At 44.6% G+C, this 72,089-nt stretch overlaps 1 protein-coding gene across 1 annotated transcript; it reads left to right on the forward strand.

Annotated features, from left to right (window-relative positions):
* The first annotated feature begins 19,122 nt into the window (after positions 1-19,122).
* On the forward strand, positions 19,123-23,143 carry LOC141026129 (uncharacterized). The gene is made up of 4 exons (XM_073502104.1): positions 19,123-19,564; positions 19,664-19,727; positions 20,517-21,465; positions 21,914-23,143. Exons 1-4 carry the CDS (start codon positions 19,123-19,125, stop codon positions 23,141-23,143), a joined length of 2,685 nt encoding a protein of 894 aa, XP_073358205.1.
* Positions 23,144-72,089: the final 48,946 nt, after the last annotated feature.

A 72,089-nucleotide genomic window follows, 5' to 3' on the forward strand; every position in this document is an offset into this window, starting at 1 on the left:
GCCGCCTCGTACTGCGCCTCCCGTGTCTTGGACCGCGTCTCCCATTTCTTTGGCCGAGACTCCCATGCTGGCGGCCGCGCCATGCAAGCAAAGACAAAAGCCGGGTGCGCGGAGAGCGACGAGTCGGTGGCCAGCGCCTCCGCGTCCACCGCCATCATCGAGGAGAAGTAGAACACGGGAGGCCGCCGCCGCTTGGGCGGTAGGTAGATGTAGACAGGTACCTTTGATGTTTGAACTTATTTGCGATTTTGCTTGCCCATGAAGGCCACCGCGGAGGCGACACCGGCGTACACAGCAGGTGTCTTGCCGGATCCTTTTGTTGCGAGGATCTTCATCGACCCCGCATGGGCTCCACGGAAGCGGAGAAGCCCCTTCCACCATCATCTTGGGCATCAGCCAACCATATCAGTTGGGCAGCGGGGAAGCGAGCCGTCCTTTGCGCGGAAGCATATACCTTCGGGGCTCCCGACAGTCCGATGATCGTGCTGCCGGACATGAGGAACACAAATGAATCGGCGGGCGACCATTTAGGCCAGGTATTATATACCTGTGCTGTCCAGAACTAGCACCGCTTAGTTGATTTGAATGTAATGAAATCCGTCATGTTTTTATGAAAATCCGGTATTTTATACGAATTTCGTCATTGTTTATGAGAAATATCACCGTGTTTGCATGAATTTCGTCCGGTTGGTTGAGTTGCTGTCAGAATGTGTGCGGCTACGGTTGGATGGCATAATATGCGGGTCGACGGTCGGTCTACGGCCAGCGTGGTGGGACAAAAAAAGCACAGCTCGTGCGAGCTTGTCTCCAACGTGCGCGCTGGAGGATGCATGAGCACCCGAGCCATTCCTCGTTCATCGGTGGCAAAGGCACCGGTGGACAAAAGGGTCGCCAATATTTTGGCTACCCTGGGCAAAATCCAAACAGCCCCTCTCAGCAGATTCAAATCCCTCGTTCCCCGTGAAATTTTGCCATGTGTTGTTTTCATGGACTAGCAAGATGCCCGTGCATTGCACGGAACATCAGGATGCATTTTTTTACAAAATACCCTTTGTGATTGACCCATGCAGGAGTAATCCCATGTGTAAAAACTAATGATATCTTGAGAATTTTATTGGAAAAATGGTATCTCAAGAATTTCATCAAAAAAATGATATCTTGAGAAAGATGAGAGATAAGGTGAGGAGGAGTGGGGCGTGGTGGTGGCTGGTGGTCGGACTGGGTGGAGGCATGGGGATGGACGGCGCATTATGTCTAGGTTTGTATCTCTCTCTCACACACCCACATAGGTGGGGGACGTGCACGAAGAGAAGAGGTGCACGCACGGCGCACGTACTCCCGTCTCTTTCCCAGCCACACCCGCGCGGGTACACGGTGGAGCTCATTTCTGTACGAAAAGGCAGCCCACGTGGTAATTTGACACATGTACTGGTTGTCCACTTGATGGAGGATCGTCTACCACGGGTGAACAAACAAATAGCGACTTGACGCGTCATATGGGGCCTACCTTAGAGGCAAGGTTCTATACACTCGAGATGCTCTGTATGTAATTATTACTTTTGATGTGTCCCGTCAACTCGCGGAACAAGGAGAAGCTTGCTTACTACGCCGTCTCCCCCGCCCACGGGCGCGGTGGCTCGCAGGACGAGGTGAAGCTTGCTTACTATGCCTATGCCCGCTCCCTAGCCCACGCGCGCGGTGGCTCGCAGGACGAGGAGAAAATTTTACTACTCCCTCCGTTTACTCCTCGTCCCTACCTTGGTTAGAGAGATTATCATATTCTTTGGAATATATGTCTTTTAGTAGTACTCCCTCCTTTCCAGTTTATGGCTCGATTTCCTTGGAGTAGTATATAGGAGTAGTACTACTACAGCAATTTCCTTGGAGTCCGTGGTGCAGCAAGCTACCCTAGGCTATGTTACTACTCCCTCCTATCCAGTTTATGGCTCAATTTCAAAATCTCTCCAACCAAGGTAGGCGATGAGTGGTGGAATTAATTTCGTAGTTTGCACAAGTAATGTACGCTCGTTTTTCTCAAGAATTTATGTTTACCAAGGCATTAATTAGAACGAATGCATGCATGACCACTAAATTTCCATGAACTTTTACATGCATTGGTGAGTTTTCTCTTGACAATGCTTGCATTGGGTGATTTAACGCACCTCGAAATCCAACACGTGATGGTACTACTACTACTAGTAGAATTGAGACTTATAAAACAGAAAAACAATTTTTTTTAGACGAGCCCTATAAACCGGAAAGGAGGGAGTAATAAGTATACTACCTCCATAGTGGGTACGTACTCCGTAAAATCAGATTTTCCCAAAACTAAGTCGCTCAACCTTTATTTGCTTGTTTCCCTTCCTGCCTCGTTGCCTCGAACAGACTATGCCAAACTCCCCTGCCTGCCGCGCGGGAAAAGACCCGCCCTCGCCTTTTTTTAGTCTGGTTTTGTATCGATGGATCACACGAAGGAGAAAAAACCAAGTCGTGTCTTGTACTCCTCCGTCAACGCTCGCTTTCATGAATTATGTACTTCCTCTCGCCGACATGTGGGACATATAGCAACCGGGTTGACATGTCATGCACCAAATAACAGTGCAGAACAGCAGGGGGGACGCACCCCAGTCGTACCGCCCCAGTAGTAGTAATGAGCAATGAGACGTCAAATCACAATGCCGCACCTTCACAGACGGACGAAGCAACCATTATTTCACACTTCGCTTCGCAATCATCTCCTTCAACACAACCACATAATATTGTTTCTGCCATTGTTCTGCCTCAAGAGGGACACGCGCATCACCTTGGTACATCATGACACATGGGACCGCATGACAGGCCATGCTCCCCCGCCCATCGCTCGGTAAAATCACCTCATTTTTACTACTTCCTCTGTATCGGTTTACAGGGCATGCACGTTGTTCTAGGTTGAGAATTTAACTGGCTATATATGTGATGAACAGTATATGTTTAGAAACTACATCCGCTTAAGAATCGAATGATATACTTTTTGTGACATAGTAACTCATATTTAGTTAGTCAAATGGATGACCGAGAACTACGTGCGCGCCCTATAAACCAAGACGGAGAGGGTAGTACAGTACGTATCTTTTCTCTACTCCTATAGAAGACTCAGTTGGTGATGATGGTGTGTCTGCCATCCGTCATTTCTGACCATCAGATCTGCATCTAACGACTATGATATAAGTCGTGGCATTTTTGCAACAAGACCCCACTCCTCTGCTCCAATTTGCAGAAACCCCTTAGTATCTTGAAACCAACCACATCCCTCCCCCACCTCATCAAAACAGACACAAGGAATATATTTTGAGTGAAACCTAATACGAGTATATTTCTAGTGATATATACACCAAACTATAGTGTTTTTCTTTCAAGTTTGTGAACATGTATTATTCTATTTTGGATCCGTTGCAACGCACGGGCACATTGCTAGTTAGATAAATATAGTCGGGATTCACCAAGGAGCAAAACCAAGTGGTAGGCTGCTCCTGTCATGTTGGCATAGCAACTCAGGGCTCATTCGCTTTGGAGGAAATCAGAACGTAGGAATTAGGAGTAGTATAGGAATTTGATAGGATGGCATTTTCCATCCTAAGGAATTGACTTGCCTCGTTCCTACGCGCAAAATGAGCTTTGAGTGGACGTGTAGTTTCCTCCAAAAACACAGGAAATGAGTAGTATTCCTACAAAATTCCTATACGCATTTCATATAAACCGAATGCATGTATAGGAAATTTTCCTCTGGAATCCTTGTTCCTATGTTATTCCTATGAAAATCCTCCAAACCGAATGAGGGCTCAAGCAGGGTCAGTTCGCACACGAAATGGTGACACACTTAATAGGACCCCTTTGGCCGACATGTGGCTCATCCACCGTCTTGTTCCACGTGCGATGCACCAAATTACAGTTCGGAGCAGCGGTTGGACTTGGAGGCACCCCAGCCGTAGCGTTGCTGTAGTAGTAAATGAGCGATGAGGGGTCAAATCACAAAGCCCCACCTTTCCCGCATTAAGCTGGACGGACGAAGCAACCATCATTTCACTCTAGGGCGCAAGAGCATAAAGAAAAGAGCAAACCAATGATGCGTGCGGCAGCTACCTAGGGCACCCTAGGGTAGGGGCCTCCACTACAAATCCATTTTTTAAGGCGCCTCCACTACCAATCCGCTTCTCCCTCGTCCTCTTGAAGAAAACCGATGATGCGTGCGGCGGTAGGCTTTGTAGGAGTACTATGGCGTGCGGGGCCACGTCATAGTAAACGGGAGAGGGATTGAGTTTGAGTCGACGCCTTAATATGCGTGGGCTGCTTGGTTTTACGGGAACGAGGCAGAATTTTGGGTTCGGGCACCAGTGGAGATATACATACAAAAAATTGTGGACGTAGGTTCAACCGAAAGGCAATGATGCATGGGCCCTGCATTTTGATATACCCGCGGCCGCGTGAAATTTTCTACTCTACCTAAAACTAGTAAGGTACACATGCATTGAACGCATGAGATTTGGAAACCAAATTATGAATAAATACACACTATAGCATGTAAAGCTTTGAGTCATATATGCATGATGTAGATGTTCGTTTAGTTCTTATAGTTAATCTCATTCAAAATCAATTAGTTTTATAAAAAAGTTAAGATTCATGGGATTGTGCATTGTAAAGCATAAAGTCAAAAACAAATAATGGCAATTCATTTAGAAAAAAAATTGGGTAATTATGATACGGAAGATTCTAGAACAAAGGAGAAGTGCTTGTGTTTTGGGAAAGCATGCACGACCCACATCTCTTATGGTTGATATGTCACGAAACAAGAAACGAGGAGGGAGTTAATGTACCGTGCCAAAGCGTTTTGGGATTATTTGGTTTTCGGAAGATGACTTACACACCTAGACGGAGGGAGTACAAAGAGAAAAAATGAATTGCAGTTAAAAGAATGACATGTCTAACAAAAATGTGAATGTGAACTACATATGTGTGCACGTGACCAGCACATACATTGTTAATGCAAAATTTAATGCAAGAAATAACTTATGAGTAACATGCACGAATTGATGATGTGGTGCTTGCATGCATAGAGTAGAAAAAACAATGTGATTTATGACTTGCTTGCATGACGTGTTCTTGTGCCATAGTTGCATGTCTAGGAAAAAAGCCACTAGTGGGTTGTACTAGCTATTTAGGAATAGAAGATGTATACATGGCAGTTGTAGGGAAAGAGATGACTTGTATCTCAATTCCCATGAGTAGGGATTGGAAAAGATATGTCATTTGGTTCACATCATAGGAACTTTTCTATTGAATCTAGAGATGAGATGTATCTCAATTCCTATGAGGAGGGATTAGAAAAGAGATGTCATTTGGGTCACATCATAGGAACTTTTCTATTGAATATACGCTAATGTTTATTTTTCTTTGAAATTATGGGAGTATAGGAATCCATTCATATGAACCAAGTGGCTCTAAAGCTATAAAAATGATATCATGTTTATTTCCTTTGAAATGTGGAGTATATGAATCTATTCCTATGAACCAATTGGCTCTAAAGGAAAAAATCCTATAAAAATCATATCATATAGAGTACCTATGATATTCCTCCACACCAAAGGATGGTTGAAATTGTTGCAGGTGATACGACAGTCTTTCTTTGTAGACCCCCCCATCTTTATAGTTACCTCTCGAAGATGAATGAAATGATATATACTGGGTATTCTATATGTGCATTTTGGTACACGAAAACTACGTAAAAGTTTGCGATGTTCGAATTTTCAATAAAGCTATATGCACAGCATTTTGGAACGGGGGGAGGAGCATACGGCATTTGCTAACACTCACGTGGAAGATTTGTGTGTAGGAGGAGTGGCTGCTCTGTTAAATGACATGGCAAAACTGACACTGTTGGATGCCGATCTAACGGTTCTTACGGCGTTCGTCAGGAAACGGCTTGTGGCGAACGTTTGTCGGATAATGATTTACGGACACATGCATTGCATTGATACATGCCCCCCTCTCTCTCACGCACACACGCACCCTCACGAGTCACGACTCTCCCGAGTCCTCTCACACCCATCGTCTATCTGCAGGTAGACGTCACACACATATGTGCTCTTCACACCCTACCCTCAGAACTTCTAAAAAACAAAAGACGTCGCACACCTTTTATTTTAGCTCACACGTCACACACTTATACTATTACACTTGTGGCAAACGTTCTTTAGGCATAGTATATTGTACTCTCACGAAAAGAAGCGGTGCACGCACGCACTAGTTCTCTCACACCCACTCACGGGTACACGTAGGAGCGCATTTTTTGAAGCTGGTACAACAAAATCACTCCACTATATATATAAGCAGGAGCCTTAGCGCTTGCTTTACTAGGGTTCCTCTCTTTCACTCTCTCATGCTCTCCAGATCTAAGCAAGACATAGGTGGCCACACTCTCTCTTTGCTCATGGCTGGTCACAAATCTGGCTGGACCACCTCGACCGGGGCAGGGGTGTAGGTGCATCGTTCACGCTGTCGGCGGCGGCGAGGGAGGAGACCAACGGCTGCCCGCACATCCCGATCGGCGGCTGTGCCGTTCTCTCCGAGAGAGCGCCGGCTCGGGAGGGCCTCCGAACCCTTCTTCCTCCCTGCGGTATTGTGGCCAAGATGCGGCCTCCGAACGCCGTCTTTGCCACATGCCGATGACCCTCAGGTATATATTCCTTCGAAACCTACCTTGCTCTACTGCCCCAGCTCCCCACGTGGCTGCGTGTGGATCTTTTTCTACTTCCGTCAGTTGTTCCAAAGCCACCTAGACTTTTACTATTATTAGAGGTAAAGGTAGTTCATATAGTCGAATCTAAGAGTTGGTTCAAACAGGGAAGGAAGTGGGATAGATATAGCATGAATCTAGGACTTGGTTCTAAGAGGAAACATGGGAAAGTAGTAGATACTGGCTACCCAACCGGTCTATTGGTTGAAAAGGCGAAGAAAGCATGGTGGATGGCGAAGGGTGGGGGAAGTGGACCTGTCTCTTGGTTGAAAAAGGAAAGAAAGTGAGGGGTGTTGGGGGACAACGCAAATGAGAATGAGCAGGTCTAGATTTCCTGTGCTCACATAGGAAAATGTCGCCGAGGAGATAAAAAATGGGACAAATGCAGACATGCTGCCTGAGTGTTTGGATTCTGACATTTGGGACCCACGAGGAAATAGCCTATCCAAGGTGGTGTCGACTTACTAGCTAGTCAACAAAAGATTCTGGCTACCAGCCGTAGGATTGACATCCAACATCTGTCGTGTATCTTCTATCTCTAGTCTACTTCCTCCAGCCGCCCAAACCAAACCATCCCGTCGGCTACGCCTGCTCCCGCCTCCCATGGCTGGCTGCGCCTCCGCCGCCCTACCGTACCCTCCAACGTTGGCCAGTCCCTCCCTCTATTCCCCCAGACATCCTGTTATTCTCCGGCGATGTCAGCCCCAACACACACCCGCACCCAAACCAGTCAACCCTCGTACTCACCTCCCCCTGCGACCTGACCGGCGCATCTTCCACGGCTCCTGTTCGTTCCGTCCGAGGCCTCGCCGTCGTCCTCGGCCTTGGTTCGCTCGCCGTGCGCGGTGCGCCGCCCTCTTGCGTTGTCAACGCTGCCAACAACCGAGAGGAACAAGGATATGATTGTACATGGAGAGGATGACAGTAGGGACCCACCAGCGTCATGGCAGTACGCAAGCAAGTGCCTCGTTATTATAAGCCCAAAAAAATGGTTCCTCCTAATGGTTGGACATGTGGGGCTCACGCCATTGTCAACGTAGTCAATAAACGAGAGAATTACACAACGAGCGGCTGACACCAGGGACCCAGCAGGTCGCGCAGTTGTTATTCACTTTTTTGAGGAACAAACAGTTGTTATTTTTACTAGTTTTAGCGACGGATCAGGGTAACAACAGGCTGTGCGGGGGCTGTGGCCCGTCTAGCCAGGGTTTTATTTATGTTTACCACATCATGAGCCTAGTTGTGTTTTTTTCTTGCTGAAAATGGCTAGCCCAGTTCTATTTTTTAAAGAAATACCCAAAAGAGGCTTACTTGCTTTATCAGCCCTGCTGGGCTGCAAATCTTTCAATACGAGGAGAGTTTCATTCGGTTTGCCCAGAAATGGGTTGTACATTTTTTAAACACATCAAACCGGGAATTAGTTTCAATTTTTTTAATTACAAGATTTTAAATTCCATTGATTTTTATGCGTGGACAATTATTTGGATTTTATATTTATATAAATTATTGTTCAAAATAGTTTGAATGTGACTCGATATTTCGGGATTAAAAACAGTTGACCGCACCGAAATATGCAAAATTTCATATAATTTTTAACCGTGGCCACAATATGGGGTGTAATGCTAACAAAAAGAAGATGGGCTCCATACGCTAAAAAAAAGAAGAAGATGGGCTCCAAAAAAATTCTTAAGAATTGGCAAATGGGCTGTAAATTATTAGAAATAATGACAAATGGGTTGTATGCTGTTTTCCACAGATTTGAGGCTGACTTGTGCGCCTACTACAGGTTGACGCATATGCTTTCCTAAAAAATAAGGTTGATGCACACGCAACGCCATGTCAACTTAGTCAACACACGAGAGCAATGACTGTTGGATGTCCATCCAACGGCCGTCGTGCTTCTTCAATCTCTGCTCTTCCTGCTCCAGCCGCTCAAACAAGCGCTGGCGGGACTGCCTGCTCCCTCCTCCCGCGGCCGGCTATGCTGCCACGCAGGCCTCACCGCCCCATCGTTCTCCCATCGCTGGCCTAGCCATCCCTCTACTCACCACACCTGCTGTTATTCTCCAGCGACGGCAGACAAACTAGTAAACCCTCGCACTCCCCTCCGCGTGGGAAACAACTGCCGAGTTCTCCCTGGCTCTGTGTCGTTTCCCATCCTAGGCCTCGCCGTCGTCCACCGCCCTTGTGCTCTGGGCGCGGCGTGGTCAACATGGTCAACGAACGACATGCATCGGAAGTGGACTGTACCTGGAGAGGATGACAACTAAGTCCAAGGCCGCACGCAAGGAAATGCCTCCTTATTACGCGCAAAATAATGATTCCTCCACCTGACAGCTGGGACCCACCAGAAGGGCCTCTGTATTTCATGAAAAAAAACGTTCCCCCACTGACAGGTCGGACCCACCAGCTAAACCTTCGCACGCAAGGAAGTGCCTCGTTATTACGCACACAAAAAATGAATACTCCCCCTGCTAGCTGGGACCCACCATAGTGGTAGGCTGGCTTGTGGGCCTACTAAGATGAAGGGGACAGAGGGCTTTCTCAACTTAGTCAATATGAACGATTCTAGCTCCGGTGACCGTACGATGTCCATCCAACGGCCGTAGTGATTCTTCAACCTCTGGTCTTCTTGCTCCAGCCGCCCAAACAAGCGTCGGCCGTGCCGCCTGCTCCTGCCTCCCGTGTCTGGCTATGCTGCCACCGCTGGTCATGCCATCCCTCTATACTCACCCACACCTCCTGTTATTCTCCGGTGATGACAGCCTCACACCGCGGCCGAAGCAGTCAACCCACGTACTCCCCTCCGTGTGGGCATCCACTGCCGCATCTTACCCGGCGTGCCGTCCCCTTCCTAGGCCTCGCCGTCGTCCACCGCCCTGGTGCTCTCAGCGCGGCGTGCTCAATGTGGTCAACGAACGACTTCCATCAGAAGAGTACTGTACATGGAGAGGCTGACAGCTGGGTCCACGGCCGCAGCAAGGAAGTGCCTCCTTATTACGCGGAAAAAAATGATTCCTCCACCTGACAGCAGGGACCCACCGGATGGGCCACCGTATTTTGTGAAAAAAACGTTTCCCCCCTGATTGCTGGGACCCACCAGCTATATCTTCGCACGCAAGGAAGTGCGTCCATATTACGGGCAAAAAAATATTCGCCCCATGACTGCTGGGACCCACCAGCTACATCTTCGCACGAAAGGAAGTGCCTGACAGTCGGGACCCGCCTGGTCGAAGCGTACGTAGCGTTGTCATTCTGGTCACGAACGTGTACGTACATACGATCGGTCTGTCTGCAGGCTGCAGCGATGAACCGTGGCCGTGTAAGGAAGGGCACGTGTCGTAGTAGAGGCGCGCACGTGTCGTAGTAGAGGCGCGCATGTAGCATGTACACGTACGTACAGCGGCCAGGGTGCAAGAAGGAAAATACGGCCACGTACGTACATACGGGCGGGGTCTCGAACGCCTACTCGCGCATATGTACGGCCAGGGCTCGTGTACATGGCTGGGTCGGAACGGAGAAACTGTGCGTAGTCGTCGTGTTCATGGGGAGGCAACGGAATGCGTCGTGTTCATCGGGAGGCAACAGAACGCGTGTTGTTCATCGGGAGCCAACTAGCTTGGACGAAACAGCCGATGGAAACGAGGCCTGGCGTACAGCAGAATAGAGGAAACGGCCTTGTGTTCGACCGGCCACGGTCGAAACGGGATCCTGTTCATCGGGAGTGGTCTGCCGTATCGCAAAACGGAGGAAACGGACCTCCTACGGTCGAAACGGGGTCCTGTTGATCGGGAGGGGTGTGGCGTACCGCAAAACGGAGGAGACGGACTTGTGTTGGAGCGCTACAGTAGAAACGGGGGTCCTGTTCATCGGGAGGGGTGTGGCGTACCGCAAAATGGAACTCCACGGGATACTGTTCATCTCCACCATCGACCTCCTCCAGCCTCCACGGGCTACTTTTCATCCACCGTCGACCTCCTCCAGCACCTGCGGTTGTTAATCCATGGGCTCCTGTTCATCCAACCTCCATCGCACACTCCTCCACCGGCTACTGTTCAACCAGCCCTCTCCACGGGGTCCTGTTCAACCACCCCTCCACGGGCTACTGTTCATCCAGCCCTCCACCGGCTACTGTTCATCCAGCCCTCCACGGGGTCGTCCTGTTCATCCAGCCCTCCACGGGGTCCTGTTCATCCAGCCCTCCACGGGGTCATGTTCATCCACCGGCTCGATCGATCATGGTACTATTCATCCAGCGGCAACGACCTCTAGTACCACGGGGTCCTGTTCATCCAACCCCCCACCGGGAACTGTTCATCCAAACCCCCAACAACACTCACCGTTCATCCAGAGGCAGCATCGATCGGCTTCAGTTAGCAGCAGTAGCGAAGGAATCACTCGGGTTTAGTTAACAACAAGGGATCGATCGATCACTCGGGTTCAGTAACGCGTAGCCTGCAGTACAATCGCTCGGGTTCAGTTAGAGCCCAACGCCTCGCTCGGTTCAGTTAGAGCACAACGCCTCGCACACACGTGCGTCCGTATGAGAGAAACGCGCATCGCTCGGCCCCCGACCACCCACCGTAACCGGGAACTCCCCGATATTTTCCTCGCCCTCACTTCTACCACGGTTTTTTTCCGTCATGGACGACCAAAAGAATATCATGCAGCTGCGTCTCCGGCCCGCCCAGGACGAAAAGCCCATTTTCTGTCATATTTTTTGTCATAGAAGTAGGAGCCCACCACATCTATGATGATACCGGGTTTTGTCACAATTATCGTCATAGAAGTGCCATAAGTATGACAGAAAAAATTTCGTTCGGCCCAAAATGTCACGGATGTATCTTTTTTTGGTAGTGTGTCGGCAATACTGGACACCGTTTGAGGGGTGCACACAGGAGGGTGACACTGTCTGGCGCCATGGTGGCATCAACGGCGAAAGGGTCTGGCAAGATCAATGCCCTGATCACGCCAAAAGATGGGACGGCGGCGGATACTAGAGCGTGCACATGCGGTGTGCGCTGAGAGTCTGCTACACCGATTGGTGCTCTCCCCACTAGCTGGCAGGTGGTTTGGTGAGGCCACCAAATTTTAGGTGTGTGTTGAGAGGTTAGGACACAGGATATGGCAACATGTTTCGCTAGGAAGGCTGCTTTGAGTTGATTCGTGTATTTATCTTGTAAGACATTATTATAGGATAATAATGTAATAAAGATAGTTGTGCGCATCATTTGATAAGAGACTGGTGTTATCCTCCATTTTGAAAAAATTCCTAAAACAGGACCGCCAGATGAGATTAGCAAAGGTGGAGGGGAATCTTGGTGCGCAGTACATGGTTTGTACTCCTACTTGGCACGCCAAGGTTTCTCAAGTTCCCGTTCAAGTCCAACTACCTTTATAGTTCTGGGATAAATAAATGGCCATGGTTACCCGGGGTAAGGATATGCTATCCATCAACAATAATACCTTTTCTTTTCTGATGCATAATAACAATAATGTGGTACTATACTTAGTTTGTCACTTTTCTAGTACTTTATTAAAGTTGCGTCAATTAATTTAGATCGAAGGGAGTAGCAAGTTTGGCCTTAGACCTGTGTTGCAAGCCGTGTTGTCAACTTGTCATACCGTCGAACAACACCAGGTCCACATCACAGGGCACCGAAACCTCGGTGTGTTGTCCTGCCAAGTACGATGGTCGTTCGACGGGCATTAGACACGGTAACACTTTTTCATACGGCCTACAAACAAAACCTAATCTTTTGTGTCATCAATCTCATCTTTCTAGTCATGGTGGATGGATGTCCAAGGCACGGCTGATCCCAACCAAGGTCACACACAATGACGGCAATCACTTCGCTGCAAAAGCAAGCCACACATATATAGACTCAACCGTAGTAGTTCCCCTAAAAAGAAGACTCAACCATAGACGTCACAAGATCAATCCCCCTATGGCTATGGCTGTTGCGCCTGCACCGTAGGGCGGATGGGAGGGAAAACTTATTTTAGGACAGAGGGAGTAGGTGTTAGTGTCGTGGAGACGTCGCTCCAATGGTAATGGTGGCAACATCACAACAAGAGGAAGCGACATCGCGTGACATTGTCGAGTAGTCTGGAAGTTTTCATCCCCATTGTTCTTCATTGACGACGAGTTGATTAATGTGATGTCTGTTGGCGTGCCTCCATATGCATCATAAGCGACTTCATCATCTTTTTTCAGCAACTCAGGTACTTCAATGGCTGGATTTCTTGATGTTATCCAATTGTTAACAAGAGCTATGGTGGTAGAGTCGATGGCAAGTTTAGATGTGACTTCTCCAAGAAGTTTGAGGCATATAGTCATAGTTATGATTTCCACTTTTGTTAGAGTCGTGTATTGTCACATGCTTGTGTCCAACGTTGATTGACATAATATAAAGTATAAACCATATTTATCTTTAAAAAGTATAAACCATAATTGACACAAGTGTAATAGACAAAAGGCACACCGGTCGAATTGGCAATGACACCCCAAAAGAAAGTGCACACTGCATAAATCTCTACATGTACCTAGTAAGGTAAATATAGTTTTTTAAACGAAAAAGTGCCCAATGCATAAATAACTAGTTCTACTCCGGAGGAAAGATCCATGTTATGGTATTGAAGTCAAGAAATTTCTTCCCCCGAAAGTAACCAATGTATCTCGCCTTGGCGGATTTCATGCTGAAGACTTCGTCAAAATTGATAAAATAAATAGCATCTGGTTCCACCTCCCTGTGAGCTAAAACAGACTTACTGAAGAGTTTGCTGATGAAAAGTGTCTGGCCACCTAGCCCGCCGCTAGAGATCGGAACCCATTCAAGGGCATTGAGATCGACCACAAAAACCTCCACCTTATAAGTCAATCTCGGGCTATTGGCTTCTCGTATCACCATGAGAAGCTTCCCGCATGATTCGACGAAGTACCGAAAGATCATATAGTCGGCTTCAAATTGGATGCTGGTGCCTATCATGCCATCCCTAGCTTTTAACATCGATTTGGCATGATTACGTCGTTTGGCTTTGTCCTCTTCGTTAAGAAGAAGCTCATCATTACCATTCTCAACCTCGCCGTTGTTTTGCTCGTCACCCACATAGCCTTTGTTGTTTCCGTCTTCGTCCTCGCCATCTCCTACCACATGAGCAGCATCATCAATATTGGTCCATATGACCTGCTCAATACTGGTAGCCATGGGTATGTCGTGCACATCGTTAAAGGTGATGGGAAGGGAGATAAGTTCCTGGTCCTTGGTGATTCCCCAGAGTTTGTTTTCTAGAAAGGCAGTGTCGATGATGGTCACAAAGTCAAAGGGAGCTACTTGCAGATGTGGTAACAACGCACCCTTCCCTCGCTGGATTGAAAATATAGGGAGATCCCAGTTGTTGGTCATAACCATGATGAGGTCATCAGGGTTCGATCGCATGAGCACTTTGCGGATCCTAAACAACTCGGAGACATCACCGATGGCGGCGTCCAGCTCCGGGAGCAGCACGGTTTCCCTTGAAAAAGGGTTGTGCAAGAAGTAGGCATGCCTTTCCTCATCGTCCGTATAGTCAAAGGCGAGCTAGCTGTCGGTGGAGCCAACGCAGTGCAGGTTCTTGGGGAAGGAGGTGGTGCTTCCGACCGGTGGTCGGATGACTCCGAAGCGAGGTCATCGAGGAAGAAGCCGCTGGGAAGCACGGTCCACGGCTGGCCTGGGTGACCTGGGTGGCTGGCCTTCTTGCCTCCTCCTCAACGAGAGTCCTGCTCAACGGAATCCCTGGGAAAGTTATATATAACAGGCAAGGTTTTCGGCAGGCGGACTCTATGTCTCCCCTGCTATTTGTTCTGGTCATGGAGGGCCTCCATCACTTGCTGCAGCATGCGGCAACGGCGGGTGTGCTCACTCCGCTGGCGCCCACTGGACTACGCCATAGAACCTCTATATATATGCCGACGACGTAGTCACGTTTCTCAGACCGAATGTCCAGAGCTTAAGGGCGTGTGCAACACTGCTAGCTGATTTTGGCATGGCTTCAGGACTTCGCACGAACATGGCCAAGTGCTCCGCGCACCCTATTCGTTGTTCGGTGGAGCAAGTGCAGTTGATAGCCGATGAGCTGGGATGCCAATTCACGGGATGGCCATGCCGCTACCTGGGGCTACCTTTGGGATTGCGCAAAATCTCGGCAACACAATTACAGTACTTGGTGGATATAATGGTTGATCGGCTTCCTGCATGGCAAGCTAGGATGCTCTTCAGGGCTGGGCGTCTAGAGCTAGTCAAGACCACACTAGCGTCTATGCCCATACATGCAATGGTGGCACTCGACCCGCCGGTGAAAACTATAGAAGCAACAAACAAGATTTGTCGCGGGTTTCTATGGAAGGGACGCCGCGATGTACATGGAGGCCACTGTTTGGTGGCGTGGGACCAAGTTTGCATGCCAAAGGAATATGGCGGCCTTGGCATTCCAAACTTGCGTCTTCTCAATGCGGCACTCAGAGCTTGATGGCCTTAGCTGATGAGAAAGGAGCATGATCGACCATGGAATGAGTTCAACCTGCAAGTCTCATCGGATTCCTTGAGCATCTACAAGGCGACGACCAAGTGCACACTAGGAAATGGTGAGGTCGCACTCTTCTAGACAGATTGGTGGCTGTGGGACGGACGGATCCAAGACATCATGCCAAACTTATTCGCGGCTGTGAGGAGCAGAGCACGGAAAAGAACGGTGAAGAAAGCCATTGTGGACAGATGGTGGCAAGACGTGTCACCTAACATGTGCCCTCAAGCACTGAGCGAGTTCCTACAGCTTGTAGACAGGACCCAACACATCCAGCTCCTGGATAATATTGAAGACAAGCTAGTCTGGGCTTGGGAGGCAAATGGCTGCTTCTCGGCAAGATCGGCTTACCAAGCGTTCTTTGCTCGGAGAGTAGAGACCAATGGAGCCATGCAAATATGGCGATCGAGGGCGCCGGCGACCTGCAAGCTGTTCGCATGGTTGGCGGCTAGGGAGAGGTGCTGGACGGCAGACATGCTTGCGCGACGACAACTAACACACCCCCCTGCTTGTCCATTCTGTGATCAAGCGCCAGAAACAATCAATCACATCATGCTTGGCTGTGTCTTTGCGAGGCAGGTGTAGCTGACCATCCTTGATCACTGGGACAAACCTATATGGCTACCAAGCGTGGATGCTAGTCTGATGGAATGGTGGACCTCCGTACACCCACAACCAAAGCTTAGGAAGGAGACATGGACTGTAATTGCACTGGTTGCGTGGATGTTGTGGAAGCATAGGAATGAGGTCATGTTCGATGGAGCCACTCCTTCCACGAGTGAGCTTCTCAGGAAGATCGAGTTGGAAGGGCAAGATTGGAGGGCGGCTAGCCTTCTGCGCGAGGCAGGATCGCTCCCGATTAGAGTAGATGAGTGGGCCAATAGTGAGTAATTCGCATGTCGAATATTGGCTATGCTAGCCGTGGATAAGTTGTAAAACTATATGCCTTTCTAGGCTTTTTCTATCTATGATCTCGATACGTCAACCTTTGACGTGTCCTTAAAAAAAGCGCCAACTCGTCTGCTAGGTAATCATGCTCCTAAACTTGAATAAGGGTGTGGGTAGAACTCAGTCGACTGAAGCTTAACAAAGTCTCGGTCGAGTGATGTCAGCGTAGGTTTTTTGTTACAAGCGGTACGGTTGGATGCTACAAGCAGAGACAAAAAATGTTGCGACAATATTGCAAGCAACGACCACAAATGCTATAACCGTCCTAACTAAAATGCTACAACCGTCAATGAAGGATATTGCAACCGATGAGATGATGTGCTACAATCGGTGAGGGACGACATGCTACAACCAATAAGATGGATGCTGCAACCATAGGAAAAATGTTGCAAAGGATGGAAGAAAATGCTACAAGGTCGACTAAGACTTGGTTAAATCTCAGTCGACTGAGTTTTAGCAAGCCCATTTGAATAATGCTTGCATTTTTTATCTATTGGGAGAAACTTGTTGAAACTCTTCGAGATTGAATATAAGGGTAGTTTGATTTTTTGAGATTTTCTTGGAATTTATCTGGATTTTTTTGGCCAAACTTTGACCCAAAATAACTTTGAATTTGATTTTTTCCTAATTTTTTCTACTTTATCAAGCTTGCTGAAGGTTTCCCAGATTGAAAATAATGGTAGTATGGGTTTTTGAGAAAACATTTAAATTTTTCTGTTTTTTTAATTGGCAAAATTTGACCCAAAATGACTATGAATTTGAATTTCTGTTGTAATTTTTTTCTATTTTGCAACACTTGTTGAAACTTTTCCAGATTGAACATAAGGGTAGTGTGGATTTTTGGGAACTGTTTCAAATTTTTCTGGGAACTTTCATTTTTGAAAAAAAAATTAACACATGAAACTTCAATTTTTTGGAGTGTCGTAGAATCAATATACTCATATATTGGTTGTAGTAACATCCATGTTATGAGATGGAAGGAGAAATAGTTTCTTAGTTTGTCTCCATTCTCGACTTCTTGTACCAATGGTCGCACAACGGGAAGGATTTTTACGGTCTATGAACAAAGCCTAATCTTTTTTGCTATCATCCCATCTCTCTAGTCATCATAGTGGATGTCCAAGGCATGTCTGATTCCAAACTAATGTCCATGTGTCCATATTGTACATCATGTTTTTCCTCTAGGGTTTCCTAGAGTCCACCTCTTTTCGGCGGCGACGCTGAAGTCTAGGGCTTCCACGTCAGATCACCGGCGATTGCTACCACGCGTGTGTGATCGACGTCCCAGGAGGTGAGCAACGAAGCTGATCCTACGACTGCATGGAGATTTCGGGGGGGTGCGAAGGGAGGAGTAGGGTCGAACGGCGCCGGACGGGAGGAGAGGGTGCGGAGGGCGGATGACTTGGGTGCTGAAGATCCGCAAGATCCGGCCGTGACGGAATCTGCGGAGGGAGCGGGGGAGGCAAAAAGCACGGAAGTGGATGTGGAAGACGAGGATCAGGGTTACTGGGATCATTATGGCCCAGATCTGAGCCTGGAGGACGCGTTTGAAGGACTCAATTTGCATGGTGAAGAAGAGGAGGATTTGGACTTGTCAGGGGAGGTGGATGAATTGATCAAAGATGTTCGATGGCTAGCGCTGTTTAGGGTTCATACCATGCGCCCGTTTAGTCATGCTGCCCTGCTGAACTCGATGTGCAATGCTTGGGCCTGTGCACAGGGGGTAACTTTCAACATCAAGGGGCCTAACCTATTCTTGGCTCAGTGCCATTGTTTGGGCGATTGGAAGCGCGTGATGGAAGGGGGGCCATGGCAGTTTCACCAATGTTTCAGACTACGCTCTTAATATGTTTCCTTTGTGGGCAAGAATCAAAGGCTTACCTGATGGGTTGACTAGGAAGAAGGAGTTGGCGGAGAGGGTGGCGAAGAAGGTCGGAGATCCACCGTTTACAGTGGTAGTAAATGAAGGAAAGATCAATCCGGCGAGCTGCCTGAGGGTTCGAGTCTTTGTGAATGTTACAAAACCTCTTGTGAGATTCATCCCAATCACTTTGAAGGAAAGGAAAAAATATCCAGTGTTCTATGAGAAGCTGCCGGACTTTTGTTTCTTTTGCGGTCGTATGGGGCATGTTGTGGAGGAATGCGGGCACGGAACGCATGACCTGAGTTTATGTGAATGGGGGGACTAGCTTCACTGGTCGGGAGAACCGATTAGTGGTAATACTATGGGGGAGAGGGGGTTGGACGAATGCAGGCAGGGGTGGAGGAGGTGCTAGGGGTTGAAGCCGAGGAGGAGGTAGAAGTGGGAGAGGTTGAGGTGATAGAGGAGGAAGGGCAGCTAGTACAGGAGGTCGGGGTGGAGTGGAAGTACATGTAGATGAAGTTGTGGGTATGGATCTCGTCCAGTATAAAACTATGCTACGTGAACAGGACCGATCAGCTAGGAAAAGGCTGGTAAGTGACGATGGTACTATAAATGTTCGAGGCCAACGAGTCCCTAATCTGGCTGGGAAAGTAGCATATACTGTTCTTTTGATTGAGGGAGGTGCGGCACCGGAGGTGACAGCTGCAGTTGTGAATCCAAACTCCACACCAGGGAAACTGCCGATTGTGAAGAGAAGAAGGCAGGGGGAGGGAGTGGATGGAGAGGTAGAGCAAACCGACATGGACACTTCATATGAGGCGGCCTCCGAGACGGAGGACCGCCGGTCCCAATGAATTGCCTAAGTTGGAACTGCCGGGGAGGGGGGAACTCTCGGACAGTTCGAGAATTAGCGACGGTATGTCAGCCGCGTTCCCCCATGTTTGTGTTCTTATGTGAGACTCGGCAAAAGGAAGCTAAGATGAGGAGGATACATAATTGCTTGGGATTAAAAGGATTCTGTGGCGTTGACAGCGATGGATTAAGTGGAGGGCTGGCTGTTTATTGGCATGAGAATTGTGTTGTTGAGATAGTTGACAAAGATGAGCGTCATATTGATGCTCTCGTTTGGCTCCAGGAGGGTGCAAGTCAATGGCGTATTACTTTCGTCTATGGTGAACCCCGTGTTGAAAATAGGCACCTCATGTGGGCTAAGCTACAGAACCTGAAAATTGTAAGTGACTTGCCTTGGCTTGTAATCGGCGATTTCAATGAAGCGATGTGGGACTTCGAGCATTTGTCGGCCACTCCTAGGGCGGCGGCTCAGATGCTAGCTTTTCGCGATGTACTTGAAACTTGCGAGCTGGTGGACCTTGGTTTCTCTGGAGTTTCATTCACGTATGATAACAGGCGAAGTGGTATGGGTAATGTGAGAGTTCGGTTGGATCGGGCAGTTGCTACATGTTCGTGGAGAAATATGTTTGCTTATGCTTCGGTTGAGCATGTTGTTTCACCATGTTCAGATCATGTTATGTTACTTTTAAAGGGAGAGGTTGATCCAGGTCCTGCAAGTGCAAAGAGTAGAAGGTATGAAGTTTTTTGGGAAACAGATTCTGCACTACCTGAAGTCATAAAGGATGCATGAGCTGCGGTAGGTGTGGTGCAGAATTTGGGACAGTTGAGAGACGCTCTATCAAAAACCATGATATGCCTTGGTTCATGGAGCAGAAAATTTGGCAACATTAAGAGGGAGCTTGCCAAGTCTCGAACTCAGCTAGAGGAGCTTATGAATATGAATGCGGATAGACAAGATATAAGAACAGTAACTGATAGGATGAGCGATTTATAATACCAGGAGGAGATGATGTGGCTCCAAAGGTCAAGAATATCTTGGCTTAAGGAGGGCAACCGGAACACAAAGTTTTTTCAGAGCAAGGCCATTTGGCGGGCAAGAAAGAATAAGATTCGAGAATTGACAGATAGTATTGGGGTAGTACACTCCGACTTTGCTGCCATGGGGAAACTTACAACGGATTATTTCTGTAACTTGTTTTTGGCAAACACATCACTAGATGCAGCCCCTGTGATTGACTTAGTGCAACCCTTGGTGGCGGAAGAGGATAGTATTAAGCTTTGTGCACCGTTTACCGATAAGGAAATTTCAGACGCTATGTTCCAAATTGGGCCCTTGAAGGCACCGGGACCAAACGGGTTCCCCGCCAGATTTTTCCAGCGGAATTGGAGCACCGTGAAAGATAGCGTGATTGCAGCAGTAAAAGATTTCTTTTGTACGGGTATCATGCCGGAGGGAGTAAACTCTACTTCCATTGTTCTTATTCCAAAAATTGCTGACCCTACAAAGTTGTCTGAATACAGGCCTATCAGCTTATGCAACGTGATTTACAAGGTCATCTCAAAGTGCCTGGTGAACCGTTTGCGTCCACTCCTGGATGATTTAATATCAGTGGAACAGAGGGCGTTTATCCCTGGCAGGATGATAACTGATAACGCTTTGGTGGCCTTTGAGTGCCTCCACTACATTAAGCAAGAGAAGGATCCTACGAAAAGCTTTTGCACTTACAAGCTCGATCTATCTAAAGCTTATGATAGGGTGGACTGGGTTTACTTGAAGCAGGTGATGCAAAAGTTGGGTTTGTCTCAGCGATGGATTGACTGGATAATGACGTGTGTCACATCGGTGAGGTATTCTGTCAAACTTAATGGAACTCTCTTGGATTCATTTGCACCGTATCAAGGGCTTCGGCAGGGGGACCCTCTTTCACCGTATCTATTTTTGTTTGTGGCTGATGGACTCTCGGCAATTTTGAGAAATAAAGTGCAAGCCGGAGCTCTCTCACCAGTTCAAGTTTGCAGAAGGGTGCCAGGTATATCCCACTTGTTATTTGCTGATGACACCATGCTGTTTTTTGAGGCTTCTAGAGCCCAAGCAGAGAGTGTAAAAGGGGCATTAGATATGTATGGCTCAGCTACAGGTCAAAGCCTTAATTACAACAAATGCTCAATTTTCTTTGGTGAGGCTTGTCCAGCGGCAGTTCAAGAGGAAGTCAGAGATGTGTTGAATGTTACCAGCTTGGTCTTTGAGGAAAAATACCTAGGCCTCCCCACACTTGAGGGCCGCATGTCCAAGGGCAAGTTTCAGAATCTTCAAACTAGTCTGACTAAACGACTCGTTCAGTGGGGTGATGGACACCTAGCCCAGCCAGGAAGAGAAGTTTTGATAAAGTCAGTAGCCCAGTCGTTACCAACGTACATTATGGGCGTGTTCAAGCTGCCATACTCGGTGTGCGATGATCTCACAAGGATGGTAAGGAATTTCTATTGGGGTCGGAAAAAGGCAAAAGGAAAGTTCATTGGAAGGGTTGGGATCATTTGCTGCAACCCAAGGATAGGGGTGGTTTGGGTTTTCGGGATTTCCGTTTGTTCAATCAAGCGCTATTGGCTCGCCAAGCTGGCGTTTAATATCCAGACCGGAAAGCCTATGTGCACAAGTTCTCAAAGCACGATCCTACCCACACGGCAAGCTTGAGGATACTGTTTTCACGGGTAATGCCTCCTCCTCATGGCAAGCAGTCAGCCATGGTCTAGACTTACTAAAGAAAGGGTTAATATGGCGTGTTGGGAACGGCAGAAGCATAAGAGTGTGGCGAGACAACTGGATCCCCCGACCCTTTTCTTTCAGACCCATCTCACGGCAAGGCGTGTGCCGTACGCGTTTTGTCTCTGACTTGTTAAATGATAATGGATCTTGGAAGGTTGAGCTGCTCTCTCGCTTTTTCGTTGCTGCTGATGTTGAAGAGATCATGAAGACCAGGGCTTCTCCGAGACTAGATGATGATTTCCTTGCATGGGCACCTGAAAAGCATGGAGTCTTCACAGTTAGGAGCGCCTATCGCCTGGCGTTTGATGAGCTGCACCAAGGGTCCGTGGCCTCCTCTAGCTCAGCGCCGACGGGAGCCAGGGGATGCTGGAAGTTCATTTGGAATTGCGGTGCTACACCTTCGATTGCAAATTTTGCATGGCGAGTGGCAACGGACAGTCTACCGACCTGGAAAAATAAGTGCAGGATCGGCCTTGAGACTACTAGTACATGCCCAGTTTGTGGAGCTGCAACAGAAGACAATTTTCACCCCTTTGTGAAGTGTCAATATGGCCGGGATCTGTACAAGTCAATGGCAAAAATTTGGAGACTGCCCAATATAGAGACATTCATTCCTACTGGCAAGGAATGGCTGATGCATGTCCTAGCTAATTTGAGCGATTTGGAACGGTGCATGCTGTTGATGATCTTCTGGAGAGGCTGGTACGTAAGGAATGAGCTAGTACACTCTAAGCCTGCTCCGCCAATGGACGTATCCATCAGGTTCTTGCAAAGCTATATGGAGTCCTTGATGACAGTAAAGTCAAACTCACGTTGTGACCCTGCTAAAGGGAAGATGGCGATCGTTCTGGACGGTGCCACTAAGCATACAAGTGCAGCGGTGGGTGCTCTGCCGACGTGGTCTAGGCCGGTGAATGGATGGGTAAAACTTAATATAGATGGGTCTTTTGTCTCAAGTGAAATAGCTGGAGCAGGGATGATTCTGAGAGACTCGGATGGCAAGATCATCTTCTCGGCGTGCAGGGCTCTATTCTCCTGTAGAGATGCTTTGGAGGCTGAACTGTGTGCCTGTATGGAGGGCATCTCCTATGCTTTGCAGCGGTCAGATTTGCCTATTGCAGTCGAATTGGACTCTCTTGTGGTGGTATCTATGATCACATGTGATGGTTGTGATCGGTCTGCTTATACTTTTCTGGTAAAGGAGATTAGATATCTTCTTAGTCTTCGTCAATCTTGTATTACTCATGTCTCGCGGTCGCAAAATAAGGCCAGCGATAGTCTAGCTGCTTTTGGTAGAGCTCAAGGTAGAACCATGACCTGGATTGGTTCGGCTCCTCCGGATGTGTTAGAACTGGTTGCGATGGATTGTACTGATACTATCTAAGTAATACAAGTTTTGAACCCGCAAAAAAAAAAAGATTCCAAACTAATGTCACACACGAGGAGGTAGTCCCTATGGTGTGACAATGCAAAAGTGAGGCACATGTATATATGTGGACTCAACCGTAGTAGACGTGAGAAAATAAACATTAGCCGTCACAAGATCAATCTCATCTCCCCTATGGCTAATGTTTGTGACTTGTGGGGACACTGACATGTGGGCCCCACATGTCAGTTAACGGCCAAAGGAATGGTCAAACAAACGGTTCGTTTAGGTGCGGGCCCGACTTGTCATAAACTGGTTTAATTTCTTAGCCATGGGCGTTTTGGGTTTTTTGAAACAGCCGACGCCGGTTTCGGTAGTTATCAGTCACAAACAAAAATATGGTAGTTTTTTGGAACCATAGGACGAAAAGTGGTAGTTTTATGCTATTTACTCGTCTTGCCTGGGAGGATTTCATGCAAAAGACTTCACCACCAAAATCAACAAAATAAATAGCATCTGGTTCCACTTCCCCACGAGTGAAAATAGACTTGCTGAAGGGTTTGCTGATAAAAAAACGTCTGGCCACCTAGCCATAGCTGTAGTTTAATTTTGCTGATAAAACAGCTATAGTGGTGCAACGATAGCAAGTTTAATTTTGGCTTCGTTGAGAATGTGGGGGCATATAGTCGATTGTTTTCCCTTTATTTAGAGTCATGTTTTGTCACCGGATTAAGTTAGTACTCCCTCCGTCCGGAAATACCTGTCCTAGAGATGATTATATCTAGATTTATTTTAGTTATAGATACATTCATTTTATCCATTTTTAAGACAAGTATTTCCGGACGGAGGGAGTACTATACTTGGTTGTATCCAACGTTTGAATGCCATAATATAAAGTATAAACCATATTTGACACATTGTAATAGACAAAAGACACACCGTTGAATCGACGGTGACACCTCAAAAGAAAATCAAAATCCACTACATAAAACTCGCATGTACCTAGTGAGGCAAAAATATGGCTTTTCTAAAGCAAAAAGTACCTAACACATATTTTTTTAACACAACATAATCGCCCAGATGCTCACATACACGTACATGCACTCGCACACACACATACATCCTACCCTTATGAGCACCTCTGAGATACCGAGTCGACACAACATTTTAAGATTGACAAATTCACCACATATGCTTTGTAGTCGAAGGAAAAAAATGTAAGTATCAGTGTCAAGTCTAGTGCTTGAACCTGATGGGCTGGTTCACCACAAGTAACCTAACCTTATGAGCTACGCTCAGTTCGCCCCTGATGCATGCATAAACTGATTCAGTATGGAGGAAAGATCCATGTTGTGGTATTGAAGTCAAGAAATTTCTCCCTCCGAAAATGACCAATGTGTCTCGCCTCGGAGGATTTCACACAAAAGACTTCACCACCAAAATCGGCAAAATAAATAGCATCTGGTTCTACCTCCCCACGAGCTAAAACAGACTTGCTGAAGGGTTTGCTGATAAAAAACGTATGGCCACCTAGCCCGCCGCCGGAGACTGGAAGCCATGCAGTTGCATTAACATCGAGCACGAGAAGCTCCACCTTGTAAGTGAATCTCACACTATCCGCTTCTCGAATCACCATGAAAAGCTTCTCACATGACTCGACCAAGTACCGAAAGATCATATAGTTGGCTTCACACCGGAGGCCGGGGCCTAGCATGCCATCCCTAGCTTTCAACATCAATTTGATGTGATTACGACGTTCGGATTTGTCCTCTTCGCTAAGAAGAAGTTCATCATTATCATTCTCAACCTCACAAATGTTTTGCTTGTCACCCTCATCGTCTGTATTGTTATCATCCTCGTCGTCATCATTGCCTGCTACATCGGCATCATCAATGTTGCTCCATATGATCTGCTCAATACTAGTAGCCATGGGTATGTCGTGGACATCATCAAAGGTGATGGGGAGGGAGATAAGTTCATCCATGGTGAGTCCGTAGAGTTTATTTCTAAGAAAGGCAATGTCGACGATGGTGCCCATGTCCACGAGAGCTGTTTTCGGCTGTGGTAACAACACAACTTTCCCTTGCTGCATTGAAAATATAGGGAGATCCAGGTTGTTGGTCATAACGACGATGAGGTCATCAGGGGTAGATCGCATGAGCACCTTGCGGATCTCAAACAACTCAGAGACATCGCCGATGACGGCGTCCAGCTCCGGGAGTGGCACGGTTGCCCTTGAGAAAGGATTGTGCAAGAAGTAGGCATGCCTTCCCTTGCCGTCCGTGCAGTCGAGGGCGAGCCAGCTACCGGTGGAGCCCACGCATCGCAGATTCTTGGGGAAGGAGGCGATCGGTTCCGGCCAGACGTCGGATAATTCCGAAGGGAGGTCTTCGAGGAAGAAGCCGCCCGGGAGCACGATCCACGGATGTTGCCGCCGCGGAGGGAAGACCGAGCGCCAGATATGGCGCCATGGTGGCTGGCGTTGGGAGGTCGGAGGAGACGATATTGGTAAGCGGTCAACGCTGATCGAAGGTAGCAGTCTGCCCGGAGACGAAACTGAGTACCAGGAACGGCACACAGCGTCGACCCACGGTAGCTGCCGAGCGCCAGGAACGGCACACGGAGCTGAAGCGGGCGCGGTCGGCCGGGTCTGGGAGGCTGGCGACGATGAGGCCTAGGAGGTCCAGTGGGAGTTCGGACCACGGCGGTGGCGCCGACGGGACGCGGTGCCATGAACGGCACGTCGCGCGAAGGCCAGCGACATCGAGGCCAAGCAGCGACCACGGTGACGGCGATGCCATCTATGATGCTTGATTAGGATTTGTAGAACTAATATGCTCACGGTGACGGTGATTGGGTACAGCAAATAAATAGTAGGAATAGGATAGAGAAGCGGGGCCCTCTTGGGCTTGGACTTGGGTCCTTAACCGGAATTGAAACCAAGTCCTGGTAACATACGGAGGATTTTTCCCTCAAGAAAAAAGAAGATACGCAGGTTCTTTTTTTTGGGGGGAATTACTATATAAATCTAACGTCAAGATTTATCTGACTTCGCCACGAACGTTCTTTTGGCCGATGGATCTCAGCACACGGTGTCCTGCTGACTCAGCTTGGATGAATCCTTCATTCTACATCGACTCTAAGAGCATCTTCGGCCGTTGGCTTCACCAGGAGGCATAAAAATCGCCGCCTGGGGGCGAGCCGACGGTATAATCGGTTCTGGGGCGGTTGAGTATCCAGCCGTCGCCCCATGTAGCCCCAGGTGTCGATATTGGCCCATTTATGGTGCAAATGTGTCTGCTTTTCGGCACATTTTCGGCGAAAAATAGCCCGATATCGGCGCGAATCGGCCCATATTCGCCGTGGTTTGGCGTGAATTTAACATAAGTAATTTTTTTATCAAATAGTTCATCACAGAAAATCAATAGAAATCAAATAGTTCAACAAATAGTTCAATACAAATTATATAGTTTAATAAATAAAAACTCATATTTCATCACACGACGAACTAGGCGTTGCCCTTGAGCCTCCATAGGTGATCCACTAGATCGTGCTGCAGTTGTTGATGCACCTGTGGGTCTCGGATCTCCTGACGCATATTGAGGTAGGCAGTCTAAGTTGCCGGTAGCTGGTGATCAACTTAGGCAAGAGGGCCCTGCCTGTAGTATGGTTCAGTGTCAAACACTGGCTCTTCCTGCTCGCTCTCAATGATCATGTTGTGCAAGATGACACAGCAAGTCATGATCTCCCACATTTGATCTTTCGACCAGGCCTGAGCAGGGTACCGGACAACAGCAAATCGAGATTGGAGCACACCAAATGTCTGCTCGACATCCTTCCTGCAAGCCTCCTGAACCTTCGCAAAGTGGGACTTCTTGCCTCCTGGCACAACATTTGAGATAGTCTTCATAAATGTAGACCATCTCGGATAGATGCCATGTGCTAGGTAGTACCCCTTGTTGTACTGCCGCCCATTGACCTCGAAGTTCACCGGAGGAGAATGACCTTCAACAAGCTTGGCAAAGACAGGGGAGCACTGCAGCACGTTGATGTCATTGTGAGTTCCTGGCATACCAAAGGAGTGCCAAATCCAGAGGTCCTGTGTTGCCACCGCCTCAAGTACCACATTGCAATCGCCTTTGGCGCCTTTGTACATCCCCTGCCAAGCAAATGGACAGTTCTTCCATTTCCAATGCATGCAGTCGATGCTTCCAAGCATGCCAGGAAATCCTCTTGCTGCATTCTGTGCTAGGATCCGAGCAGTGTCTTCCGCATTGGGTGTTCGCAAGTATTGCGGTCCAAACACTGCCACCACTGCCCTGCAGAACTTGTAGAAACACTCAATGGTCGTGGACTCGGCCATGCACCCATAGTCGTCGAGTGAATCACCGGGAGCTCCGTATGCAAGCATCCTCATAGCTGTCATGCACTTCTGGATTGAGGTGAATCCAAGTTTGCCGGTGCAATCCTTCTTGCACTTGAAGTAGCTGTCAAACTCCCTGATGGAATTCACAATCCCGAGGAAAAGCTTTCGGCTCATCCGATAACGGGGCCGAAATACTTTGTCGCCGTGTAGTGGAGCATCCACGAAGTAGTCGGAGTAGAGCATGCAATAGCCTTCCAGACGATGCCGGTACTTTGCTTTCAGCCGCCCAGGCGTCGAGCTACGTCGCCGCGGCTTTTCATTGCTCGTGAGCAGGCCGGCGAGGGCGGCAAGGACCATGAGGTGTTCCTCGTGCTGGACGTCGGCATCCGCTTCCTCCTGCAGCAGCGCCGCGAGCGCCTCCTCGTCATTTGAGTCCATCGCCGAGCAGACAAAACATCGAACACCTGGCGGGTGTGGTGGGCGCACACCCGCCGGTATACCGCCTGCGTTCGGAGCGCCGGAAAACTCGCCCGGACGGTGGTGGAGAGGCTTCCGCGGCGGAACCTTCTCTCTTTTCCGGCGGGGAATGGCCTATCTATCGGTGCCGGGCGGTGGGCGGCCGCGGGATCGGTAGGGTGGTGGCCGAGCGTGCGGGGGTGGGAGGCGAATCTGGACGACTGGCTTGACTTTTCCCCTGACAGTGTGGCCCAGGCGTGTTTACCCTTGCGCCGGAGCCCCCGAGCGCCCCCAGCGCGCCGGGTTCGGCCTGCGATCGCCGGGCCCAAAGACGGGCCGAGCCGGTGGATTTCGGCGTCTTGGGGGCACGAGTGGGGTTTTTTTCGGCGCTGGCAAGCAAAAAGGCGCCCGGGGGGCCTGTTGGGGGCACAACTGGAGATGCTTTAAGGGAACACATCTGTCTCTTTTTATCGAAAGTGAAGTTTCTCAGCCAGGGCAAGTACACTCGGATCATCGTCCTCTCATCCTAGACACGGAATATTTTGATGATAATATTTTTAATTGTCCAAGGAGTCGGGTGAAATAATTTGAAGCTTGATGGCTCAAGGAAGAGACGGTTATGAAAATTGTATGTGCATCATGAGACAAAGTGAAGATGTTGGCCATCGGGCCGTCTCTCGCCGATCGTACACGGGTGATGCATGCAGACTTACATACTTGGGATCATGATACTATGAAGGGTTTGAGAAAAAGAGTTATAATAAACTAAAAAAATAGAAAAGCTAAGAAGGGGACCTATAAATGTGGATTCCCTTAAGCGACAAAAGGAGACTCTTGTCCTAATTGAAATCTATTGTAACAAGAGGAGATATACTGGTTACAACGGGGTCCGGCAAACTGGCTATTGCATGGTGACCACAACACTTCTTTTTTTATATAGTGCGACAACAGCTAGAAAGAATAGAAATTAGATAAAAAAATTACTTGATGACAATGGTGTTTGGGTGAAAGACATGGAGCTGAAGAATCACATTATGGGTATTCTTCTAACCTTTTTATCTCATAAGTTAACCAACCAAAACTTGAGGTTCTCTCTTTTGTCAAAAGGAAAGTGACATACTAAATGAATAATGCTTTTATCACCACCTACACGGCAGATGAGGTTCGAAAGGCCCTGTTTGATATTGGTGATTTAAAGGCGTTGGGTCCAGATGGCCTATACGCTATTTTTTACAGAAGATTCTGGTCTATGTTGGGGGATGACCTAACTGAAGAGGTACTCTAGGCGGTGAATACCTGCTCTATACCCGATGATTGGAATGATACTGCAATTGTAATGATCCCAGAGGTTCACTACTAGGAAAAGGCCTACTAGTGGCGCACCAGTTTTGCCTACTAATGGCGCACTACTGGTGCGCCACTAGTACCACGCCACTAGTATTTTTTACTAATGGCGCACCACTGGTGCGCCATTAGTATCTGGTATACTAATGGCGCACCAGGCAGTGCGCCATTAGTATAGGCCACGGTGCGCCATTAGTATGCCTCCCAGTGGGCATGTGCTTTGCCATACTAATGGCGCACTACTGGGTGATGCGCCATTAGTATCCTTTGGCATACTAATGGCGCACGTTTGGGTGATGCGCCATTAGTATGTATATTAGGGATTTTTTTCTTTTCTGATATTTGCACAGATTACAAAATATATTATTGGACAGAATATAAACAGCACCACACAGCAACAGCAGATTCATCGAATACAATAGAAGATTAGTCTTCGAATACAATTCATCATATAAGTCTCCGAATTCAAAAGACCGAACAAAGATAGAACATTACAAGTCTAGAGACCGCGAGTAGCGAGTTTGTCGAAAGTAATACTAATCCTAACAAGTCCTACTAATCATCATCATACAACTTCTACTCGTTATTAATAACAAGTCATACGATCATCATCCTGATAGTCATCGAACCAACCCTACTTAATTGTTCTTAGCACATGATCATCAGTATTAGGCAGGACCTAAAATACCCTATTTAAGGTAAAACAGCATAAAACAATATAGACCCTGACTCTCCATTATGGAGAATGGAGATCATCCTGTCTCCAATTCTTGCGCGGCGCTTCCTTTGGCTTCCAAGAACCTCCTTATGACTGTCCATACATTTTTCCATTCTCTGATTAGCATGTCTCCACTTCTTCTAGAAATCCGGTATGGACAGTTGAGATTCGTAGGATGACCTGGATATAAGTTCATAACTTGAAGGCTGCCATTCTGATACATCAAATGAGGCACACAATCCTCTGGGATTCTCTGTTGAAAAACATAGTAATAACTTCATAGTTAGCAATGATGTACTAGTTTTAGAAGTATGCAAAATATGCACCGATGTCGTAATAGTAAAAAATCTTACCAGGGTATCTCCATGGTAGTTACCGTAGTTCAACACGTGCACTAGTGGCACGTATTGACCATAATGTTGAGGAGTTTGATTCTAGATATTGTAATTCTCAAGATCAGTACAAAATCCGACCAGATGATTTTTCTCCTGATAAGTTAACTCGGAGCCATCGGTGTAGTGGGTTTTGTCTACCATTTTCCTTACATTTTTTGAATAATCAAAATAAGCTGTCAATGGAAATAAGTTGTCAACTATTTTGAAATAAACAATATAGATTAGTTAATAATTAACTATGTTTGAGAAACTCACATAGCGGTAGAACTGGAGGCGTATCAACAAGGACCCAAATGTCCATATTGTCTTGGTCGATGCCAGGATCACCAAGATCCATGGTGACAAGCATACCCTCATCAAAACCATACATCTTGCAAAATGCTTCCCAATTTTTGCAACCAAAATGGGTTACGCTCTCAGCATTATACAGATTTACTTCAAAATCCACATCATGATGTGTCCTTAGGTGAATTTTCTTCGTTTTAAAATTTTCATGATCTTCAAAATCCATCCTCTCCAAGACATAGCGTCTTGCATGGCATGGGATAAACTATACTCGAATTGTAAAAGATGAAATTACACGTTGAAATAGTTGAAGTCATGCTTAATTATGAAAAAAACACTTGTCGTCGTTGCGTACCGTTTCAACTTCGAAGGTCTCCTCGAGCTTAATGCTGAAGCGCCGATCATCGTCCAGGTGAGGCCTGTCGCACAGACCTCGACCGTCATGGCACCAGTCGCACTCCCCCGGGAGACTTTCGTCATCCGATGACGACATTTCCTATGTTCATAATTCAAAACTGCATCATCTCTGTTGGGTCCAATAAGATAATCCACAGTGTGGTGAAAACACGCCCTTCGAACTGGTTTGAGCAATTGGTGAATGGAGATGGTCTAAGATTTTCAGTAGTAAGAAGTGAAGTGGTAATTTTGAGAGCAAATGGTTAGGATGAGTGGTTCCTACTTAATTAAGTACTAAGACACCGACCCATGCATTAGTCACAAGTACCCCATATGTCCTATTTTTAGCAAAGTCATGCTAAAATTCATGGAAAATTTCAGCATGACCTTTGCTGAAAATAGGACATATGGAGTACCCGAATTTGCCGGAATGGAAGTTAATCGACATTCCAGCAAACTCAAGGGCCTCTCGGGGTACAGCAGCAGCATCACAAGTTGACAAAATTCCCAAGTAGTACAGTAGCAGCATCACAAGTAGTAAGAAATGTATGCGTAGACACATTGCTCATCATCAGTCTAGAATAGGTAGCACATGCATCTGCTACTGTTTAGTTCTACAATCGACAAACCAGACACATTAATTTTTATCAAGGAAGGGTTTACCCCTCCGATTTCCATTAAGAGAAACCAACAGCAAACTACAAGAACCAGTTATCTTACAAAGATAAAACCAAAAGCTACTTACTACAGGAGCTTATGTCTGGACCTGATGACAACACTGCTTATGGACCCTTATAAACAGACAATAAAATGCAAATTTGGAGAAATTTGAGCAAAAAGATGAATTGTGTAGGTATGCATGGATTTAAGATTATTTGTTCAAAGCCAATTTGTCAATGATTAATATGATATCTCAATTTCCACCAAATAATACATTTGTTATACACCACATTTTCTTTTCCTTTGGAAAAGAAAAAATCACACTGGAGATTTGCCCCCCAAGAAAAGTAATGGTATCAAAATGGGGCTGCTAAACTAATCTGATTTCAGAAATCCTCAATGGAACTGGTATTCCCACAACACTGTCCTGCTTGTGTTTAGTTGGGATATTGCACTGCACAAAAAAGATTGTTCCTTCAATGTGCTTGACAATGCATGTACTACTATGAGGTCCTTACTGATTATTAAATTGAAGCACTGCATCCATCAAGACTATCTCTAAAATGCATTGATGCCCCAAAATAAATACCAGTGAAAATTGAACCCAACATTGTCCTGCTTATGTTTGGTTGTAAGATTATAATAAATAAAAAGTTTAGTTCATCGATGTGCTTGACAATACATGTCTTGTGAGAGGCCCTTTCAAATATTAAAATAAAGTACTGCCTCATGAATAAAACTAACTCTAAAATGCCTTAATACCCCAAAAAATGTACAACTGCGGGGTGGTGCTGCTGGAGATGCTGTCGGGGCGGCGGGCGCTGGACAAGAAGGAGGAAGAGGAAGGAGGAGAGGGACCTGGGCTATCTCATGACAGAGATTCCACCATATGTTTTTAATCCATGAATAAACTGGAATATGCTCTTCTTTATTAATTCGTTTTGGGAGAATATAGATTTTCTATAAGCAAAACCTCAATGCTAGCATCTGGATGTTGTACTCCTAGCTAAGTTCATTTCTTCAGCCAATACTTCAGCCATCTTAACAGCCAATACTACCAAGAGAAGCTCTGTTTCTTCAAGTTAACAGTTAATTTGAACCAATACTTAGTAGCTAGGTTCACAACTTCAGATAGTACTCCCAGCAGTTAATCCCATTACTTAACAGTTAATTTGCACCATCACTTCACAGTTAAGAAGCTGGGTTAACAGTTAATTTGCGCCCTTATACTTACCAAGGGCGTTACATACAACAGAAAACAGGCTACTCCGAGCAGTTCATCCCATAAGCAAGTAGAACAAGTGAAAGAAAAAAAATTAGGGGGAACAGGGGAAGGCACCTTGGGTAGATGAGGTGGGGCGGTGGGTAGATGGGCACCTTGGCGTGCAGGCGCTCGAGGGCGACGAAGCGGCAGAGGTTGAGCGCGTAGGGCTTGAGCAGCTCCCCGGAGAGCGCCTCCAGCCACGTCTCCTCCACGAGCAGCTCCGGACTCGGCGAGGCGGAGGTTGCGGCGCGCGCGGGCGAGGGCGAGGTTGGTGTCGGCCCTGCGGCGCTGCTCCGGCGAGAGTGGGGTGGGGTCGGAGGGGAGGATGGGGAGAGGGAGGCGGCAGGGGCGCGGATTGGGAGCGGACGGAGAGGAACTGCGCGAGGGAGAGGGACGAAGGGGAACTAGCGAGGGAGAGGGAGGAATTAGCTATAGGGGGGAAACTTACTAATGGCGCACCCCGAAGCGGTGCGCCATTAGAAATTTTTTTATATAGCAATGGCGCACCCACGATCGGTGCGCCATTAGTAAACTTTTTTTTTACATAGCAATGGCGCACCAGCCAGAGGTGCGCCATTAGTAATCTTTTTATTATTATTTTTTGTTGCATCTAATAATTTTTTAGAAAATGAATATGAATATGAAACAGTAATATTTTTTATAAAAACAGTAATAATTTTTTTAAAAATATCATCCAATTTGTTATTTGAAAATATTTATGAATATGAAAATATATCATCAATTTTAGTTGCATTCATTTGCGATGGTGGAGCGGGCCGGGGAGGGTGCGGGGGGTCGGCGGCGGCGGTGGAACGGGCCGGGGAGGGTGCGGTGGGTCGTCGGCGGCGGTGGAGCAGGGGAGCTAGGGTGCGGTGGGTCGTCGGCGGCGGTGGAGCGGGGAGGGTGCGGTGGGTCGTCGGCGGCGGTGAAGCAGGGAAGGGTGCGGTGGGTCGTCGGCGGCGGTGGAGCGGGGGAGGGTGCGAGGGGTCGGCGGCGGCGGCCGGTGGAGCGGGGTAGAGGGTGCGCGGGGTGCTCGGCGGCGAGGGGGACCGGATCTGGCGAGGTGGGATAGCGATCGAGATGGAGGGGGATCGAGATCAAGTGTCCATGAAATATACACTAATGGCGCACCGTGAAACAGTGCGCCATTACTAGCTTAAACTAGTAATGGCGCACTGTTCCCTGGTGCGCCATTAGTAGTTTTGCAAAAAAATAAAAAAATATAGTACTGGCGCACTATGTGGCTGGTGCGCCATTACTAGTTAGAACTAGTAATGGCACACTGTGCCCTGGTGCGCCATTAGTATGTCTGGAAAAATAAAATAAATCTTTTTTTACTAATGGCGCACCGTGTGTCTGGTGCGCCATTAGTGTCTTTCACACTAATGGCGCACCAGCACATGGTGCGCCACTGCTACATAACAATGGCGCACCACATGTCTGGTGTGCCATTAGTGGCCATTCCATCTATAGCCCTTTTCCTAGTAGTGGTTAACTCTCCGAAAAAGGTAACTCAATTTAGACCGATCAATTTATGCAATGTGGTGTATAAGGTTATTTCAAAAATGATTGTCGCTCGTCTAAAGACAATCCTACCAGCCCAACCCAAAGTGCTTTTGTGCCTAAAAGAATGATTACAGATAATATCTTAGTGGCATATGAATGTTTCCATAACATAAAGGAAATTTTTTGCTAAAGAGGGCATGTGTGCAATCAAACAGGACATGCACAAAGCATATGACTGAGTGGAGTGTCCTTTTTGAAGGAATTCATGTTGAGGCTGGGTTTTCAAGAGGACTGGATGAATCTAATTATGCAGTGTGTTTCCTCTATGAAATGTCGGGTTCGTTTTAATAAGGAAGAAATTGATAGTTTCAAACCCATTAGAGGATTGACACAGGGAGATTCTGTCTCCCCGTTCTTATTCTTGTTATGTACGGAGGGTCTGACTGCTATCTTAGCTATGCGGAGGGGAATGGGAGTATTTTCGGAATTAAGGTTAGTAGAGAAGCCCCATCAATTTCAAATCTCGTCTTTGCTGGCGACTCTTTGATCCTTATGCAAGCTAATTCGATGAATGCGGAGGCACTGAAATCAGTTTTGGATTCTTATTGTGCCGTCTCGGGACAAATGTTGAGCGTTGAAAAATCTAGTATGTTTTTTAATCCCAACACAAAAGCGGAAGACAAGGCGCACATTTGTACTATTATGAATATTACGACTGAAGCCCTCAATGACAAATATTTGGGTTTGCCTGCAAATGTGGGTATGGATAAAACTGACTATTTCCAATTCTTAATTGATCGAATTATTATAAAAATTAGTGGATGGAAAGAAAGAAAAATTATCCGCTGGAGGGAAGGAAATTTTACTCAAATCGGTTGTACAAGCTATCATAACTTATGCCATGTTCGTCTTCAAAATTCCTAAAAAATTCCAAGGGAATCATTGACGCGATGTCGTAATTTTGGTGGAGTGACGAAGACAACCAGAAGAGAATGCATTGGATGACATGGTGAAAGATGTGTGTCCCAAAAGACCAAGGAGGTATGGGCTTCCGAGATATACACTGTTTCAATTTGGCTTTTTTAGCCAAACATGTGTGACGTCTGCTTGATAATCCTAATTCCCTATGTGCCACCATCTTGAGAACTAAATATTTTCCGGATGGTGACTTATGAATGCAAGTTAAAAAAAGGTGATGCAGAGCATCCTACGGACATCCTCATGTCAAGAGCACGTTTGGCAAGTGACACTTGCCACATCTACTTCACATACATAAAGGTGAATCAGCTCTTTTACACGTGTATGCTTGACCCCTTCGAGGATGGTGTGCTACTTGACACCCTTCCCGTGCGCATGCATAGGTATTGTCAGAACTACATGGATGACGAGGAGGAGTGCAAGCGCAAAGGAACGACTAAACCATCCAAGACGGAAGCTTGGAAGCAGAGAAGGAACCGCGAAGAAGAAGGCCAAGTTACTCAAGCACCGATGGGAGTCCACGAGAAGACGACATACTACAAAGCCTCTAGACACCCTGTGCCCACGGGCCCCTGGACCCTCATACATCTCCAACGTATCTACTTTTCCTAATGCTTTTACTCTTGTTTTGGACTCTAATTTGCATGATTTGAATGAAACTAACCCTGGTCTGACGCTGTTTTCAACAGAACTACCATGGTGTTGTTTTTGTGTAGAAATAAAAGTTCTCGGAATGGAACGAAACTTTGCGAGGATTTTTTTGTATCAATAAAGAAAATACTGGAGCCAAGATCCACCAGAGGGGGGCACCTGGGTGGGCACAACCCACCAGGGCGTGTCCCCCTCCAGGCGTGCCCCGGTGGGTTGTCCCCACCTGGTGGCCTCGCAGACCCTGAAACCGACGCTATAAAATCCTATTTTTCCAGAAAAAAATCAGGGAGAAAGAATTATCATGTTTCACGATACGGAGCTGCCGCCACCTCCTATTCTTCATCGGGAGGCCAGATCTGCAGCCCGTTCGGGGCTCCGGAGAGGGGGATATTCGATCTTAGTCATCACCAACCTATCTCCATCACCAATTCCATGATTCTCCCCACCGGGAGTGAGTAATTCCTTCGTAGGCTCGCTTGTCGGTGAGGAGTTGGATGAGATTCGTCATGTAATCGAGTTAGTTTTGTTAGGGCTTGATCCCTAGTATCCATTATGTTCTGAGATTGATATTGCTATGACTTTGCCATGCTTAATGCTTGTCACTTTGGGCCCGGGTGCCATGATTTCAGATCTGAACCGTTTATGTTATCACCATTATATCTTTGTTCTAAATCCGATCTTGCAAGTTATAGTCACCTACTATGTGTTATGATCCAGCAACCCCAGAGTGACAATAGTCGGGACACTTCCTGATGATGACCATAGTTTGAGGAGTTCATGTATTCACCGTGTGTTAATGCTTTGTTCCGGTTCTTTATTAAAAGGAGGCCTTAATATCCCTTAGTTCCAATAGGACCCCGCTGCCACGGGAGGGTAGGACAAAAGATGTCATGCAAGTTCTTTCCATAAGCATGTATGACTATTTACGGAATACATGCCTACATTATATTTATGAATTGGAGCTAGTGTCGTATCGCCCTAGGTTATAACTGTTGGAAGTGCATTATATCGACTAGAGGGGGGTGAATAGGCGATTTTTACAAATTCGTCACTGAGGAATTTCAGGGTGAGGAAATTCCTGAGCAACGAACTACTTAGCAGCGGAATAAGTACTCAGATGCAAGTATAACAGAGTAGTAGCATAGTCATCATGATGAAATGAAAACAAGCACAGAGTACAGGTAGCGTAAGCACAGGATAAGGAGGCTGAAGACAAACTGACTAAAGAAATAGGAATGAGGGAATTGAGAAAGTCTTCAAACAATAACAATCAAGTACTTCTACACAGAAATGAGGAAATGAAAGAGTTGAGGAAATAGAACCAGTAGCTTAGTGAAGACGATGATTTGGTGGACCAGTTCCAACTGCTATGACAGTCGTACGTCTGGTTGGAGCGGCTAGGTATTTAAAACCAGGACACACATTCCTCACCGTATTCTCCTTGGGCTAAGGTCACACAGACCTCGCCCAATCACTCGTGGTAAGTCTTCAGGTGACTACCAAACCTTCACAGAATCGGTCACTCGGCGATCCACAATTTCCTCTTGGATGCTCTAGACCATGACGCCTAACCGTCTGGAGGATGCACAGTCCTCAAAGGTAACAAGCGTCGGTTCCAGATAGGAACAATCTCTTCAGTGATGCTCAATCACTTTGGGTTTGTAGGTGTTTGGTTTGGGTTTTGGGTTTTTCCTCACTTGATGATTTTCGCTCAAAGTCCTCGGAGGATGGGATGCTCTCAATGACAAGTGCCAGTTTCTCGCAGAGCAGCCAACCAGCTAGTGGTTGTAGGGGGCGGCTATTTATAGCCTAGGGAGCATCCCGACATGATAAGACATAAATGACCTTCAATGATATGACCGTTAGGTGGGTAGATATTTTGAGACAGCTGGCGCGTAGCACAACAACGGTCGGAAATTTGGCTATCAAATTCCTCAGGGCTATCATGTTCCTCACTTGTAGGCAATCCGCACTGGCGAATTTCTAACTCCTCAGTCAGAACAAATTCCTCAGAGACCAGAAGATCTTTGTCTCTGTCACTGAAGAAATTGACTGAACTATATGAGATTTCCAATGGCTTCACTCGAAGGGATTGGTAGGTGTAGGATTTTGAGATGAGCATCACTTGGAAACTTTTGTTTAGTTTTACCTCGACCGCATTTAACAGTACGGTGTTTCCTATGACTCAAGAAAGAGAAAAACGAAACTACGAAAACAAAAGTCTTCACGCTTCATATTCCTCGCATGAATATCATGTCTTCGGGATCACACCAATTTCTTCACTTTCAAAGTCTTCAGAAAGACAAAGTCTTTAGTTGAAGACATCCATTTTTAGGGGTCGACTTTCTCTGTAAATATCGAACTCCTCATAGACTTATAGACCTGTGTACACTCACAAACACATTAGTCCCTTAACCAATGAGTCTTCAATACACCAAAATCACTAAGGGGCACTAGATGCACTTACAATCTCCCCCTTTTTGGTGATTGATGACAATATAGGTTAAGTTTTCAACGGGGATAAACATATGAAGTGTAAATACTGATATTGAGGAATTTGATTGCAAGATATAGAAGAACTCCCGCTAAACATATGCATATGTGAGGAATTTGCCTTGAAGAGCAAACGCACATTGTAGAATAGAATCATGGAGATCTCCCCCTATATCTTGTAATTCATACACGCATTTAACATATGATATGAAGAATTTGAAATGCATGATGAAATATGGTGACTGATGTAATTCAGCATGCGTGCATTAACATATGAGGAAATAGCATGCAGAGAAACATATCAAAGTATCAGACCACCATCGGACTTAATCTTACAACTCGTTCCAACAAATACTTCAAAAGAACGAGAGTTGTAACCTAGCAAAAAACGCCCATATATAGACCCGCTTGAAGACTAACTCAAATTTCTCCCCCTTTGTCATCGAATGACCAAAAGGGATGAAAAATGAGGACTAACGCCCCTGAAGAATATCACGAAGTTGATGGAGGAGTGCCAGCGTTGTTGGGGTCGTCCGTTGGAGTAGGGCCTGCCGCAATGTCGTTCAAGTCTTCATGCTCATCAGTCTCGCGCGATGAAGAATATGAACTAGCCACAAGTTGAGGAACTTTGACCTTCTTGAATTTCTTTGAAGGTGGCTGTGCCCAGTCAAAGTCCAGCTGAAATTCCATCTTCTTGAGATCTTCAGCACTGTAGAGGTTAGACCGAATAGCCCAGGTGCAGTCAAAGACTTCATGCAGATAATAGTGATTCTTCTTCACAGTATTTTGAGTGACTGTCATGTTCTGAAGAATAGCACCAAACTGACGCTTGACCCACTTGTGGTTGTGATCAACCTTCTGATGAAGACTGAGGAGAAGCTCACGATCAGTCATCACCCTGGAGCAGTGGCTTGAGGATTTTGCTATGAAGCATTTGCGACAGTGTCATGAGTGGTAGAGTCATCATCGATGGAATAAGAAGCAGCTTTGCGAAACTGTCCATCCAATCGAGGAGTGCCTTCATCAATTACAGCAGCCTTGCCCTTCTCATCAGCTGAGGAAATAGTCCATTTGAGGACTTCAGTTGGGGGCAAGTAGCTGACATGATTTTGCAAATCAGCCTTGTAATGAATGGAAGACCTTGTTCTGATGAATCTCATGATCCAGGGAGCGTAAGGCTTCAATTCAAAAGGTGATAGAGCGACATTGGCCAAAGTCCTCATGAAGAAATCGTGGTAGTCGATGGGAATACCATGGATGATGTTGAAAAGCATATTCTTCATGGTGCCAACAACTTCTTCATCATCAAAGTTGTGGCCCTTAATTGGACTAAGGGTTTTGGTCAATATCCTGTATATGGTCCTTGACACATAGAGAAGTTCCTTGACGAGGAATTGGGTCCTTGGAGCTTGGCCAGGCTTCAATGGCTTCATCAGCACTTGCATCAGATGGTTTGATAATTCAGGTTCATCATAGATGCACCTTGCACCTTCAGTGGGAGGACTGACTGGGACGGCCTGAAGCAATTCAGAGGCCGGTGCTTTGTAGTGAGTATTTTCGGTCATCTAGTCCAGCACCCATGAATTGACGTCTTCAACATTGCCAGTGATGTGCAATGTGGCATAGAACTGAAGAATGAGTTCTTCATTCCAGTCGTAGATGTCGGTGCAGAGGTTGAGCAGTCCAGCGTCATGAAGAACACTGAGGACTGGGGTGAAGCATGGCAGTGACTCCATGTCCACATGAGGAATTTTCTCATGGTCAAAGATCTTGTCCTTGTCAAATAGCAGTGAAGAATAGAAATTCATTTGGCTTTTGTTGTCCAGAAGCGCTTGTGTCTGAGTCTTGCAGAGTCATATGGATTATAGTCCGTGAAGAATATGTGCTCAGCAAAGAAGTCATTGCTACCTCTTGAGCTTGCGTTGGTTTTCCCTTGAAGAGGAAAGGGTGATGCAGCAAAGTAGCGTAAGTATTTCCCTCAGTTTTTGAGAACCAAGGTATCAATCCAGTAGGAGACTACACGCAAGTCCCTCATACCTACACAAACCAATAATAACCTTGCAACCAACGCGATAAAGGGGTTGTCAATCCCTTCACGGCCACTTGCAAAAGTGAGATCTGATAGAGATAATAAGATAAATATTTTTGGTATTTTTATGATATAGATTGGAAAGTAAAGATTGCAAAATAAACGGCGACAAAAATTGGATAGTTGACGGGAAAATAATATGATGGAAGATAGACCCAGGGGCCATAGGTTTCACTAGTGGCTTCTCTCAATATAGCATAAGTATTACGGTGGGTGAACGAATTACTGTCGAGCAATTGATAGAAAAGCGCATAGTTATGAGAATATCTAGGCATGATCATGTATATAGGCATCACGTCCGTGACAAGTAGACCGAAACGATTCTTCATCTACTACTATTACTCCACACATCGACCGCTATCCAACATGCATCTAGAGTATTAAGTTCATAAGAACAGAGTAACACATTAAGCAAGATGACATGATGTAGAGGGGTAAACTCAAGCAATATGATATAAACCCCATATTTTTATCCTCGATGGCAACAATACAATACGTCCCTTGCTGCCCCTGCTGTCACTGGGAAAGGACACCGCAAGATTGAACCCAAAGCTAAGCACTTCTCCCATTGCAAGAAAGATCAATCTAGTAGGCCAAACCAAACTGATAATTCGAAAAGAGTTGCAAAGATACTTAAATCGTGCATAAAAGAATTCAGAGAAGAATCAAATATTGTTCATAGATAATCTTGATCATAAACCCACAATTCATCGGATCTCGACAAACACACCGCAAAAAGAATTACATCGAATAGATCTCCAAGAGAATCGAGGAGAACATTGTATTGAGATCCAAAGAGAGAGAAGAAGCCATCTAGCTAATAACTATGGACCCGAAGGTCTGTGGTAGACTACACACACATCATCAGAGAGGCTATGGTGTTGATGTAGAAGCCCTCCATGATCGATTCCCCCTCCGGCGGAGCGCCGGAAAAGGCCCCAAGACGGGATCTCACCGGTACAGAAGGTTGCGGCGGTGGAAATAGGGTTTCGTGGTGCTCCTGGATGTTTTCAGGGTATATGAGTATATATAGGCGAAAGAAGTAGGTCAGTGGAGCCACGAGGGGCCCACGAGGGTGGGGGCGCGCCTACCCCTCTGGGCGCGCCCTCCTGCCTCGTTGCTTCCTTGACGTCCACTCCAAGTCTCCTGGATTGCGTTTGTTCCAAAAATAACTCTCCCGAAGGTTTCATTCCGTTTGGACTCCGTTTGATATTCCTTTTCTGGGAAACACTAAAATAGGCAAAAAACAACAATTTGCACTGGGCCTTTGGTTAGTAGGTTAGTCCCAAAAATAATATAAAAGTGCATAATAAAGCCCATTAAACATCCAAAATAGATAATATAATAACATGGAACAATCAAAAATTATAGATACGTTGGAGACGTATCAAGCATCCCCAAGCTTAATTCCTGCTCGTCCTCGAGTAGGTAAATGATAAAAACAGAATTTTTGATGTGGAATGCTACCTAGCATAATTCTCAATGTATTTTTTCTTTATTGTGGCATGAATGTTCAGATCCGAAAGATTCAAGATAAAAGTTTAATATTGACATAGAAATAATAATACTTCAAGCATACTAACAAAGCAATCATGTCTTCTCAAAATAACATGGCCAAAGAAAGTTATCCCTACAAAATCATATAGTTTGGCTATGCTCTATCTTCATCACACAAAGTATTTAATCATGCACAACCTCGATGACAAGCCAACCAATTGTTTCATACTTTTGATGTTCTCAAACCTTTTCAATCTTCACGCAATACATGAGCATGAGCCATGGACATATCACTATATGTGGAATAGAAGGGTGGTTGTGGAGAAGACAAAGAAGGAGAAGATAGTCTCACATCAACTAGGCGTATCAATGGGCTATGGAGATGCCCATCAATAGATATCAATGTGAGTGAGTAGGGATTGCCATGCAACAGATGCACTAGAGCTATAAGTGTATGAAAGCTCAAGAAAAGAAACTAAGTGGGCGTGCATCCAACTTGCTTGCTCATGAAGACCTAGGGCATTTTGAGGAAGCCCGTCATTGGAATATACAAGCCAAGTTCTATAATGTAAAATTCCCACTAGTATATGAAAGTGACAACATAGGAGACTCTTTATCATGAAGATCATGGTGGTACTTTGAAGCACATGTGTGGTAAAAGGATAGTAACATTGTCCCTTCTCTCTTTTTCTCTTATCTTTTTTTTATTTGAGCCTTTCTCTTTTTTTATGGCCTCTTTTTTTTACTTTTTGTCCGGAGTCTCATCCCGACTTGTGGTGGAATCATAGTCTCCATCATCCTTTCCTCACTTGGGACAATGCTCTAATGATGATGATCATCACACTTTTATTAACTTACAACTCAAAATTACAACTCAATACTAGAACAAAATATGACTCTATGTGAATGCCTCCGGCGGTGTACCGGGATATGCAATGAATCAAGAGTGACATGTATGAAAGAATTATAAAGGTGGCTTTGCCACAAATACGATGTCAACTACATGATCATGCAAAGCAATATGACTATGATGAAACGTGTCATGACAAACGGAACGGTGGTAAGTTGCATGACAATATATCTCGGAATGGCTATAGAAATGCCATAATAGGTAGGTATGGTGGCTGTTTTGAGGAAGGTATATGGTGGTTGTATGATACCGGTGAAAGGTGCGCGGTATTAGAGAGGCTAGCAATGGTGGAAGGGTGAGAGTGTGTATAATCCATGGACTCAACATTAGTCATAAAGAACTCACATACTTGTTGCAAAAAATTATTAGTTATCGAAACGAAGTACTACGCGCATGCTCCTAGGGGGATAGATTGGTAGGAAAAGACCATCGCTCGTCCCCGACCGCCACTCATAAGGAAGACAATCAATAAATAAATCATGCTCCAACTTCATCACATAACGGTTCACCATACGTGCATGCTACGGGAATCATAAACTTTAGAACAATTATTTCTCAAATTCACAACTACTCAGCTAGCATGACTCTAATATCACCATCTTCATATCTCAGAACAATTATGAAGTATCAAACTTATCATAGTATTCGATGCACTTTATATGATAGTTTTTATTATACCTATCCTGGATGTTCATCATATTAGGACTAATTTTATAGCCAACGCATTATCATGCTGTTCTATAAGACTCTCAAAATAATATAAGTGAAGCATGAGAGATCCATAATAATTTCTATAAAATAAAACCACCACCGTGCTCTAAAAAGATATAAGTGAAGTACTAGAGCAAAATTATCTAGCTCAAAAGATATAAGTGAAGCACATAGAGTATTCTAATAAATTCCGATTCATGTGTGTCTCTCCAAAAGGTGTGTACAGCAAGTATGATTGTGGTAAACTAAAGAGCAAAGACTCAAACAATACAAGACGCTCCAAGCAAAACACATATCATGTGGTGAATAAAAATATAGCCTCAAGTAAAGTTACCGATAGACGAAGACGAAAGAGGGGATGCCTTCCGGGGCATGCCCAAGCTTAGGCTTTTGGCTGTCCTTGAATTTTACCTTGGGGTGCCTTGGGCATCCCCAAGCTTAGGCTCTTGCCACTCCTTATTCCAAAATCCATCAAATCTTTACCCAAAACTTGAAAACTTCACAACACAAAACTCAACAGAAAATCTTATGAGCTCCGTTAGTATAAGAAAACAAATCACCACTTCAAGGTACTGTAATGAACTTATTCTTTATTTATATTGGTGTTAAACCTACTGTATTCCAACTTCTCTATGGTTCATACCCCCCGATACAAGCCATAGATTCATCAAAATAAGCAAACAACACACGAAAAACAGAATCTGTCAAAAAACAGAACAGTCTGTAGTAATCTGTATCAAACGTATACTTCTGTAACTCCAAAAATTCTGAAATAAATTGGTGGACGTGAGGAATTTGTCTATTAATCATCTGCAAAAATAATCAGCCTACAATCAATCTCCAGTAAAATATTGTAGCTAATCTCGTGAGCGCTAAAGTTTCTGTTTTTACAGCAAGATCATAAAGACTTCACCCAAGTCTTCCCAAAGGTTCTACTTGGCACAAACACTAATTAAAAACATAAAAACACATATTAACAGAATCTAGATGGATTATTTATTACTAAACAGAACCAAAAAGCAAGAAACAAAAATAAAATTGGGTTTCCTCCTAACAAGCGCTATTGTTTAACGCCCCTAGCTAGGCATATATAATTTTAATGATGCTCACATGAAGGACAAGAATTGAAGCACAAAGAGAGAATCATAAAACACGTGACAAACACATCTAAGTCTGACATACTTCCTATGCATAGGCATCTTATAGGCAAACAAATTATCAAGGCAGGCAAAAACTAGCATATGCAAGGAAGCAGAAAGAAACAATAGCAATCTCAACATAACGAGAGCTAATTTAGTAACATGAAAATTTCTACAACCATATTTTCCTCTAGCATAATAATTACATGTAGGATCATAAGCAAATTCAACAATATAGTTATGACAAAACATATTCTTAACACGATCCACATGTATGCAAAGTTGACACTCTTCCAAAATACTGGGATTAACATTAACTAAAGTCATGACCTCTCCAAACCCACTTTTATCAAAAACTTCATAAGATTTAACATTCTCCAAATATGTGGGATCTAAAGTTCACACTCCTCCAAACCCACTTTAAATATTATTGCAAACATTATTATCAATCTCATATTCATCGTGGGGCCTAAATAAATTTTCAAAATCATAAGAAGAATCACCCCAATCATGATCATTGCAACAAGTAGTAGACATAGCAAAACTAGCATCCCCAAGCTTAGGTTTTGCATATTATTAGCACAATTGACATCAAGAGAATTTATAATAAGATTATTGCAATCATGCTTTTCATCGAAGGAACGGGTGCAATAGCAACGATCCATGTTTAACATAAGGAACTATAGCAAATTCGTCTTCATAAATATTGGCATCATGGCCACAAGAATAGCAAGCATCATGTTCATCAAGGGATATTTCAATCAAATCATCGGAATCATAATTATATATAGATTCATGCATATCATTATTTTCTTCCAAAGCAACGGTCATTATCTCAATAAATTCCTTAACATAGGCATTATGAGCATAGTTTTCATAGCAATATTTAAGTATGTCAGAATTTTCAGATTTGTAGAGAGTAATATCATACTTTTCAATCAAAGAAGCAACTTCATGAGCACCCTTAAAAACGCCAAATTCTTCAATTTGTTCGATATCATAGTAACTATAAACACCATTTCCATAAGAAGATAAGATTTCATTATCATTAAACTCACATAGGTAGGGAAGGTGTTTTTTAGGGTTCTTAGAGCAACAAGTAAAGTCCTAAATTTCACAAAGATTTCAAGCATAGCATAGCAAACTATTTATTTGATACCATAAGAGCTTCCCCTTTTCAGACAAACGATGACGCACAAAATGAGCATGCTCATCTAAAGATTTTCCCTCAACTAAACTAGTTGGGGTTTCAGAACGAGCACAAATAGATCAAAGATGATCCAAGTAGAACACTTTAAGTGGATCCATATCAATAGATTTTTAGCAAGCAAAGATTCAAGCAAATAGAAGGCACATGGAAACACAAACAAAAAGACATACGGGAAGAAGGCGAAGAAAAGGCAAATGTGAAGTGGGGGAGAGGAAAACGAGAGGCAAATGGCAAATAATGTAATGCGAGGGATAAGAGTTTGTGATGGGTACTTGGTATGTCTTGACTTGGCGTAGATCTCCCCGGCAACGGCGCCAGAAATTGCATGTTGGTGGGAGATCAAATCTTGACTTGACTTGGCATAAGCCTCCCCGGCAACGGCGCCAGAAATTCTTCTTGCTACCTCTTGAGCATGCGTGGTTTTCCCTTGAAGAGGAAAGGGTGATGCAGCAAAGTAGCGTAAGTATTTCCCTCAGTTTTTGAGAACCAAGGTATCAATCCAGTCGGAGACTACACGCAAGTCCCTCGTACCTGCACAAACAAATAAGAACCTTGCAACCAACGCGATAAAGGGGTTGTCAATCCCTTCACGGCCACTTGCAAAAGTGAGATGTGATAGAGATAATAAGATAAATATTTTTGGTATTTTTATGATATAGATTGGAAAGTAAAGATTGCAAAATAAACGGCGACATAAATTGGCTAGTTGACGGGAAAATAATATGACGGAAGATAGACCCGGGGGCCATAGGTTTCACCAGTGGCTTCTCTCAAGATAGCATAAGTATTACAGTGGGTGACCGAATTACTGTCGAGCAATTGATAGAAAAGCGCATAGTTATGAGAATATCTAGGCATGATCGTGTATATAGGCATAACGTCCGTGACAAGTAGACCGAAACGATTCTGCATCTACTAATATTACTCCACACATTGACCGCTATCCAGCATGCATCTAGAGTATTAAGTTCATAAGAACATAGTAACGCATTAAGCAAGATGACATGATGTAGAGGGATAAACTCAAGCAATATGATATAAACCCCATATTTTTATCCTCGATGGCAACAATACAATACGTGCCTTGCTTCCCCTGCCGTCACAGGGAAAGGACACCGCAAGATTGAACCCAAAGCTAAGCACTTCTCCCATTGAAAGAAAGATCAATCTAGTAGGCCAAACCAAACTGATAATTCAAAGAGACTTGCAAATATAATTAAATCATGCATAAAAGAATTCAGAGAAGAATCAAATATTTTTCATAGATAATCTTGATCATAAACCCACAATTCATCGGATCTCGACCAACACACCGCAAACAGAATTACATCGAATAGATCTCCAAGAGAATCGAGGAGAACTTTGTATTGAGATCCAAAGAGAGAGAAGAAGCCAGCTAGCTAATAACTATGGACCCGAAGGTCTGTGGTAAACTACTCACACATCATCGGAGAGGCTATGGTGTTGATGTAGAAGCCCTCCGTGATCGATTCCCCCTCCGGCGGAGCGCCGGAAAAGGCCCCAAGATGGGATCTCACGGGTACATAAGGTTGCGGCGATAGAAATAGGGTTTCGTGGTGCTCCTGGATGTTTTCGGGGTATATGAGTATATATAGGCAAAAGAAGTACGTAGGTGGAGCCACGAGGGGCCCACGAGGGTGGGGGCACGCCCTCCTGCCTCGTGCCTTCCTCGTTGCTTCCTTGACGTCCACTCCAATTCTCCTGGATTGCGTTTGCTCAAAAAATAACTCTCCCGAAGGTTTCATTCCGTTTGGACTCCGTTTGATATTCCTTTTCTGCGAAACACTGAAATAGGGAAAAACAGAAATTTGCACTGGGCCTTTTGTTAGTAGGTTAGTCCCAAAAATAATATAAAAGTGCATAGTAAAGCCCATTAAACATCCAAAACAGACAATATAATAGCATGGAACAATCAAAAATTATAGATACGTTGGAGACGTATCAGTCATCAGTTTTAAACTTCTGCTTCTTTGAGTGAGGATTCAGAGGCTTGGGCTGAAGATTTGCAGTAGTTGCCATCACAGCCTCTTGAATCACAGTCTCTTGAGCCACAGGCTGAGGAATTTCAGTGGGAATTTCTTCAGCTGCCTTGGCCTCCATCTCAACAGCAACATTTTCATCAGCACTAGTGGCTGGAACTTCTTCAGGTATAGTGAGGAGAGATGCTTGAAGTTCTTCAGATCCCGTGTGAATTTCTTTGGTCTGAACAGGGGACTGAGGAATCTGTTGCAGAGGTGTAAACAGTGGTGAATTGGGGTGATGACTTTCCCAGTAGTCACCATTCAGAATAGGAGTCACTACAAAAAAATACACTTCCGTGATGATACGTGTTTGTCACAGTAGGTCACATTTTTTTGTCATGCATGTACATCCATGACGATTTTATGACAGAATCAAGATGGTCATACCTGTGCTGTCGTAGAAGTGTTCCATGACATTACCAAAATTATCATCACGGAAGTGTCCACTTCCATGACGATAAATCGCGCGTCATAGAAGTGCTTTCGTCAAGGGTGACCGACACGTGGCATCCACCGTAACGGGTGATGTCTACTACGCAACCTTCTTCTTGTAGACATTGTTGGGCCTCCAAGTGCGGAGGTTTTTAGGACAGTAGCAAATTTCCCTCAAGTGGATGACATAAGGTTTATCAATCCATGGGAGGCGTACGATGAAGATGGTCTCTCTCAAGCAACCCTGCAACCAAATAACAAAGAGTCTCTTGTGTCCCCAAAACACCCAATACAATGGTAAATTGTATAGGTGCACTAGTTCGGTGAAGAGATGGTGATACAAGTGCAATATGGATGATAGATATGAGTTTTTGTAATCTGAAAGTATAAAAACAGCAAGGTAACTAATGATAAAAGTGAGCGTAAACGGTATTTCAATGCTAGGAAACAAGGCCTAGGGTTCATACTTTCACTAGTGCAAGTTCTCTCAACAATAATAACATAATTGGATCATATAACTATCCCTCAACATGCAACAAAGAGTCACTCCAAAGTCACTAATAGCGGAGAACAAACGAAGAGATTATTGTAGGGTACGAAACCACCTCAAAGTTATTCTTTCGGATCGGTTTATCATAGAGTTCGTACTAGAATAACACCTTAAGACACAAAGCATCCAAAACCCTAATGTCACCTAGATACTCCAATGTCATCTCAAGTATCTGTGGGTATGATTATACGATATGCATCAAACAATCTCAGATTCATCTATTCAACCAACACATAGAACTTCAAAGAGTGCCCCAAAGTTTCTACCGGAGAGTCAAGACGAAAACGTGTGCCAACCCCTATGCATAAGTTCACGGAACTCACAAGTTGATCACCAAAACATACATCAAGTGGATCACGTGATATCCCATTGTCACCACAGATAAGCACATGCAAGACATACATCAAGTGTTCTCAAATCCTTAAAGACTCAATCCGATAAGATAACTTCAAAGGGAAAACTCAATCCATTACAAGAGAGGAGAGGGGGAGAAACATCATAAGATCCAACTATAATAGCAAAGTTCGCGATACATCAAGATCGTATCACCTCAAGAACACGAGAGAGAGAGATCAAACACATAGCTACTGGTACATACCCTCAGCCCCGAGGGTGAACTACTCCCTCCTCATCATGGAGAGCGTCGGGATGATGAAGATGGCCACCGGTGAGGGTTCCCCCCTCCGGAAGGGTGCCGGAACAGGGTCCCAATTGGTTTTTGGTGGCTACAGAGGCTTGTGGTGGCGGAACTCCCGATCTATTATGCTCCCTGATGTTTTCAGGGTATATGGACATATATAGGCGAAAGAAGTCGGTCAGGGGAGCCACCAGGGGCCCACGAGGGTGGGGGGCGCGCCCAGGGGGGTAGGGCGCGCCTCCCTGCCTCGTGGCTTCCTCGAAGCTTCCCAGACGTCTACTCCAAGTCTCATGGATTTCTTCCGTTCCAAAAATAACTCTCCCGAAGGTTTCATTCCGTTTGGACTCCGTTTGATATTCCTTTTCTTCGCAACACTGAAATAGGCAAGAAAACAACAATTTGGGCCGGGCCTCCGGTTAATAGGTTAGTCCCAAAAATAATATAAAAGTGTTTAGTAAAGCCCATAAATATCCAAAACAGATAATATAATAGGATGAATACTTCATAAATTATAGATATGTTGGAGACGTATCAGCATCCCCAAGCTTAATTCCTGCTCGTCGTCGAGTAGGTAAATGATAAAAGAAAGAATTTATGAAGTGTGAATGGTAGCAGGTGCACAAGTTTGATCAATGATAATTTCAATCACCTTTTCTAGCATCATTATATATCATAACAGTAGCTCAACTCATAGGACTTCTCATGATCAAGTAACAAGCTATTCACATGTTAAAGTATAGATCATAAACTTTCTTGAAAACTAACAAACCGTGTTATTAGTCATCAAACAATTACAATTCATCTTATTTTCAGGAAGGGTCTATGTCAGAGCTTTGATTCAGCAAACTTCACATACTCAACTATCATTTAGTCTTTCACAATTGATAACACTCACGTGATATTTATGGGTTCAAAGTTTTAATCAGAAAAAGAGAAAGAAAGGGGCTTATAGATTCGCCTCCCAACCTTTTACCTCAAGGGTAATGTCAACAATAATAGTTCATGATGCCTCACATCCAATTGGATAAAATGTTGAAAGGAAAGGTGAAGATCACCATGACTCTTGCATAAGGTATAAGACAAGAATAAAAGATAGGCCCTTCGCAGAGGGAAGGAGAGGTTGTCATGCGCTTTTATAGTTGGATGCACATAATCTTAATGCGAAAGAACGTCACTTTATATTGCCACTTGTGATAGGGACCTTTATTATGCAGTCCGTCGCTTTTATTGCTTCCACATCACAAGATCGCATAAAGCTTATGTTCACCACACTAATAGATCCTACATATTTAGAGAGCAATTTTATTGCATGCACCGATGACAACTTACTTGAAGGATCTTACTCAATACATAGGTACGTATGGTGGACTCTCATGGCAATACTGGTTTAAGGGATGTTTGGAAGCAGAAGTAGTATCTCTACTTGGTGCAAAGAATTTTGCTAGCATGAGGGGGAAAGGCAAGCTCAACATGTTGGATGATCCATGACAATATACTTTATTTTAGATATAAGAAAACATAACCCATTACGTTGTCTTCCTTGTCCAACATCAACCTCTTAGCATGTCATATTTTAATGAGTTCTCACAATTACAAAAGATGTCCAAGATAGTATATTTATATGTGAAATCTCTCTTCCCTCAATATTCTTTCATGAATTGTTCAAGTGACCAATACAATGTTTGCTAACCTTCAACAAATTTACCACCTCTACTTCTTATATGTGAAGTCATCACTCCCATTGGGATAAGCATATGAAACATATATAATTTCAGATTTATTATATTCAATTCATTCAACCATTTACTCATAGGATATATGTGAAGCACGTGAATGAATAACAATCTACTCCGAAAGATATAACTGAAGATCAATGAGTAGTTAAATAATTATTTAGCTATGTGAAGACTCTCCCATTTAATAATTTCAGATCTTGATACTTTATTCAAACAGAACGCAAAACAAAATAAAATGACACCTAAGAATAGCAAACATCATGTGAAGAAGCAAAAACTTAGGATCAACCGAAACTAACCGATAGTTATCGAAGAAGAAAGGTGGGATGCCAACCGGGGCATTCCCAAGCTTAGACGCTTGAGACTTCTTGAAATATTATCTTGGGATGCCTTGGGCATCCCCAAGCTTGAGCTTTTGTGTCTCCTTAATTCCTCTCATTGTTGGGAATCGTAGCATAATTTTAAAATTTTCCTATGTTCACCAAGATGCATCTATGGAGTATACTAGCAACGAGGGGAAGGGAGTGCATCTACATACCCTTTTAGATCGCGAGCGGAAGCGTTCCAATGAACGTGGATGACGGAGTCGTACTCGCCGTGATCCAAATCACCGATGACCGAGTGCCGAACGGACGGCACCTCCGCGTTCAACACACGTACGGTGCAGCGACGTCTCCTCCTTCTTGATCCAGCAAGGGGGAAGGAGAGGTTGATGGAGATCCAGCAGCACGACGGCGTGGTGGTGGATGTAGCGGGTCTCCGCAGGGCTACGCCGAGCTTCTGCGAGAGAGAGAGAGGTGTTGAAGGGGAGGAGGGAGGCGCCCAAGGCTGTTGTGTGCTGCCCTCCCTCCCCCCCTTTATATAGGCCCCCTGGGGGGCGCCGGCCCTGGAGATCAGATCCAAGGGGGGGGGGGCGGCGGCCAAGTGGGGGGGAAGGGGTGCCTTGCCCCCCAAGGCAAGGGGGAACTCCCCCCTAGGGTTCCCAACCCTAGGCGCATGGGGGGAGGCCCAAGGGGGGCGCCCCAGCCCACTAAGGGCTGGTTCCCTTCCACTTTCAGCCCACGGGGCCCTCCCGGATAGGTGGCCTCACCCGGTGGACCCCCGGGACCCTTCCGGTGGTCCCGGTACAATACCGGTAACCCCCGAAACTTTCCCGGTGGCCGAAACTGGACTTCCTATATATAATTCTTCACCTCCGGACCATTCCGGAACCTCTCGTGACGTCCGGGATCTCATCCGGGACTCCGAACAACTTTCGGGTTTCCGCATACATATATCACTACAACCCTAGCGTCACCGGACCTTAAGTGTGTAGACCCTACGGGTTCGGGAGACATGCAGACATGACCGAGACGCCTCTTCGGTCAATAACCAACAGCGGGATCTGGATACCCATGTTGGCTCCCACATGTTCCACGATGATCTCATCGGATGAACCACGGTGTCGAGGATTCAATCAATCCCGTATTCAATTCCCTTTGTCAATCGGTATGTTACTTGCCCGAGATTCGATCGTCGGTATCCCAATACCTTGTTCAATCTCGTTACCGGCAATTCTCTTTACTCGTACCGCAATGCATGATCTCGTGACTAACGCCTTAGTCACATTGAGCTCATTATGATGATGCATTACCGAGTGGGCCCAGAGATACCTCTCCGTCACACGGAGTGACAAATCCCAGTCTCGATCCGTGCCAACCCAACAGACACTTTCGGAGATACCCGTAGTGCACCTTTATAGTCACCCAGTCACGTTGTGACGTTTGGCACACCCAAAGCACTCCTACGGTATCCGGGAGTTGCACGATCTCATGGTCTAAGGAAAAGATACTTGACATTGGAAAAGCTCTAGCAAACGAAACTACACGATCTTTTATGCTATGCTTAGGATTGGGTCTTGTCCATCACATCATTCTCCTAATGATGTGATCCCGTTATCAATGACATCCAATGTCCATAGTCAGGAAACCATGACTATCTGTTGATCAACGAGCTAGTCAACTAGAGGCTTACTAGGGACACGTTGTGGTCTATGTATTCACACATGTATTACGATTTCCGGACAATACAATTATAGCATGAATAATAGACAATTATCATGAACAAAGAAATATAATAATAACCATTTATTATTGCCTCTAGGGCATATTTCCAACAGTCTCCCACTTGCACTAGAGTCAATAATCTAGTTACATTGTGATGAATCGAACACCCATTGCGTCCTGGTGTTGATCATGTTTTGCCCTAGGGAGAGGTTTAGTCAACGGATCTGCTACATTCAGGTCCGTATGTACTTTACAAATATCTATGTCTCCATTTTGAACACTTTCACGAATGGAGTTGAAGCGACGCTTGATATGCCTGGTCTTCCTGTGAAACCTGGGCTCCTTCACAAGGGCAATAGCTCCAGTGTTGTCACAGAAGAGAGTCATTGGGCCCGATGCATTGGGAATCACTCCTAGGTCGGTAATGAACTCCTTCATCCAGACTGCTTCCTGTGTTGCCTCTGAGGCTGCCATGTACTCCGCTTCACATGTAGATCCCGCCACGACGCTTTGCTTGCAACTGCACCAGCTTACTGCTCCTCTATTCAAAATATACACGTATCCGGTCTGTGACTTCGAGTCATCCAGATCTGTGTCGAAGCTAGCGTCGACGTAACCCTTTACGACGAGCTCTTCGTCACCTCCATAAATGAGAAACATATCCTTAGTCCTCTTCGGGTACTTCAGGATATTCTTGACCGCTGTCCAGTGTTCCTTGCCGGGATTACTTTGGTACCTTCCTACCAAACTTACGGCAAGGTTTATATCAGGTCTGGTACACAGCATGGCATACATAATAGACCCTATGGCCGAGGCATAGGGGATGACACTCATCTCTTCTATATCTTCTGCCGTGGTCGGGCATTGAGCCGTGCTCAACTGCACACCTTTCAATACAGGCAAGAACCCCTTCTTGGACTGATCCATATTGAACTTCTTCAATATCTTGTCAAGGTATGTACTCTGTGAAAGACCAATGAGGCGTCTTGATCTATCTCTGTAGATCTTGATGCCTAATATATAAGCAGCTTCTCCAAGGTCCTTCATTGAAAAAAACTTATTCAAATAGGCCTTTATACTCTCCAAGAATTCTATATCATTTCCCATCAACAATATGTCATCCACATATAATATGAGAAATGCTACAGAGCTCCCACTCACTTTCTTGTAAACACAGGCTTCTCCATAAGTCTGTGTAAACCCAAACGCTTTGATCATCTCATCAAAGCGAATGTTCCAACTCCGAGATGCTTGCACCAGCCCATAGATTGAGCGCTGGAGCTTGCACACTTTGTTAGCATTCTTAGGATCGACAAAACCTTCCGGCTGCATCATATACAACTCTTCCTTAAGGAAGCCATTAAGGAATGCCGTTTTGACGTCCATCTGCCATATCTCATAATCATAGTATGCGGCAATTGCTAACATGATTCGGACGGACTTCAGCTTCGCTACGGGTGAGAAAGTCTCATCGTAGTCAACCCCTTGAACTTGTCGATAACCCTTAGCGACAAGTCGAGCTTTGTAGATGGTCACATTACCATCTGCGTCCGTCTTCTTCTTAAAGATCCATTTGTTTTCTATGGCTCGCCGCTCATCGGGCAAGTCAGCCAAAGTCCATACTTTGTTTTCATACATGGATTCTATCTCGGATTTCATGGCTTCTAGCCATTTGTCGGAATCCGGGCCCGCCATCACTTCTTCATAGTTCGAAGGTTCACCGTTGTCTAACAACATGATTTCCAGGACAGGGTTGCCGTACCACTCTGGTGCGGAACGTGTCCTTGTGGACCTACGAAGTTCAGCAACTTGATCTGAAGCTTCATGATCATCATCATTAACTTCCTCCCCAGTCGGTGTAGGCACCACAGGAACATTTTCCCGCGCTGCGCTACTTTCCGGTTCGGAAGGGGTGACTATCACCTCATCAAGTTCCACTTTCCTCCCACTCAATTCTTTCGAGAGAAACTCCTTCTCCAGAAAGGACCCGTTCTTGGCAACGAAGATCTTGCCTTCGGATCTGAGGTAGAAGGTATACCCAATAGTTTCCTTAGGGTATCCTATGAAGACGCATTTTTCCGATTTGGGTTCGAGCTTTTCAGGTTGAAGTTTCTTGACATAAGCATCGCATCCCCAAACTTTTAGAAACGACAGCTTAGGTTTCTTCCCAAACCATAATTCATACGGTGTCGTCTCAACGGATTTAGACGGTGCCCTATTTAAAGTGAATGCGGCAGTCTCTAAAGCATAGCCCCAAAATGAGAGCGGTAAATCGGTAAGAGACATCATTGATCGCACCATATCCAATAGAGTGCGATTACGACGTTCGGACACACCATTTCTCTGAGGTGTTCCAGGCGGCGTGAGTTGTGAAACTATTCCACATTTCCTTAAGTGTGTACCAAATTCGTGACTTAAATATTCTCCACCACGATCTGATCGTAAGAATTTTATTTTCCTGTCACGTTGATTCTCGACTTCACTCTGAAATTCCTTGAACTTTTCAAAGGTTTCAGACTTGTGTTTCATTAGGTAGACATATCCATATCTACTTAAATCATCAGTGAGAGTGAGAACATAACGATATCCTCCGCGAGCCTCAACACTCATTGGAGCGCACACATCGGTATGTATGATTTCCAATAAGTTGGTTGCTCGCTCCATTGTTCCGGAGAACGGAGTCTTGGTCATCTTACCCATGAGGCATGGTTCGCACGTGTCAAATGATTCGTAATCAAGAGACTCCAAAAGTCCATCTGCATGGAGCTTCTTCATGCGCTTGACACCAATGTGACCAAGGCGGCAGTGCCACAAGTATGTGGGACTATCGTCATCAACTTTACATCTTTTGGTATTCACACTATGAACATGTGTAACATCACGTTCGAGATTCATCAAAAATAAACCATTGACCAGCGGGGCATGACCATAAAACATATCTCTCAAATAAATAGAACAACCATTATTCTCGGATTTAAATGAGTAGCCATCTCGAATTAAACGAGATCCAGATACAATGTTCATGCTCAAAGCTGGCACTAAATAACAATTATTGAGGTTTAAAACTAATCCCGTAGGGAGATGCACAGGTAGCGTGCCGACGGCGATCACATCGACCTTGGAACCATTCCCGACGCGCATCGTCACCTCGTCCTTTGCCAGTCTCCGTTTATTCCGTAGTTCCTGTTTTGAGTTACAAATATGAGCAACCGCACCGGTATCAAATACCCAGGAGCTACTACGAGTACTGGTAAGGTACACATCAATTACTAGTATATCACATATACCTTGGGTGTTGCAGGCCTTCTTCTTGTCCGCTAAGTATTTGGGGTAGTTCCGCTTCCAGTGACCACTTCCCTTGCAATAAAAGCACTCAGTCTCGGGCTTGGGTCCATTCTTTGACTTCTTCCCGGTAACTGGCTTACCGGGCGCAGCAACTCCCTTGCCGTCCTTCTTGAAGTTCTTCTTACCCTTGCCCTTCTTGAACTTAGTGGTTTTATTCACCATCAACACTTGATGTTCTTTTCTGATCTCTACCTCAGCTGATTTCAGCATTGAATATACCTCGGGAATGGTCTTTTCCATCCCCTGCATATTGTAGTTCATCACAAAGCTCTTGTAGCTTGGTGGAAGCGACTGGAGGATTCTGTCAATGACCGCGTCATCCGAGAGATTAACTCCCAGCTGAGACAAGCGGTTGTGCAACCCAGACATTCTGAGTATGTGCTCACTAACAGAACTGTTCTCCTCCATTTTACAGCTGAAGAACTTGTCGGAGACATCATATCTCTCGACCCGGGCATGAGCTTGAAAAACCAGTTTCAGCTCCTCGAACATCTCATATGCTCCATGTTTCTCAAAACGCTTTTGGAGACCCGGTTCTAAGCTGTAAAGCATGCCGCACTGAACGAGGGAGTAATCATCAGCACGCTGCTGCCAAGCGTTCATAACGTCTTGGTTCTCAGGGATTGGTGCTTCACCTAGCGGTGCTTCTAAGACATAATCTTTCTTGGCTGCTATGAGGATGATCCTCAGGTTCCGGACCCAGTCCGTATAGTTGCTGCCATCATCTTTCAGCTTGGTTTTCTCTAGGAACGCGTTGAAATTGAGGACAACGTGGGCCATTTGATCTACAATACATAGTGTAAAGATTTAGACTAAGTTCATGATAATTAAGTTCATATAATCAAATTATTTAATGAACTCCCACTCAGATAGACATCCCTCTAGTCATCTAAGTGAAACATGATCCGAATTCGACTAGGCCGTGTCCGATCATCACGTGAGACAGACTAGTCAAGATCGGTGAACATCTCCATGTTGATCGTATCTTCTATACGACTCATGCTCGACCTTTCGGTCCTCCGTGTTCCGAGGCCATGTCTGTACATGCTAGGCTCGTCAAGTGAACCTAAGTGTATTGCGTGTGTTCCGAGGCCATGTCTGTACATGCTAGGCTCGTCAACACCCATTGTATTCGAACGTTAGAATCTATCACACCCGATCATCACGTGGTGCTTCAAAACAACGAACCTTCGCAACGGTGCACAGTTAGGGTGAACACTTTCTTGAAATTATTATAAGGGATCATCCTACTTGCTACCGTTGTTCTAAGCAAATAAGATGCAAAAACATGATAAACATCACATGCAATCAAATAGTGACATGATATGGCCAATATCATCATGCTCCTTTGATCTCCATCTTCGGGGCACCATGATCATCTTTGTCACCGGCATGACACCATGATCTCCATCATCATGATCTCCATCATTGTGTCTTCATGAAGTCGTCACGCCAACGATTACTTCTACTTCTATGGCTAACGCGTTTAGCAATAAAGTAAAGTAATTTACATGGCGTTTATTTAATGACACGCAGGTCATACAAAATAATAAAGACAACTCCTATGGCTCCTGCCGGTTGTCATACTCATCGACATGCAAGTCGTGATTCCTATTAAAAGAATATGATCAATCTCATACATCACATATATCATTCATCACATCTTCTGGCCATATCACATCACATAGCACTTGCTGCAAAAACAAGTTAGACGTCCTCTAATTGTTGTTGCAAGTTTTTACGTGGTTTGTAGGTTTCTAGCAAGAACGTTTCTTACCTACGTATGACCACAACGTGATTTGCCAATTTCTATTTACCCTTCATAAGGACCCTTTTCATCGAATCCGTTCCGACTAAAGTAGGAGAGACAGACACCCGCTAGCCACCTTATGCAACTTGTGCATGTCAGTTGGTGGAACCAGTCTCACGTAAGCGTACGTGTAAGGTCGGTCAGGGCCGCTTCATCCTACAATGCCGCCGAAACAAGAAACGACTAGTAGCGGCAAGAAGAATTGGCAAACTCAACGCCCACAACTGCTTTGTGTTCTACTCGTGCATAGTAACTACGCATAGGCCTGGCTCATGATGCCACTGTTGGGAATCGTAGCATAATTTTAAAATTTTCCTACGTTCACCAAGATGCATCTATGGAGTATACTAGCAACGAGGGGAAGGGAGTGCATCTACATACCCTTGTAGATCGCGAGCGGAAGCGTTCCAATGAACGTGGATGACGGAGTCGTACTCGCCGTGATCCAAATCACCGATGACCGAGTGCCGAACGGACGGCACCTCCGTGTTCAACACACGTACGGTGCAGCGACGTCTCCTCCTTCTTGATCCAGCAAGGGGGAAGGAGAGGCTGATGGAGATCCAGCAGCACGACGGCGTGGTGGTGGATGTAGCGGGTCTCCGCAGGGCTACGCCGAGCTTCTGCGAGAGAGAGAGAGGTGTTGCAGGGGAGGAGGGAGGCGCCCAAGGCTGTTGTGTGCTGCCCTCCCTCCCCCCTTTATATAGGCCCCCTGGGGGGGCGCCGGCCCTGGAGATCAGATCCAAGGGGGGGGCGGCCAAGTGGGGGGGAAGGGGTGCCTTGCCCCCCAAGGCAAGGGGGAACTCCCCCCTAGGGTTCCCAACCCTAGGCGCATGGGGGAGGCCCAAGGGGGGCGCCCCAGCCCACTAAGGGATGGTTCCCTTCCACTTTCAGCCCACGGGGCCCTCCGGGATAGGTGGCCCCACCCGGTGGACCCCCGGGACCCTTCCGGTGGTCCCGGTACAATACCGGTAACCCCCAAAACTTTCCCGGTGGCCGAAACTGGACTTCCTATATATAATTCTTCACCTCCGGACCATTCCGGAACCTCTCGTGACGTCCGGGATCTCATCCGGGACTCCGAACAACTTTCGGGTTTCCGCATACATATATCTCTACAACCCTAGCGTCACCGGACCTTAAGTGTGTAGACCCTACGGGTTCGGGAGACATGCAGACATGACCGAGACGCCTCTTCAGTCAATAACCAACAGCGGGATCTGGATACCCATGTTGGCTCCCACATGTTCCACGATGATCTCATCGGATGAACCACGGTGTCGAGGATTCAATCAATCCCGTATTCAATTCCCTTTGTCAATCGGTATGTTACTTGCCCGAGATTCGATCGTCGGTATCCCAATACCTTGTTCAATCTCGTTACCGGCAAGTCTCTTTACTCGTACCGCAATGCATGATCCCGTGACTAACGCCTTAGTCACATTGAGCTCATTATGATGATGCATTACCGAGTGGGCCCAGAGATACCTCTCCATCACACGGAGTGACAAATCCCAGTCTCGATCCGTGCCAACCCAACAGACACTTTCGGAGATACCCGTAGTGCACCTTTATAGTCACCCAGTCACGTTGTGACGTTTGGCACACCCAAAGCACTCCTACGGTATCCGGGAGTTGCACGATCTCATGGTCTAAGGAAAAGATACTTGACATTGGAAAAGCTCTAGCAAACGTAACTACACGATCTTTTATGCTATGCTTAGGATTGGGTCTTGTCCATCACATCATTCTCCTAATGATGTGATCCCGTTATCAATGACATCCAATGTCCATAGTCAGGAAACCATGACTATCTGTTGATCAATGAGCTAGTCAACTAGAGGCTTACTAGGGACACGTTGTGGTCTATGTATTCACACATGTATTACGATTTCCGGACAATACAATTATAGCATGAATAATAGACAATTATCATGAACAAAGAAATATAATAATAACCATTTATTATTGCCTCTAGGGCATATTTCCAACAGTCATATCACTGTCTCCCTAAATCTCAAAAGCTTCATCCACACAAAACTCAACAAGGACTCGTGAGATAAGTTAGTATAAACCAATGCAAAAACCTTATCATTTTCTACTGTAACAAATTACTAAAATTATTATTCAACATTGCATACTAAATGTCTCTGCATATTTAATACTCCTATCCTCAAATAGAATCATTAAACAAGCAAACATATGCAAACATAACAGCAATCTGCCAAAACAGTACCGTCTGTAAAGAATGAAAGATTCATCATACTTCCCTAAATCCAAAAATTATGAGAAAAATACTACGCTGTAGAAAATTTATCAGAGCTCAATATGCAAAAAAGTTTCAACATTTTATCATTTTCTGACTTTTCTAGGGAATTTTTGCAATGGCGGTAAACTTTCTGTTTTGAAACAGCAACATGTATACTTGCAAAATAAGCATGGTAAAGGCTATCCTTGACATTTTTATTGAAAATAGAGATGCAAAACACTATTCTAAATAACAGCAAGCAAATACTAACTAAATAAAATGACGCTCCAAGCAAAACACATATCATGTGGTGAATAAAAATATAGCTCCAAGTAAAGTTACCGATGAACGAAGACGAAAGAGGGGATGCCTTCCGGGGCATCCTCAAGCTTAGGCTCTTGCCACGCCTTATTCCATAGTCCATCGAATCCTTTACCCAAAACTTGAAAACTTCACAACATGAAACTCAACAGAAAACTCGTGAGCTCCGTTAGTATAAGAAAATAAATCACCACTTTTGGTACTGTTGTGAACTCATTCTAAATTCATATTGGTGTAATATCTATTGTATTCCAACTTCTCTATGGTTCATACCCTCCAATACTACTCATAGACTCATCAAAATAAGCAAACAACACATAGAAAACATAATCTGTCAAAAACAGAAAAGTCTGTAGTAATCTGTATCAAACGTATACTTCTGGAACTCACAAAATTCTAAATTAATTGCTGGACCTGAGGAATTTGTCTATTAATCTTCTGCAAAAAGAATCAACCTAATAGCACTCTCCAGTAAAATGTTGTAGCTAATCTCGTGAGCGCTAAAGTTTCTGTTTTTTACAGTAAGATCACAAAGACTTCACCCAAGTCTTCCCAAAGGTTCTACTTGGCACAAACACTAATTAAAACATAAAACCACATCTAAACAGAGGCTAGATGAATTATTTATTACTAGACAGGAGCAAAATGCAAGGAACAAAAATAATATTGGGTTTCCTCCCAACAAGCGCTAACGTTAAACGCCCTTAGCTAGGCATGATGATTTCAATGATGCTGACAAAAAGGATAAGAATTGAGACATAGAGGGAGCATCATGAAGAATATGACTAGCACATTTAAGTCTAACCCACTTTCTATGCATAGGGATTTTGTGAGCAAACAACTTATGGGAACAATAAGCAACTAGCATAGGAAGGCAAAACAAGCATAACTTCAAAACTTTAAGCACATAGAGAGGAAACTTGATATTATTGCAATTCCTACAAACATATAGTCCTCCCTCATAATAATTTTCAGTAGCATCATGAATGACTTCAACAATATAACCATCACATAAAGCATTCTTTTCATGATCTACAAGCATAGAAATTTTATTACTCTCCACATAAGCAAAATTCTTCTCTTTCGGAATAGTGGGAGTATCATAAGAGACTCGAATACTATAAATTGTTTCCACATTAAATGAGTAATGTTCAGAAAAAGGGTAATCATAATCATGACAAGTTTTATAAATATAATCATCACTACTCTTTATAGCATAAGTTTCATCACAATAATCATCATAGGTAGCAACTTAGTTCTCATCATAATCAATTGAAACCTCTTCCGAAATAGTGGATTCATCACTAAATAAAGTCGTGACCTCTCCAAATCCACTTTCATAATTATCACAATAAGATTCAACATCCTCCAAAGTAGTGGGATCCTCACTTCCTAAAGTTGACACTCTTCCAAACCCACTTTCATCAATATATTCATCATAAGTAGGAGGCATGCTATCATCATAACAAATTTGCTCATCAAAACTTGGGAGGCTAAAAATATCATCTTCATTAAACATAGCATCCCCAAGCTTGGGACAAACATTAATTGCAGCAAATATATTCTCAAACATGTCATTCTCATCAAACATAGCATCCCCAAGCTTGGGCCTTTTCATATCATAAGCATAATCACTCTCATCATTAATAGTATGGATAGCACCAATAGTATAGCAATTATCATCATCACATATGAGTAATAGGAGCAACATCATTTGGGAGGGATACCTTTCTACCTTTGCTCCACAGTCTTTCTTTTTCTTCTTCACATCATGTGTGGGTTTAACCCTCTTTTTTGAGCTCCTTATTAATGAGATTGTTTGAATAGGAGGCTCCTCCTCGTTACCTGATTCATCATAAGAAATAATAGGAGGATATTGGGAAGCCTCTTCCCTTTCATTAGTATTCTCTTCATCTTCTATTTGTTTTCTTTTCTTTATGTAATTGGCAATAGAAGGACTTTCAATGCAATTCACCGCACAGTACATAAAAATTTCTTCTAGATCAAAATCAAGAACTTCATCAAGGACAATTTCTGGAAGATCCTTGGTTATACGTTTCATTTCTTCATAACCCAAAAGCAAACTAAGTTCATTATGATATGCAAGGGAAATCAAGTCATCACAATTCTTGGATACGATTTGATCATGAACTTTTTTGCATTGGAGACTTAAATGACCACGTTCATTGCAAAGTTCACAAGTACGGCTAAGAAAGTTTAAATTTTCAGCACAAACATCTAGCCTTTCTTGCAACCATTTAGTTTCCAAATACTTATGCCTCTTGCAAAATCTGTCTTCACTATTTGGTGTGTACTTGCAAACTCTATGCACTCCACAAAATTTGACATGCTTATAAGATAAATCTTCATCATGACTAGTGCAATCATCATTAGTACTATGGATATTCAAAGAGTTCATACTAACAACATTGCAATCAAGCTCATCATTCAAAGATTTAGTGCCAAACATTCTAATGCATTCTTCCTCCAGCAATTGAGCACAATTATCGGAATCCTTATTTTCATGAAAGATATTAAAAAGATGAAGCATATGAGGCACCATCAATTCCATTTTTAGTTTTCTTTTATAAACTAAACTAGTGATAAAACAAGAAACAAAAAGATTCGATTGCAAGATCTAAAGATATACCTTCAAGCACTCACCTCCCCGGCAACGGCGCCAGAAACTGCTTGATGTCTACTACGCAACCATCTTCTTGTAGACGTTGTTGGGCCTCCATGTGCAGAGGTTTGTAGGACAGTAGCAAATTTCCCTCAAGTGGATGACCTAAGGTTTATCAATCCGTGGGAGGCGTAGGATGAAGATGGTCTCTCTCAAGTAACCCTGCAACCAAATAATAAAGAGTCTCTTGTGTCCCCAACACACCCAATACAATGGTAAATTGTATAGGTGCACTAGTTCGGCGAAGAGATGGTGATACAAGTGCAATATGGATGATAGATATGAGTTTTTGTAATCTGAAAATATAAAAACAGCAAGGTAACTAATGATAAAAGTGAGCGTAAACGGTATTTAAATGCTAGGAAACAAGGCCTATGGTTCATACTTTCACTAGTGCAAGTTCTCTCAACAATAATAACATAATTGGATCATATAACTATCCCTCAACATGGAACAAAGAGTCACTCCAAAGTCATTAATAGCGGAGAACAAACAAAGAGATTATTGTAGGGTACAAAACCACCTCAAAGTCATTCTTTCGGATCGATCTATCATAGAGTTCGTACTAGAATAACACCTTAAGACACAAAGCAACCAAAACCCTAATGTCACCTAGATACTCCAATGTCACCTCAAGTATCCGTGGGTATGATTATACGATATGCATCAAACAATCTCAGATTCATCTATTCAACCAACACATAGAACTTCAAAGAGTGCCCCAAAGTTTCTACCGGAGAGTCAAGACAAAAACGTGTGCCGACCCCTATGCATAAGTTCGCGGAACTCGCAAGTTGATCACCAAAACATACATCAAGTGGATCACGTGATATCCCATTGTCACCACAGATAAGCACATGCAAGACATACATCAAGTGTTCTCAAATCCTTAAAGACTCAATCCGATAAGATAACTTCAAAGGGAAAACTCAATCCATTACAAGAGAGGAGAGGGGGAGAAACATCATAAGATCGAATTATAATAGCAAAGCTCGCGATACATCAAGATCGTATCACCTCAAGAACATGAGAGAGAGAGAGAGAGATCAAACACATAGCTACTGGTACGTACCCTCCGCCCCAAGGGTGAACTACTCCCTCCTCGTCATGGAGAGCGCCGGGATGATGAAGATGGCCACCGGTGAGGGTTCCCCCATCCGGCAGGGTGCCGGAACAGGGTCCCGATTGGTTTTTGGTGGCTACAGAGGCTTGCGGCAGCGGAAGTCCCGATCTATTCTGCTCCCTGATGTTTTTAGGGTATATGGACATATATAGGCGAAAGAAGTCGGTCAGGGGAGCCACAAGGGGCCCACAAGCTTCCCTGACGTCTACTCCAAGTCTCCTGGATTGCTTCCATTCCAAAAATTACTCTCTTGAAGGTTTCATTCCGTTTGGACTCTGTTTGATATTCCTTTTCTTCGAAACACTGAAATAGGCAAGAAAACAACAATTTGGGCTGGGCCTCCGATTAATAGGTTAGTCCCAAAAATAATATAAAAGTGTTTAGTAAAGCCCATAAACATCCAAAACAGATAATATAATAGCATGAATACTTCATAAATTATAGATACGTTGGAGACGTATCAACGGGAGGTAGTTAAGCTATCGGGTCCGGTTTTGGATCCGATAACCCGCTAACAGCCACGACCAATGTCGATTTTCCATGTGTAAAATTCTTGGCCGACGGAACCACGCGTCAGCTCCGCGTTGGCACAGGTGTCACTCATCCAACGGTCGAGATGGGCCTATGATATGTTGACACGTGGACGGGCCCAAAAGTGGCCCATAAAGTTTAAATGGGCCGGCCCAACTAAACTCCCACAAGATTTAGCGGACCATAATGGGCCGGCCCAGCTAAAGGCCCACAAGATTTTGCAGACCATAATGGGCCGGCCCAGCTAAAGGCCCACAAGATTTAGCGGACCATAATGGGCCAGCCCAGCTAAAGGCCCACAAGATTTTGCAGACCATAATGGGCCGGCCCAGCTAAAGGCCCAACATTCTCAGTTAAGGCCCGTACGGCTAGTGTCAAATTGGCCCCTCAACGGCGTGTCCTAAACTTGTCATCATCGCGGCCCATGGTCACTTCTGGCCCGTTAATAGTCCGCTAAGTATATGGGCCGAATTATGGCCCGATGTATTTCCGGCCTGTAAAAGGTCCTGCTTCATTTGGGCCCATTTACAGGCCATTGAAACTTTCGGCCCATAAACGACCATGAAGGATTTGGGTCATATTCAGCCAAGTCTGACATTCGGCCTGTTAGAGGCCCACTATAGATTTGGGCCACTTTCGGCCTGTTGTGATTTTCGACCTGTTAACGTCGGACGAAATCCATGGGCCATATGTGGCCCGACGTCACATCGGGCCCATTAAAGGCCCATATAAAAATGACGATAATCTAGCCCGACCGAACTTCCGGCCTGTTAAAGGCCCGTGTATTAGGTCGGCGCATTTACGGCCCGTCTGAATTTCGGCCTGTGAAAGATCCCCATCATAAATGGGCCACCATTTCGGCCTGCTAAGACCAGTGGGTTATTTGGCACAATCAGGGCCCAATCTCACTTTTGGTCTATTAAAGGCCCATGTTTTTTATGGGCTCGAGATATTTACACCTGTAAACGGCCTATTGTTACTGAGGGCCCAAATTATGTTTAGGCCTGTTAAAGGCCCACATTGGGCACAGGCCTACCAGAAAAATATGAAAGCTTATGCTGATTTAGGCCCAGATATTTTTAGTGGGCTACATGCAAATTTCGGCCCATAATCGTTTTTAGCCTAATTGGAATGGGCCCAACGAATGTTGGCATGTTGGGCTCCTATGAAGCTTTCGACCGAATACATTACTAAGATAAACCTACACTATACAAAAATAGCATCGTAATTACTGCAGCCTTTGGCAGCATCATAAATGCTGTATCACAACAAAATAAATTCCAACCATACAACAAAAGGCCTGTTGGCATAAAGTTTACAGTCCTTGCAGATAAAAGCACCATCAGATGTATAGAAGCACAGATCATTTGACCTGAGTGCTAATGTTTCAGGCTGTAGAATCTGATGGAGCAGCACGATCTTCACCTTTTTTCCGCCATTGCTCTTGAACAATGAAGCAAATGTCTGATAGTCTGGTTTCAAAACCATTCATATCTTGACGACATTTTTCAACCACTATTCTTGTTTCCAAAACGACGTCCATTAGGGATTGGACTTGTGTCTGGAGCACAGATATATCACTCTGTCTAGCAGGAAGATTTTGTTTAGTAGGCGATTTGGACGAGGTTACCTTGACAACCAACCCAGAATTACGCAGGAAGGTGCTTTTTGCACTGTTATTGGAGAGATACTGACGCACTGCAGCAAGAGGTGACATTGTGCCTGTGGTAGCCTCGTCACCTTCAGGTGGTTGTGGTTGTTCAATCATTTGTTCCATAGCTTCCTGAAAGTTTGAACTTGTAGATTAGTGTACCAGATAAGTTACTAATGAGACAAAAACAAACAAAGTAGGTTACACATTTATACATACTTATTTTGGTGAACTACTGTAATACATTAGCATGTATTGTAGTGCCAACTACATAATAAAATCACTTCTGGAACATATGTCCATGTAGCATGCCTACTGTATTGTCTATTTCCTCACATTCCTTGACATCTAATGATAAAGAGACACGGTTTAAAGTAGGATGAACATAGTATGACATCATTCATATCATGGGCAAACAGATATAAAACAAACATGCTATTTTATCATTGTGTGCGCACGTGAACATAACAACTAGATTACAGGTCAAGACCAAAAGAATATCCTTCATCTCTTTTAAACCATGTAAGGTGAAATGATACGTTAAGACAACTGTGTATAAAAGTGAACAAAGTAACTGACATTGGCCGCAAACCAAGTAGTTAAATGAACACATCACAGTACCAATCAATTCAAAGGCAGGAGGAGTAAGGACTTACAACAACGGCTTGAACTGGTGTGCTCATGCACTTCATCTTGCTGGTGTGGCAATTCTTGAAGATTTGCACTGCATTCGGTTCAGGTTCTTTTTGGTCCGCACGGGCTTTCCTCTGTATTTGGAACAAGTCAATATAGATACGATAATATGGCACAGAAAAAAGAAGGAAGTAGCAGCTATTTACAAGAGCCTCGCAGTGTGCAATATAGCTACGAGATCCTGTTGTCTGTTGGAATTTCACTTTAGAATGGTTGGTCTTGTTCTTCAAACAGTTAGCCTAGAAGAAGATACACTTGTAAGGCACATACATAAGTACAAGTTCAATATGTGGTATGATCAAATACATATAGCCTACCTGATAGTTTGGATCAGACCAGTGTTTAACGAGGGCTGTCCAGTCTTCATTTGTAATATATTCCACTGGAGATGTTTCGGCGATTTCATTGTTAGCCTTGCCTTCAAAGTGAGATTTTCTAAGGTGGTACCAATACTGTCGCAGAGCAGACTGAAAAACATGAGTGCATGCTTGTTTAGTTGCATCATCTTTTGGATCCAACTTGAACCTCATCTGTTGAAAAAAGAATGTGAGTCTTATTAGGAGGAAGCTAGAAATTATGGGACAGAGCAAGACAATATTACTAATTGCGATGAATAACATTACTTACGGATAAATGGTCAAGGAAGGTGTTAAACTGGGTAATGTCTTTCTCATTCCTGTACTGGATCCACGTTGGGAGGATACGTGCATGACACCTAACGGCAACGGCTGCCTCTGATACTAACTTGGCTGACTCTGTAGCATCACGTGGCCTTTTTAAACCTGCCTCAAAATGGATCTCCATTCTTCCTCCTTTAGATTTTGTTAATCTGTCAAGCATTATCACTGATGTCTGTTTCCGCTTGCGCCATGGTGCTAGTTCAACAACGAATATGGAAAGTGTTAGTGTACATCAAACTGTGAGAGTACATATAAAGGAGCATGCAACTGCAACTTGACTGGGTCAGGTACCGTCTTGGTGTTGATGCTCATGAGGTTCATCTGATCTTGGCAAGTCCTGTTGTGTCAGCAGTGCTTCGGAAGTAGTGTTAGGTGTGAAGGCAGCTTGGGAACTAGCCAGTTCCGGAGCAAACGAACGAGTAACTCGCTGAGATGCTTGTACAGTTGAAGCGGATGCTGCAGCTGGTGGAGCAGGTGATACTGTGTTTGTAGATTTAGCCGGTGGACTTGGACCTTCTACTGCACTATAAGTACCAGCAGAATCTCAACGGCAGATCCTTTTCCATTTCACCCGATGAGTAACACCACTCCCTACTATATTTTTTTCCTTGCTCTTTTTTGACTTTGCCATGTCAAGCCGTACCCACAACACAAAAGAATAAATTCGCTCTTCAGAACTCATTGATGCATGATACAGACAAGCAATACTTTGATGTAAGACAACCGTATGAGGATGGAATATGTAAGAAAAACAGGACGACATGACATATTCACAGCTACGATGTGTAAACTAAGCAGAAGGATTTTCAAGAAAATAGAAGTAATGCAAGCTAGACACGATATGAAAGATGCAACCAATATTACTCTGCGAAGTTAAAAGTGTCTTGTCATAAGTGGCAATTAGAAAAATTAGAAGCAGTACAACATAGAAATCAATGCAAGATGCAACCACTATCAAACTGCCATGTTAAAAGCGTCCAATCATGAGTGACTGATGCGGGATACACAACAACAGTACTTTAATGTAAGAACATGGTATGATAGATAGATGCAGTGTATTCTAGACACAGAAAGCCATGTCATATGCACATGTATAACGTATAAACTCAGCAGGTGCAATTTAATCAAAATAGAAGAAATACAGGCTAGACAACATATGCAACATGAAACCAATTATCACACTGTCAACTTAGAGCAAGCACCTGCGATGGTGGAGTACGGGAGATGAACTCATCATGTGGACTTGGGAATTCAACTTCATTAGCAGTAGAAGTGGCAAATCTAGAGAGTCTCTGTTTGCGTCGGTGCGGAGGACCACCAACATCCCCTAACTTACTCTTTTCCTTCCTATTTTCTGGTATTGCCTTCTGAAGTCAAAACCATAAGAAGATGAATAAAATTAGCTCTGCATAACTGGTTGATGCATGATACAGACGAACACTACTTTGATGTAAGGCAAGCGCAAGATAGGAGGATGGAATATATACAGAAAAAGACAATGTTTCATATTCACACGTACGATAGGAGGATGGAATATGTATGAAAAAACAGTAAGCGGAAGGCATTTCAACAAAATTAGAAGAAATGAAAGCTAGGCACCATATGAACATGCAATCAATATCACTCTATCAGGTAAAAAGTGTCTCGTCGTAAGTGCCATTTCAAGAAATTAGAAGCAGTACAAGCTAGAAGACAATGCAAGATGCAACCTAGATCACAGTCCCAAGTTAAATGTGTTTTATGGGTAAGTGATCGTTGTAGGTATAAGTTGTAAGCTACGCAGATGCAATTCAACATAATCAGAAGCAATACAAACTAGACATCATACAAAAAATGCAACCACATATAACAGTTCAAAGTTAGAGCAAGCACATGTGATGGTGGAGTAGGGGAGATGTTCTCATCATGTACATGTATGTTCTAGAAACAGGAACATGTGTCATATTCACAGGCATTATGTGTAAAGTAAGCAGATGCAATTCAACAAAGTTAGAAGCAATACAAGCTAGACATCACACGCAACATGCAACCACATATAATAGTGCCAAGTTAGAGCAAGCACCTATGATGGTGGAGTAGGCGAGATGTGCTCATCATCTACACAGCTACGTTGACTGTCCAGCCTTGTGTTGTCTTGCCAATCTTGTTGGGAGGATGGCAGAGTAGAATCTGTAGAGACCCCCTGTTTGAGTTGCTCCAAAGGACCACCATCATCCACTGCCGGACTATTTTCCTTCAGCTGTAATGATTTTGCATTGTGAAGTCAAACCGATAAGAAAAAGGAATAAAATTCGCTCTTCAGAACTCATTCATGCGTGATACTGACGAACACTACTCGGATGAAAGGCAAACACATGATGCGAGGATGGAATATGTATGAAAAACATGATGGCGTGACATATTCACACCTATGATGTGGTAACTAAGCAGAAGGCATTTCAACAAATTAGAAGCACTGCAAGCTAGACACCATATGAAAGATGCAACCAATATCACTCTGCCAAGTTCAAACTGTATGGCATTTCAACAAATTAGAAGCAGTACATGCTAGAAATCATATGCAAGACACAACCAATATCACAGTGGCGACTTAAAGGTGCCTTATCATAAGTGACTGATGCGGGATATGCAAGAACAGTAGTCTGATGTAAGAACATCGTGTGATCAGATATAGTATGTTCTAGAAACAGGAACATATGTCATATTCACAGGCATTATGTGTAAAGTAAGCAGATGCAGTTCAACAAAGTTAGAAGCAATACAAGCTAGACATCATACGCAACATGCAACCACATACAATAGTGCCAAGTTAGAGCAAGCACCTGTGATGGTGGAGTAGGGGAGATGTGCTCATCATCTACACAACTACGTTGACTGTTTAGCCTTGCGTTGTCCTGCGAATCTTGTTGGGAGGATGGCGGTGTAGAATCTGTAGAGAACCTCCATTTCAGTTGCTCGGAAGGACCACCATCATCCAATGCCTTGCCAATTTCCTTCAGCTTTATTGATTTTGCATTGTGAGGACAAACCGACAAGAAAAAGGAATATAATTCGCTCTTCAGAACTCATTCATGCATGATACTGACGAACACTACTCTGATGAAAGGCAAAGTCATGATACGAGGATGGAATACAATCAATATCACTCTGCCAAGTTAAAATTGTCTTGTCATAGGTGGCGTTCATCAAACTAGAAGCAATACATGCTAGAAATCATATTCAAGACGCAAACCAATATCACACTGCCAACTTAAAGGTGTCCCATCATAAGTGACTGATGCAGGATACACAAGAAGAGTAGTTTCATGTAAGAACATGGTGTGATAGACAGATATAGTATGTACCAAAAACAAGAAAGCGTGTCATATT

Source organism: Aegilops tauschii, chromosome 6 (genome assembly GCF_002575655.3).
Source record: "Aegilops tauschii subsp. strangulata cultivar AL8/78 chromosome 6, Aet v6.0, whole genome shotgun sequence".
Taxonomy (NCBI): domain Eukaryota; kingdom Viridiplantae; phylum Streptophyta; class Magnoliopsida; order Poales; family Poaceae; genus Aegilops; species Aegilops tauschii.

What these genes read in the sequence shown, in the direction of transcription:
- LOC141026129 (XM_073502104.1), top strand. Translation starts at nt 19,123, where the DNA reads ATGAGGAGGATACATAATTGCTTGGGATTAAAAGGATTCTGTGGCGTT. An exon ending in GCAAGTGCAAAGAGTAGAAG is followed by an intron (nt 19,728 to 20,516) that starts GTATGAAGTTTT and finishes GTCTGAATACAG; the next exon opens with GCCTATCAGCTTATGCAACG. An exon ending in GCGATGATCTCACAAGGATG is followed by an intron (nt 21,466 to 21,913) that starts GTAAGGAATTTC and finishes GGATCTTGGAAG; the next exon opens with GTTGAGCTGCTCTCTCGCTT.